Genomic DNA, 72,089 nt, shown 5'->3' with positions numbered 1-72,089 from the left:
CTTAAGCACATTATCACGAAATTAACTATAAGTGTCACAGAATTAGGTATGCTATAACGAAATTTGGTAACTTACCCACTTTGTCTACTACATTTCATAACTTCAACAGTTTTTCTTTTCTTAAATGTTCTACATCATGAGTTATTAGAGCAATATATCGGTCTCTTGCATGTAAAATATACAATTTCTAGACTCAATATTTGTTTTGCTTTTCCATTTATAATCTGTTATGTCACGAAGTAAGGGAGGTTTACCCTATACGGAATTTACGGTTGTGAATGTGACGTACAACAGATTGTTAATTGTAAGAGAGGCACTTACTGCCCTAATATTTCATGTTAGACAAATAAATAAATAAGCCATGTGATACTGACAAAAGCTCCAGAATGCAAATCGCCGGTCGTAAGTTAGGAGCGAAGCTTTTTCACTGCAGCCCTGTTCACTTCTGCCACTCAATCTACACTACTCTCAAAGAATTTCTTCATCTTCCGGAACCATTTATTAAACACATTCTTCAGTGTAAGTCTGTAGGCTTTCGTGGCCGTTGTCACTAGAGTTAAAATCATCTGCGTTATTAGGCCGCGTCGTATTTCCTTCTAAAATGATCGACGTTCTGTCATGCTGAAGAAGATCCCAGCAGAGGGGTCGAAACGTCGATTATTTTAGAAGGAAATATGATGCGGCCTAACAACCTAGAATATTTTAACTTTATATTCTTCAATATTTTTTCTGTTCAGTATTTCTCCTGCTATATCTCCAGCGGCTCTCTGTCCGTAGAACATCGCAGTTGTTTCAGCCGACTATTCAGCTGTGTTTTAATAAAAAACAGATGCGGTGTAACTAAGCCGGTACACGGGGGCTGGAGACGTTTGTAGCCTATTGCAGTAAAAAAGTTGGTGCAGGTGTGTGACAGATGTGGTGCAGGGTTGTTGTGATGGCAGCACGCGCTGCCGGGTATGGATCGGAATGCAGCTGATTTTAAGCGTCTCTTGTTTTGCTACCGATGTTATTCCGGGTGCCACTCTCCATTGAACTTTCGACGTGAAAACGGAAACGTCTTTAAAATCGAAGCTGATCATCGGAAGGCAATACGCCCAAATGCATGATTTTGCGTGGATGGAGATTTAAACTTTGATATCCCGGTTTTAATTAAAGAAATTGCCGCCACTGTGACGTCGTTTTAAAAGAGAAGGATAAAAGTTTGTGTCAGTCGCGTGCCGACAATTGTGAACGTCGCACATTGAGCATACGCAAAATAATGAGACTAATTATTCGCTCTGCTGTGAAGAGGTCTATTTACGTTACAACTCATCCTGAGATCTAAGCATGTATCGAATATACTTAAAAAGATACGAGGCTTAGAGGGTTTAAGAAGTTTGTGAATTTCCAGACGATCTTAAAATGCGGGATATTTTAGTTTAAAGTAAAACCAGAAATCTATATAAAAATACGTCATAAAATTCCAAAGAGAATGGCACCAAAAATTCCGGATTTAGCCCAATGCTGAAGTCAAATATTGCCACGAAGAAAAGCAGCATGTGCGAAACTGGACAATTCTGGGGCTGTTTGACGAGCCTGAAACTATATGATTGTGAATTTCGTTGCTAATGGGAGTGTTAACGATTTCGCACACCGGCAGTACACCATGTAACTCGCACATTCCGAACATTTCCGAGATGGTAACAGATAGCGAAACGCAGTTTCCGGCAAATCATTGCACGAAAAAGAAGCCATTACGAAGAAACTTCAACATGGAAGCTGCACTTGTCGTCCTGTTGTGGCGAGTATACGGTTAACGAAAGACGGGCTGGTTTTATGTGACACACAGTTGAGCTGAAGTTGCCTTATTCAAATTTCTTATAAGTACAGTAGAATGTTTGCAGAAGCTTCTAGCACATCTTATTCACAGCAGCGTAAGAGGACCACATGAAGTCAGCAAAAATAGACCGTTGCGACAGAATTCTGATATTTAAATCTGAAGTTTTGGTTTCTAAAAATGTTTATTACCTTGAAATGAACTCCAAATCTACGAAAGTTTTCGATAGTTGAAAAAGGATCTCTATGGCTTGAAGGTGTGTAATAACGATATCTACAAACGATTTTAGTTACTTTAAATTTCTTAGGCATTGAAACTTGACAGGCAAACCGAATTTATCTCAGATCACAACTTACAAGATATATATGATGATTAACATTGACCTCAAGGACACATACAAGACACGACCATGACGTAACACAAACGTGAATACACAGATAAACAGGGAACCAATATTATTTCACCAGCCACTCAAACGAAATGGTTCAAATGGCTCTGAGCACTATGGGACTTAACTTCTGAGGTCATCAGTCCCATAGAACTTAGGACTAATTGAACCTAACTAACCTAAGGACATCACACACATCCATGCCCGAGGGAGGATTCGAACCTGCGACCATAGCGGTCGCCATTCAAGCGAGACCTAGTGTCTTGCTTATATTTATCCATCTAGTCTGCTAGTAAACCTAGTCACATGGTAAAGTCACAACTAACACGGGATAGGGCGCCTTAGCAATAACTTAATACTATGCAAATCTAGATTTTTTGCACCAGCCTTCGTATTAATAATAACTTAAACCGACAATAACCCGCCTAGCCTAAGTACGAAAAATCGCCATAAGTGATATTTTAATTAGTAGTTAGGGGCTAGCCCTATTCATCATCCACATCTTACACTGAAAGGTAACCTTAGCCCAGAACTACTGAGCTCACTCAGTATACCGGGAATGTGGGCACGCTACTTTTAGCTTACACTAACAAACCAGGAAGCCGGCACTATATTACGTGTAACCAAATCAACAACTGTAAATTCAGCTTTTAACGCCGTTCGTCATAGCCAGCAGTGAGAACATAAACCAACATTTAGGCATACCTACAGTGTTGCTTCTCCACTATAACGGCCAACATAATGTTTTAATAAATTTCATCCACGCACAACCAATACTGACTCCAGTTTTCAAAGATGAACACAATAGGTTAACTCACTCATTGTTCACCGAACTGAGTACCACAAGTAGGTCGCATCAGAGCCCACTAGGGTGGGCTGCACCAAAGCCACTAGCACAGGAGCGACGTAGAAGCGACGGCTTGGTAACCAGGCTAGTAAAACATTTCCAAAGGACGGGGGAACTGCGTACCAAATGCTGAGACAATTTAGCGTCGATAAACCTCCATATCAACGACGTCACGAAGAAATAAATAATACATAAACCTATCTACCAGTGGTCGGCGAGAATTACACACATAACCACAGTCAGTTTAGTCCGTAGTTATACCGTTGTCTGAGTAGGACAAAGGTTTATGCAGAACATCCATTCTCATAGTTGTAACATCATTAGCAACCCCTTCGTTCACAACAAGACTATGCCACCTTCTTGCAGGAAGTTACCAGCACACACCAAAAAAAAAAAAAAAAAAAAAAAACTTAATTAACAGTTAAATAGGCATAGGAGCAGTGCAGAAATCTCCTCTGCGTGGCATCCACAAATTCAGCTGAACAAATATGAAGCCTGAACGTGAGCAAGTTTAAACCACGCAGCCAAAGCATCAGCTCGGTTCCCTGTTCAGAGATGTAATGATAGTAGCAACCTGTGCTAGTACCAATTAAGGTGAAAGACGGGCAGTCTTTCAAACACCCACGATTCAATTTCGCTGCTCGCTTTATTCCTCAACGAAGTCACTGCGAGACCCAATTCCACTTATTCCAGAACCACAGGAATCCAACACCCTGTTCAACATTTGAACTGGAAAGACCTACTGGTCCAACGAAGTCTCCTCTGGCACTCACTATCACAAAACTGACGCTGTCTGGCACACCCTATCACACCGCCCAATGAACAGAGATTGCCACGCCGACCGAGCGCGCCTTTTCAGCCCATAGCACTCCACTGGTTAGGCACACTGGACTCGCATTCGGGAGGACGACGGTTCAAACCTGCGCCCGGACATCCTGATTTAGGTTTTCCATGATTTCCGTAAATCGCTTCAGGCAAATGCCGGAATGGTTCCTTTGAGAGAACACGACTTATCTCCTTCCGCATCCTTCCCTAATCCTATGGGACCTTGCTGTTTGGTTCCCTCCCCCAAATCAGCCAACCAACCAACCAACTAGAGCAGTCACCTGACAACACGGAACGTTGCCGCTCGAGAGAGAAGCAAAAGAAACGGCGCCGCACTCCACAAACACAGCGATTGAAATTGCCGGACCGATCAATACCCGGCACACCAGTAACTTAGCTAACGAATTGATTTCCATTCCTTCCTACCGTTAATAAATTCTGAGTTAAAAAATACGTCGAATATGAGACAAGCAGATTCAGAAATGACGAATAGAGATCCATCCACGTCAGAATCGCTCTTTGATAATTAGTGTAGTCAGTTTTCTTATTGCCTGGAAGGTGCTGGTTTCGGCCCCTTGCACACATTCTTAGTATATGTACAACTAAAAGTCTCAGCTATGCTACATAACTGGTCAGTAAAGGAAAACACTGATCTGTAAGCAGACGTGTCTAACTCCTGTTTGTATGTACAATGCTATTCTATGACACTAAATATCTATGTAGAGACGTAATGTAGCTGCATGCTTAACCTCTGGTACTTTGGTACTTAGGCCTTTCTGAAGTTTAACTGACATGCAGTCTTCCTCAGAATACTGCCTCTGATGACTGACCAGAAAGTTATTTTTAAGGTAGGTTACTATGACTGCCACAGGGTCGTGAAGAACCATAGAGATCTTCTCAAATTTGTTAATGTGGATTTATAGCGTAGGCTACATAGTATGTAAATACCACGTGCAATGGACATTGTAGGGTGTATGTATTAATGGCATCATTGCATATTTCGCAAAACGATGGCGAGTATTAACGTAACACAAGTCTCCTAGACATAAATTTGAAATAATCATGTTGACAGAAGTCCGTTTTTGTACGCACACTGATACTCTGTATCTAGGGAGGAAAGTTAGGACATTAAAGTACAACTGTATGTATCGTTTTATTCGAGAAGTCACCTCTATGCGCATATTACTCACCACCTAGGCAACTTTATAGAAATACTAAAGTAAACCGTTAACACCTGAAATTATCCTAGCATGCACTATGGTGCTGTACTGCAATTTTGTTGTAACAAGATGACGTTGGAGCAATCGATAACACAGACTTCACCATAAGTATTACACAGAAGTTTGGCAACGCTTGACTGCGAAAAGGGTTCAGCTCTATCATTGTCTTAACCATTTCCTAAAGACTGGAGAGTTGTTCTTAAGATTTTGGAATACATACTGTCTTCAAATGGTAAGAAATACCTTGAAGAAAAAAACAGCTTGATGTACAGGAAGCAAAGTCTCTAGATGGTTGTGTTGTTAAATCATCACATCATCTGCTACTGCTGAGTGCACATGCAGGACTCTCTCATAAAAAGGTACTCTCTGTTTTTGAGCTGACCGTGTCTGATATTATATGTACTGTACATAGATAAATATCACTGTTTATCAATAGAGCAGCATTCAGAACTACTTTTTTTCCAAACAAGCTGCATGATGCATTGAGAGAGAGCACACAGAAGTGTTTCTAGACTTTGAGTTTCTACAGTGCCAGACATCCATGCCATCTGTACTATGTCTATTTGATGCATCGCATCAAATAGGTATTTCATAATTTTTTGAATGGAGATAAATGTATAGCAAGTACCTTCTCTCCTGTTGCATGATTATCAAATTGTGGTGTAACTACATTACAGTGTGTATAAATTAATGACATCACTGCATATTGTGCAAAAAAAGGAAAAATACGACTTGCAAAAATTTGATAAAATTTATGCAGTAAGGCAGAAGACTACCATATCCATTACAAAACATGACACTGCTTCTAAATTTGGTTGTTGTGAGTTGCTTTTATGGTGTGTGTGTGTGTGTGTATAAATAAAAGATGTCAGGGCATGTACTATAAAATGACAGCTGGTAAGACAGTAGCAGTTACAGGAGCAAGCAGTGCAGTTGCCAATATGGGCACATTGTGATGTCTATATAGTTTTCAGCATTGAACAGAATGTATCAAAGTAAATTATGCACTCTGCATGGAAGTGGGTTGTAGAATGATTTTTCACACTGGTGCACAGAACTGTAGCAGCCTTGTCTGAGACTTAGAAGAGAGTTGTCATGTCATCTGCATATATCAAATACCATAAGCACCATGGCACATGTGTATGTGACCTCAAGGGGCAGAGTCTGTGATGTTACAAGATGGCTAACTATGATGTCAGATAGTTGGTGGCACAGCAGCATTCTGATAATGCAGCCTGCTCCATTTTTCAGATGCTGCTATGATTACCAATGAGGCTCACAGCTGACTATGCTCGAGTTGCACTGTGGTGGGGCACCATGTAATTTTTTTGGTGTGCATACATGTTGACAGCTGTGGAAATGCATGACCTCATTGTTCTACAAGAAAAGGCGATACATATGCAGTAAAAAGCTATAGAATGGATATGTACAATTTGCTGCATTGGACTGCAGAAATGCATGACATCACTGTTGCACCAGAACTATTTTCCACACATGTACACACGATTGTGGAAATGTGTGAGATTATTCTTTTATTGGAATCACTTTCCATGTGTGAACACATGATAATGTGAATACATGCCAGCTTTTGCTTACACCAGAATCGACAACATATGTACATACAACAACTGCAGAGATGTGTGACAGAATCAGCGACTTATGGAGAAAAAGTCTAATGCAACATTTGTCAGATGCACCAAATGGCGATTTCTACAGAAATATACTGCATTTGTGCAGTAAAATCATTTTAGTGGGAATGCATCTTTTATTGGAAGTGGCAGCCCACCTGATGATTTCTGCAGAAATAATTCCTCTCATACATGTGCATGTGCAACAGGGTGTTTGCATTTCCTGACTGTCAACTATACACTGTATAATCAGCACTTAACAGCCCCTATCCAGCATCTAAGTGCCAGAAACGCCAATAAGTACATGCTGACGGTGATGGAGCAAGTAAGTGATCCAGCTACAAGGAGGGAGTTGATGATGATGGAAGTCCACCATTACCACTTCTCCACAATTCATTGTATGGGAAGATAATGGAGAATGAGGATGTTGTGCATAAGTAGCAGTTTTTGTGTGTTTTTGTGTATGTGTGCATAATTTTTTTATTCTTATTGACTGTTAAGCGGTTTTTATGTCTGGCTGATAATTTTCAGATTGGTCCCACAGATCAGGAGTCTGATGTAACTTGTCATGGTATGCAACGAATCTCTACACATGTGTGAGTATTTGTATTATTTTCCCACTTTGCAAAAAATGGTTCAAATGGCTCTCAGCACTATGGGACTTAACTTCTGAGGTCATCAGTCCCCTAGAACTTAGAACTACTTAAACCTAACTAACCTAAGGACATCACACACATCCATGCCCGAGGGAGGATTCGAACCTGCGACCGTAGCAGTCGCGCGGTTCCGGACTGCGCGCCTAGAACCGCTAGACCACCGTGGCCGGCTCCCACTTTGCAAGTGTTTTGTCTCACTGTATCAGAATCAGTTGCTTATGTGCTGCCATCACTCCTCATCGTATCATCATGTGGATGTAAATGTCTGTGTTTAGAGGTTAGCCCCACTATCCTAGTTATCAACCAATAATGATGTTATGTAGTATATATTTACATATGCATATGATTTCTGTTGTTGTTTCTTGTATACTTAACAAGCATACTTGTTTGTTCAAGCGAGTGAGATGCAGCAGTAGGCTATGTGCTATTATTTTAGTAGATGGATGCCTGAAAGCCAAATACCTGATGCTGATGATAATGGTAATGATGTAAAGTTTCTACATAAGTACCTTTTCTCTTGCTTGAGAGTGAGATAAATATTAGACATTCATAAGCTGTCATGTCGTTTCTGGATTGCTTCACAAATATGAGGTAATGCCTCTATTGCCTACCCTCATAACACACTCAACAAGGTCTTCAGATAAGCTGTATGAGGTGATTGTGTGGGGTTGTGTGCCTTTAGTGTAAATGGTTGAGGTACAGTTTTTTTAGTAACACTTGCCTGCGTATGTATGTGTGCATAATGTCACATGATACTGTAAATGTCACCCACGAGTCAGGTGGTCAGTGGGCACTGAGACAGTACAGGTAAGGCAATATCAAGTGTCAAAGGCTGAGCTCCAAAGGGTGATGAACGTTGTAGTCTTATGCCCGAAGGCATCAATGAAATAGTGATGTCTATTATCACATTTTATTAACGTAATTGCTGGAGAGAATATTATCTCTGGAATGCAGGAACGACACGGCTGCTCACTCAGGCGTCAGTGAGGAATGCTGGACACAGCACTCCAGCAGCTCGTGTATCTTGGGGCAGGTCAGGCACACTGCTTGACAGTAAGGCAGTGTGAGGAGAGGTAGTAGAGGCCAGAAAAGTGGCCTGTTGATGGCGCCTCTGTGGATATGACGGGCCTCAGCACTTTCGAAGATGGATGCCTGCCTAGACCTGTACCTACAGCATCTTTTAGATAATGGTTGTCATGAAGGTAGAAACCCACTCACAGAGCATACAGACAGGCAGGCAGTGCACATACAGCCTGGGAGGTGGTACTCAGGTTCTCACCCAGCAAAAAGAGCTTGCAGTCAGACAGTTTCGTCCTTCACCAGAGAAGGTGCAGTAAGTCCTCGTCTTCTATCAGTCCCTGCTGTCGCCTGTTGGTAATGGCAGTGTAGAGCAATAAAGTCCAATCACACCCAGCAGGCTGCAGTTTCATAGCTGAAGTCTTCAGACAGGCAGCAATCATCACATGACAGTTCGCCAGTAGAATCAACCTATAACTAGCGAGACTGTCATTTCAATTGAGATCACTGACGCAGATGCAGTGACCAAACACTGAGGACGAGATGTCTGAAACAAGAGTATTTAAAGCCAGGTTAGGAAGCCATTTACCTCATTTAACCAAAGGTGTCAACGGTCAGTGCCTGCTGCATGGTGTTTCAGTTACAGACGGTTTTACCTGCCCCCTGCATTTCTCATCACTACTAGAATGTCTTGGAGTGGCTGAGCTCAGATGTTGCATGTTATTATTCCATAATGTGGAGTTTGTAGAACGACATTCAGGGTGCTACCATACTCCACCATTGCACTCCTTGCTACGGCTCTGCTCACTGTATGGCAATAAGTTTCGAGCTTTGCCCTGATTTTTCAATATTGGAACTCTTTGCATGCTGTATATTATGATTGTGAAACATAGAGTCGGACTTGGTTCCTTTAATGTCTCTGTTGAGCAATATCTTCGAAAAATATTAGTGCACCTGGGAACAGAGTTGCTGCAGAACAATGCTTATAGCCTGTTGAGATGTGTGTATTTCAGAACTGCTTGGTCAAGCAGTTCTGGAATTGCCAGCTTCATAAGGCAGTGTATGTAGGCCTTGTGTGTATGAAAATGACTGCACACTATGTGTGCTTGCAATTTGTGTATTATTATTATGTTTACTATATACATGGTATTTTTGCACAACATGTGTACTTGTTTTATGGATTGTATATATGTGTTCGAATGCATGTATCTGTGATTCCTCCTCCTTCATCTGTGGCTGCTAGTCCCTATACAGCATAAACATTGTATATAAAAATATCCACAGTAGTAGTATTAGCACACTGTATCCCAGCATATAAACAGTCGGCTACTGTTGTGCAAATATTGTGCATAAATTCACTCTCCTCCTGCCTTAGTATTAGTATGATGTACCTCTGCATATAAGCAATCACATGCTGCTAGTTATGTATACAAAATGAAATGTGTTAGTGTGATGTATCTCTCCATGGATGTAAGCTATCTCCTTTGAAAAAAATGTTAAAATAGTATTGCAAATAACGTTTAATACATTTGTCTAGATAACATATTCAAATGATTAACATTATAAGCTCACATGTTAATTTAAGTGCGAGTCAGCCATTGCAAATGTGAAATGCTGGCACATTAATAATCAGTGTAGCCGCCATAACATTGAACGAAAGCACGCAAACGTGAATACATTTTGTTGTACAGGCACCTGGTGTCATTTTAATCTGCCTGGTGTGCAGAATGTATCTCCAAAAGCATGTCAACATATATCTGTACACGTTTGGCAAATAATAAATCCACATACACTGAAGCGCCAAGCAAACTGGTATAGGCATGCCTATTCAAATACAGAGATATGTAAACAGGTAGAAAACGGCGCTGCGGTCGGCAACGCCTATATAAGACAACAAGTGGCTGACGCAGTTGTTAGATCGGTTACTGCTGCTACAATGGCAGGTTATCAAGATTTAAATAAGTTTGAACGTGGTGTCGTAGTCGGCGCACGAGCGATGGAACATAGTATCTCCGAGGTAGCGATGAAGTGGGAATTTTCAGTACGACCATTTCACGAATGTACAGCGAATATCAAGAATTCGGTAAAACACCAAGTCTCCGACATCGCTGCGGCTGCAAAAAGATCCTGCGAGAACGGGACCAACGACGACTGAAGAGAATCGTTCAACGTGACAGAAGTGCAACCCTCCTGCAAACTGATGCAGATTTCAATGCTGGGCCATCAACAAGTGTCAGCGTGCGAACCATTCAACAAAACATCATCGATATAGGCTTCCGGAACCGAAAGCTCACTCGTGTGCCATTGATGACACGCCTCGCCTGGGACCGTCAACACCGACATTGCACTGTTGTTGACTGGAAATATGTTGCCTGGTCGGACGAGTCTCGTTTCAAATTGTATCGAGCGGATGGACGTGGGCGGGTATGGAGACAACTTCATGAATCCACGGACCCTACATGTCAGCAGGGGACTGACCATACTGGTGGAGGTTGAAATGGCTCTGAGCACTATGGGACTTAACTGCTGTGGTCATCAGTCCCCTAGAGCTTAGAACTACTTAAACCTAACTAACCTAAAGACATCACACACATCCATGCCCGAGGCAGGATTCGAACCTGCGACCGTAGCGGTCACGCGGTTCCAGGCTGTAGCGCCTAGAACCGCACGGCCACTCCGGCCGGCACTGGTGGAGGCTCTGTGCAGTTTGAGTGATATGGGACCCTTGATACGTCTGGATACGACTCTGACAGGTGGCACTTACGTATGCATGCTGACTGATCATCTGCATCCATTCATATCCATTGTGCATTCCGACGGACTTGGGCAATTTCAGCAGGACAATGTGACACCCGACACGTTCAGAATTGCTACAGAGTGGCTCCAGGAACACTCCTCCGAGTTTAAGCACTTCAGCTGGCCCCCAAACTCCCCAGACATGAGCGTTATTGGGCATATCTGGGACGCCTTGCAACGTGCTGTTTTTTTAGAAGAGATCTACACCCCCTCGTACTCTTACGAATTTGTGGGCAGCCCTGCAGGATTCATGGTGTCAGTTCCCTCCAGCACTACTTCAGACGTTAGTCGAGTCCATGCCACGTCGTGCTGCGGCCCTCTGAGTACTCGCTGGGGCCCTACACGATTTTAGGCAGGTCTACCACTTTCTTTGGCTCTTCAGTGTAGATGAATATGTAACAAATGTGTAATATGAAACAGCAGCCATAGCACGTAACAGCAATGCAATAACTTCAAAATATCTGGCAAATAATGATTAAACAGCGTTCTCTCTCGTCACAGTCATTTCTAGGTGGTCAGAAGTGCTGCGATGTGTATAAGGTAACAGTCGTATAAATAAAGCCATGAAACAGAACGCCACTGGTAATTTTAAGCTACACAGTTAACAGATTAGTTAAGAATTCTGTAAATCAGTCCTTCGCTTGTTTCAACTACAGTCTCCGACGTTTCCAAAATTTAACTGTTGTTATGGTCTTCAGTGCGAAGACTTGTTAGCTGCAGCTTTCCACGCTACTCTATCCTGTGTAAGCATCTTCGCCTCCGAATAACTATGCGACCTACATCCATTTGAATTTGCTTAGTGTATTCACGCCAAGGCCTCCCTGCACAGTTTTAATCTCACACGCATCCATCCAATATCAAATTAACAATTCCTTGACGCCTCCGGATGTGTCCTATCAACGGAGCCTTTCTTTTAGTCATGATATGCCATAAATTTCTTTTCTCCTCATTTTGATTCAGTACTCATCTGATCTTCAGCATTCTTCTATAGCACCACATTCCAGAAGCTTCTGCTCTTGTCTGAACTGCTCTTCACTCCCGTACAAGAGCACGCACCAGATAAATACATTCAGAAAATTCTTCCTAGTATTTAAATTTATATTAGATGATAACATATTCTTTTTCTCCTGAAACTCTTTTCTTGCAGTTGCTAGTCTGAATTTTATATCTTCTCTATTTTGCCGTCATCATTTATTTTGCTACCCTAATAGCTAAACCCACGTAATACATTTAGTGTCTCATTTCCTAATCTAATTCCCGCTGCGTCACCTGATATACCATTACCCTTGTTTTGCTTTTGTTGATGGTCATCTTACAATCCCTTTTAAAGGCATTATCCATTCTGTTCAGCTGTTCTGTGAAAGAATTACAGGTATTGGGCAAACTGCGAATTTTTTATTTCTTCTCACCAAAATTTAATTCCAAATTTGTCTTTGTTTTTCTTTACTGTTTGCTCAGTTTGCAGATTGAATAACATCGGCCATGGTCTACAATTCTGTTTCACCGCCTTCTCAACCATTGCTTCCCTTTCATGTCCTTCAACTTTACTAATTCCAATCTGGTTTCTGTACAACTGCTAAACAACCTTCAGCTCCCTGTGTAATATCCCTCCTACCTTCAAAATCTCAAGGAGTGTAGCCTAGTTAACAATATCAAAAGCTTTCTCTACATCTACAAATATTGTAGATGTAGGTGTGCCTTTCTTCAACCTACATTCCAAGATAAGACGAAGGGTCAGTACCGTTTCGTGTGCTCCTACATTTCTCCGGAACCGAAACTAATCTTCCACGGAGTCGGCTTCTAAAATTTTCCCATTCGTTTGGAAATAATGCGGCAAATATTTTACAGCCGTGACTTATTAAACTGATGATTCGCTAATACTCACACACCACCTAGCTTTTCTTATGCTTGAGACAGTATAGAAGCAAGTAAGCTGAAATGAGTACCATTAAAACGAGCAAGCCAAGCAAAATAATCAAAACTCGCCTACATCTCACGGGAACTTTGTAATAACACATTTAATATTCGGTTGCTGCTAATGACTTTTCATGTCGGTTTTTCTGCGCTTTCGACAGATTTTTTACATGTTCAGTATTAACTTTATGTCGTGTGTAACCTGACAGACCCAGTTTTGTACTTTCTGCGGGGATAATTCTCTCAATTTCTTAAATTAAAGAATAACATTTGGTACGCCATAGCTTTACAAGACAGCATTAAAATTTTTTGTCCCTTTGTTTTCCAGATCGAACATTCTACTATGCGAGAGCTATTAACGGTGGAAGGAAGGCAGAAAGATCCGGGTTTAACGTCCCGCGACACCGATGTCATCCGACTCGGTGCACATGTTTCAAAGATGGAGGAAGACAATCGGCCGTGTCCTTTCAAAGGGACCATCCCGCCGTTATTAATGCTTTATCTGAAACTACACCTGTAGCTGACAAGATAAATATTTGTAAATGCCGTGCCCGAGAAGGAACCGTGACGCTTGTCTTCTGCCTTCTTTCTCATGGGGTGTCCTACTACACAGGAGACACTGAAGTCATCCTTCTTTGTTTAATTTGTATTATTTTACGTGAGGACGAGCGTATAAAATGATGAGCTGGAACCTCAGTTCTCTAAAACAATTCTAGAAAGACAGATTCAATGAGAATGTTTGTAGGACATGTTGGATTTGGTGAGGAAAAGAAAGAGGAGTCCAGACAGATTCACTCTGGAAATGGATTAGTTTCACACTCATACTCACACAAGGTCTCTCGGTATACTTAATACTTTGTTAAGAGATTTAGGAAATGTTGTGTTTCTCAAGCCAGCTCGCATTTCTCGGAGTACGTTAATTGAGTAATTAGATTGCTTCCTCCATAAATGACATTTTATCGTGAGTGCGATTGCTGTTTCAAAAAGTGTGCTGGGGTATATCAGGTGAAAGCCTGTCAAGCGGAGCTCGACTGCACGTTCATTCGCAGGCATTCAAAAGCTATAACGGGGCATCATTTAAACGACTTGAAATCTATGAAGTCCTGAGCTGAGCGCAATGAACTTTGAACCTTGATACTTGTCAGTACAATTAGCGGAAGCGTAGTTCACGATCAGTTACTCTTCCATAACACGAATATTGAGACAAGAATACGATGTCATTGCTAGGATATTTACACCTCTAGCCACTAAAATTGTAGCAGAAAGAAGGATATCAAACATCGAAATTTCAGTTATTCCTGGATTTTGTTGTTGTTGTTATTGTCTTCAGTCCGGGGACTAATTTCATGCAGCTCTCCTTGCTACTCTAGGTTGTTCGAGTCTCTTCATCTCCGAATAACTACATCAACCTACATCTTTCTGCATTAGCTTACTGTATTCATCTCTTGATCTCCCTCTACAATTTTAACCCCCACGTGTCCTACCAACCGATCCCTTCCTTTGGTCAAGTTGTGCCACGAATTCCTTGTCACCCCAAGACTATTCATAACCTCCTCATTAGTTATATGGTCGATCCACCTATCTTCAACATTCTTCTGTTGCACCATATTCCGAAAACTTCTAATCTCTAATTACCTGCCGGCCGGGGTGGCCGAGCGGTTTTAGGCGCTTCAGTCTGGAACCGCTCGACCGCTACGGTCGCAGGTTCGAATCCTGCCTCGGGCATGGATGTGTGATGTCCTTAGGTTAGTTAGGTTTAAGTAGTTCTAAGTTCTAGGGGACTGATGACCTCAGATGTTAAGTCCCATAGTGCTCAGTGCCATTTGAACCATCTAATTACCTAAACTATTTATCAACTATACTTCACTTCCATACATACACTATGTGATCAAAAGTATGGGGACACCTGGGCCCTTCATCGTTAATGCTGGAATTCAATATGGTGTTGCCCCACCCTTAGCCTTGATGACACCTTTCACTCTCCCAGGCATACCTTCAATCAGGTGCTGGATGGTTTCATGGGGAATCCACGGAGTGCTGCACTGAGGAGAGGTATCGATGTAGGTCGGTAAGGCCTGGCACGAAGTCGGCGTTCCAAAACATCCCAACGGTGTTCTATAGGTTTCAGGTCAGGACTATGTGCAGGCCAGTCCATTACAGCGATGTTATTTTCTATGTAACTTCTCCTTTGTGTGTAAAAAATGACAGTGCTGGAAAAACTCTCACGTTATTTGATTTTTAAACAGCTGAGCAAAAATCAACGTACTCGGCCAGTTTGCTCTTTACTTATTCTGATCATCAGTAAACTGACACACATTATTTTAGCGCAACGCAATCTGACTTTCAATAATCCCTACAAAATAATGGCCCTGAACAATAATAACTTATACCTTTCATGAATCACTTACCTCACAAAAATCTTCGCGACTCGAATTACTGCAATACAGCGAGCGCCAATACTGCCAGCTAAATAAAAGTTTCTAACTACTGAAGGCACTAACTACTGACAGGCATAGTTAGCAAATGAAATATTTTGATAGAGAACAAACAATGTATTTACCTTAACAGCGTTCAAAAGTCATTATATATATATATATATATATATATATATATATATATATATATATATATATATATATATACTCCTGGAAATTGAAATATGAACACCGTAAATTCATTGTCCCAGGAAGGGGAAACTTTATTGACACATTCCTGGGGTCAGATACATCACATGATCACACTGACAGAACCACAGGCACATAGACACAGGCAACAGAGCATGCACAATGTCGGCACTAGTACAGTGTATATCCACCTTTCGCAGCAATGCAGGCTGCTATTCTCCCATGGAGACGATCGTAGAGATGCTGGATGTAGTCCTGTGGAACGGTTTGCCATGCCATTTCCACCTGGCGCCTCAGTTGAACCAGCGTTCGTGCTGGACGTGCAGACCGCGTGAGACGACGCTTCATCCAGTCCCAAACATGCTCAATGGGGGACAGATCCGGAGATCTTGCTGGCCAGGGTAGTTGACTTACACCTTCTAGAGCACGTTGGGTGGCACGGGATACATGCGGACGTGCATTGTCCTGTTGGAACAGCAAGTTCCCTTGCCGGTCTAGGAATGGTAGAACGATGGGTTCGATGACGGTTTGGATGTACCGTGCACTATTCAGTGTCCCCTCGACGATCACCAGTGGTGTACGGCCAGTGTAGGAGATCGCTCCCCACACCATGATGCCGGGTGTTGGCCCTGTGTGCCTCGGTCGTATGCAGTCCTGATTGTGGCGCTCACCTGCACGGCGCCAAACACGCATACGACCATCATTGGCACCAAGGCAGAAGCGACTCTCATCGCTGAAGACGACACGTCTCCATTCGTCCCTCCATTCACGCCTGTCGCGACGCCACTGGAGGCGGGCTGCACGATGTTGGGGCGTGAGCGGAAGACGGCCTAACGGTGTGCGGGACCGTAGCCCAGCTTCATGGAGACGGTTGCGAATGGTCCTCGCCGATACCCCAGGAGCAACAGTGTCCCTAATTTGCTGGGAAGTGGCGGTGCGGTCCCCTACGGCACTGCGTAGGATCCTACGGTCTTGGCGTGCATCCGTGCGTCGCTGCGGTCCGGTCCCAGGTCGACGGGCACGTGCACCTTCCGCCGACCACTGGCGACAACATCGATGTACTGTGGAGACCTCACGCCCCACGTGTTGAGCAATTCGGCGGTACGTCCACCCGGCCTCCCGCATGCCCACTATACGCCCTCGCTCAAAGTCCGTCAACTGCACATACGGTTCACGTCCACGCTGTCGCGGCATGCTACCAGTGTTAAAGACTGTGATGGAGCTCCGTATGCCACGGCAAACTGGCTGACACTGACGGCGGCGGTGCACAAATGCTGCGCAGCTAGCGCCATTCGACGGCCAACACCGCGGTTCCTGGTGTGTCCGCTGTGCCGTGCGTGTGATCATTGCTTGTACAGCCCTCTCGCAGTGTCCGGAGCAAGTATGGTGGGTCTGACACACCGGTGTCAATGTGTTCTTTTTTCCATTTCCAGGAGTGTAAATATATAATTTTTTGACGTCCAGTTAAACAAATTTCCTTTTTCTGACGGACACACGTCCAGATCGTCCGCTCATAGTAACCTCTCAAAACTCTGGCATCTCTCTCCCCATATCCACCACTGCTGGCGACTCACCTCCAACAGCCCAACGCTTACATCTAACTGCCCAACGCTACACAAGCGAATATTCCAATAATGAGTCCAACCAGCTACAGACTGCACATAGCGCAGTCAGCGATTTTCATACAGAGCACTACGTGGCGTTACCAACATAGAAACCTAAACAGGCTACTTACAGTGAAACCACTCCGCCACAGGCCGTGCATTATGAACAGGTGCTCGATCGTGCTGAAAGATGCAGCCGCCATCTCCGAATTGCTCTTCAACAGTGGGAAGCGATAGGGTGCTTAAAACATCAATGTAGGCCTGTGTAGTGATAGTGCCCCGCCAAACAAGAAACACGACCACACCATAACACCACCGCCTCCGAATTTTAATGTTGGCACTACACGTGCTGGCAAATGACGTTGACCGGGCATTCGCCATACCCACACCCTGCCGCCGGATCGCTACATTGTGTACCGTGATTCGTCACTCCACACAACGTTTTTACACTGTTCAACCGTTCAATGTTTAAGCTCCTTTCACCAAGTGAGGCGTCGTTTGGCATTACCGGTGTGATGTGAGGCTCATAAGCAGCCGCTCGACCACGAAATTCAAATTTTCTCACCTCGCACCTAACAGTTATAGTAGTTGCAGTGGATCCTGATGCAGTTTGGAATCCTGTGTGATGGTCTGGATAGATGTCCGCCTATTACACATTACGACCCTCTTCAACCGTCGGCGGTCTCAGTCAACAGACGATGTCGGCCTGTACGCTTTTGTGCTGTACGTGTTCCTTCACATTTCCACTTCACTATCACATCGGAAACAGTGGTATGTTTAGGAGGGTGGAAATCTCGTTCACAGAGGTATAACAAAAGTGACACCCAATCACCTGACCACGTTCGAAGTCCGTGAGTTCCGCGGAGCGCCCCATTCTGCTCTCTCACGATGTCTAATGACTACTGAGGTCGCTGATATGGAGTACCTGGCAGTAGGTGGCAGCACAATGCACCTAATATGAAAAATGTATGTTCTTGGGGGTGTCCGGATATTTTTATCACATTGTGTAGCTACACTCCAAATACCTTCAGAAAATATTTCTTAACGTTTGAATCTATACTGGATATTAACAAATTTCTCTTCTTCGGAAACACTTTTCTAGCCATTGTCAGTTACATTTTATATCATCTCTACTTCGGCCATCGTCAGTTACTTTCCTGCTCAAATATCAAAATTCATTAAGTGTGTCATTTCCTAATCTAATTCCCTTAGCATCGCTTGATTTAATTGGACTACATTCCAATATCCTTCTTTTGCTTTTGTTGATGCTTTCTTTCAAGACATCGTCCATTCCGTTCAACTGCTCTTTCAAGTCCTTTGCTGTTTCTGACAGAATTACAAAGTGATTGGCAAACCTCAAAGCGGTTTTTTTTCTTCTCCCTGAACTTTAATTTCTACTTCCTGGATTTTACGTTGAATCGTCGATTTTACCTTCCTTAATTAAGTTGGCACAATTCGTGAATCGTGGGGACGGGGGTGTGGAGATCATTTCCGAAACTGACACGGAATTGTGATTGCACACATTTTGAGTTTTTATGAAGCGACTGACACAGTCTTCAAAACTGGGCTGTTCGTACATTAGAAATGCATATGCTAGACGTGTTGGCATTTTAAGTGCCTTGCTAATTTCAGGAGTCGACCTGCAGATCGCTTTAGGTGAGACGCTGTGGGGCAGAGGGGATGTTTAAGAGTGTCACATATTTCAAGGCCGGAGCTAGCAATATTCAGCGATCGATAACATTATCCCACCATTGCAGAAAACTTAAAAGAGTGCACAAGTGCGTTCTCGTGCGCAGGAATGAAATTCACAATGTCATTCCCGACATTATATACGAGCGTTGCGAATTATTACATGCGCCGTGATTGGTCAGAACAGGTTTCATATACAGGGTGTCCCAGCTATCTTGTCCACCCAAAATATCTCTGGAACAATAACAGCTACTGGAAAACGACTTTCACCGGTATCAATGTAGGGCTGGGGCCCATGAATGAACATATTTGGAAACATTCTAAACCGAAAGCATATGTGTTTTTTAACAAAAACTTATGTTTTTTTAAATGGACCTCCTATATTTTTTCTTCAGCAATCCATAGCACGACAAAGCACATAAACAATGGCGTTGATTGCATCGCAATATTCCCATTACATCCCGAGATATTGAGACGCGAAGTTGACGCTTGAAACACCCGACATGCGCTGCTAGCGCACGTCCTGAGGCTCTGGCGTGAACCCCATGCTCCTCGTAATCGCGATGTGATTGACATGTGTAATCACACGTCCACACTTATCAAGAGGTCCGAAACGAATAATACGGTCTGCTGCGATTACGGGCAGCATGGGGTTCACGCCTGAGCCTCAGGACGTGCGCTAGCAGCGCATGTCGGGTGTTTCAAACGTCAACTTCGCGTCTCAATATCTCGGGATGTAATGGGAATATTGCGATGCAATCAACGCCATTGTGTATGTGCTTTGTCATGCTATGGATTGCGGAAGAAAAAATATAGGAGGCCCATTTAAAAAAACATAAGTTTGTGTTAAAAAACACATATGCTTTCGGTTTAGAATGTTTCCAAATATGTACATTCATCGGCGGCAGCCCTACATTGATACCGGTGAAAGTCATTTTCCAATAGCTGTTATTGTTCCAGAGATATTTTGGGTGGACAAGATAGCTGGGACACCCTGTACAATAGTGGAGCTATTAGCTGGATCGAGATAGTCTTTGATGAAAGATAAGATTTAATATAGCCAATAAATTGTCCGCGTGTTGTGCATTTATGTGGTTTTTTTTCTTTAATTTTTATCATATTGGCTTTGAACTGTAACCCTGTTACCATTTTGTTGAGATGACCTGAAGAAGTTGCAACGTACGAGTCAGGGGCGATGTTTTTCGTTGTCAGTGGTGTACGTTTCCCATTGCGGTGGTTCAGAATGCACGTTGATGCAGGACACTTTTTCACTGGTTTTCGAGCGGTGATGTTTTAAACGCTGTGGGGCAAGGAGAGCAAAGCAATTCCTATTAGGATTGATTTATAAATATAGCAGTGTCAGATGGTCTGTGCCCGTCGATAAACGCTTCCTTATTAACCAATGGTGCAATAGCCTCGTCATTTATCTCGCACGCTGCAAATCGGAAACAGCACACGGAGTGCGCCCCCTGAACTGAATTAGTCGCCGCGCAACGTCAGGGCATCTCCGAAAGCGAGAAGAAGCAACGTTACGACGGAAACGTACAGGGATTGGTCAAAAGCGTGGAAACACGCGAGAAATGCATGTTGTCGTTGTGGTCTTCAGTCCTGAGACTGGTTTGATGCAGCTCTCCATGCTACTCTATCCTGTGCAAGCTTCTTCATCTCCCACTACCTACTGCAGCCTACATCCTTCTGATTCTGCCTGCTTAGTGTATTCATCTCTTGGTCTCCCTCTGCGATTTTTACATTCCACGCTGCCCTCCAATACTAAATTGGTGATCCCTTGATGCCTCAGAACATGTCCTACCAACCGATCCCTTCTTCTTGTCAAGTTGTGCCACAAACTTCTCTTCTCCCCAATCCTATTCAATACCTCCTCATTAGTTATGTGATCTACCCATCTAATCTTCAGCATTCTTCTGTAGCACCACATTTCAAAAGCTTCTATTCTCTTCTTGTCCAAACTACTTATCGTCCATGTTTCACTTCCATACATGGCTACACTACATACAAATACTTCAGAAACGACTTCCTGATACTTAAAAATCTATACTCGATGTTAACAAATTTCTCTTCTTCAAGAACGCTTTCCTTGCCATTGCCAGTCTACATTTTATATCCTCTCTACTTCGACCATCATCAGTTATTTTGGTCCTTAAATAGCAAAACTCCTTTACTACTTCAAGTGTCTCATTTCCTAATCTAATTCCCTCAGTATCACCCGACTCAATTCTACTACATTCCATTATCCTAGTTTTCCTTTTGTTGATGCATACTTCAATATAAATTCAGATTCTAGCCAAACCTGCGGGCTGCACCGCTGTATTTGACCTCGAACGGCACCGTCCGCAGCTCGTGGTCGTGCGGTAGCGTTATCGCTTCCCCCGCCCGGGTTCCCGGGTTCGACTCCCGGCGGGGTCAGGGATTTTCTCTGCCTCGTGATGACTGGGTGTTGCGTGTTGTCCTTAGGTTAGTTAAGTTTAAGTGGTTCTAAGTTCTAGGGGACTGATGACCAAAAATGTTAAGTCCCTTAGTGCTCAGAGCCATTTGAACCATTTTCAACGAACGGCACCAGTGCAATGTCCTCTATACGTTGTGGTCGTGGTCACAAAAGTGTTCTGTGTAGTTGTGAGTGCGTTATGTCGGAGCTAAGTGAATTCTAACGTGGGAAAATTGTTGGTGCTCGTATGATGGCTGCTTCCGTAACTAAGGGAGGGGGAACTGTGTGATGCTTCAAGACGCAGCGTATCGAAGTTTCCTGCCGTACACAGGGGAAAGAGAAAAAACATCATCCGCAAAGTCACGAAGTGTGTGTTGAGCGATCGCGACATATGATCATTGACGAGGAATGTGACGAAAAATAAGAGGACAACCGCTGCAAAAGACACTGTTGAACTGAATGTCGCACTCGCTAACACTGACAGTACCAAAACAATTCGGAGGGAGCTCCATAAACAGAAAATTGCAGGACGAGCTGGAATTTCACAACCCCTCCTCAGCGATACACATGCCCGTAACAGGAAAATGTGGGGTCGGAGCCGTATAGCCTGGACTATTGAGCAGTGGAAGAAAGTCCTCTGGTCAGATGAGTCTCTGTTTCATACTGTTTTCAACTTTCAGCCGAGTTTACATCCCAAGAGCGAAACATCGCGGGAGTTTGTTGATGATTTGGGCAGTCATATCGTGGTATTCCATAGGTCCCATGGCTTGGTCACGCTACTGCCAAGCCAACGAGTTTCCTACACTATATTAGGCATGTTCATGTGTTCTGTTTTTGGTGTTCCTATATTTTAGTCCAACCCCTGTATTTTTCATAACGTTAAGTTCCGTCATTGTATTAGTGAGAAATTTGCTGAATAGGGAACAGTAATTGGTTTTAATGGTCTCCATATGAGAAAGGATACGTTGTTAATATATTCTGAAAAAAAAATGTTCAAATGTGCGTGAAATCTTATGGGACTTAACTGCTAAGGTCATCAGTCCCTAAGCTTACACACTACTTAACCTAAATTATCCTAAGGACAAACACACACACCCATGCCCGAGGGAGGACTCGAACCTCCGCCGGGACCAGCCGCGCAACCCATGACCGTATTCTGAAAAAGTTTACCTAATGTTGTTCGAACTAGACAGTGATAAAGTTTAGGAGGATGAAAACACATGGTCTCGGCAGAAGTGCTGCATTACGCAGAACACCAAATTTGGTCATCTCAGATCAAAGTAAAGTAAATTCTGTGGCATGAATGGCTGTGAGACCTCAATTGGGACAATGTTTTAAACGATTGCCTCCTTGCGAATGGGTGTCCTAGATCTCTAATGCAATTGTTCTAAGAAACGGAGAAGACAAAGAACCAAGAAGCGAAACGCTACACGCTACTTTGGTAACGGTCTAAAAATGGTTCAAATGGCTCTGAGCACTATGGGACTTAACATCTGAGGTCATCAGTCCCCTAGACTTAGAACTACTTAAACCTAACTAACCTAAGGAAATCACACACATCCATGCCCGAGGCAGGATTCGAAACCTGCGACCGTAGCGGTCGCGCAGTTCCAGATTGAAGCGCCTAGAACCGTTCGGCAACAACGGTCGGCGGTAACGGTTTAAACGAAAAAAAAAAAAAAACGGGAAAAGCTCGTACGTAGCGCCCAGAACGATCACAGACAGAGATTTTGAAATGACGTAGACGTTGAACTCTTGGCACTACTAACTTATCATTGTGAATTTTTATGTGTAACGTTGTTTGCGCCTAAACTTTGTATTTTGTTCTAATTGTGGGCTAAGTCTGAAAGGTGTAACTCAATACAGAAGTTAACCAGTATCTTCCGACTGTTATGAGAGACCTACCAGCATTGGTTACAATTTTTATCCGTATTAACATCATAAACGATTTTTATCGTATTTTAAAAAGTGTAAAATATTACCACAAGCTGCCCACTGGGCTCTGTGTGTGGTCCAGAGTTGTGAGGTGTTGCCAGGCGTAGATCCAACAACGAAATTCAAGATGTGGGTTGCACAAGGGGCTGCACCGCTCACGCAGAAAGTCTGTTAACCGTAGCAGTTGCCAAGCAAGAGCAAAATTAAGAGAGAACCGTAAAGTTCTCGAAATTCTGTTTATTGCAAAGAAAATAGTTAAAGCCATTAGAACACTAAGCAGCTTATATGTTGCTAAAGGAGGCATTATCAAGGCAGAGAAATCCACAAACAAAATAAATATCAATTAATGAAGAGAAAAGAAGCACGTATGTACACTGGTATAAACATCGACAAGAAACAGAAATTTCATTCACAAGTGAGGTACTTTGCATATAACCGTCAACGAGAAACGCTTGGCGATCGTTTAGCAGAGCCGTATTTAAATTCTCAACGATGTTCCATCAACGGGTAATTTCAATTATCTGCAAGTACAGTGAGACCACACTATAAATTTGGAAATTTGTGGTAAGGACTACGAGACCAAACTGCTGAGGTCATCGGTCCCTAGGCTTACACACTAATTAAACTAACTTACGCTAAGGACAACACACACACACACACACACGCGTCCGGGGGAGGACTCCAAACTCCGATGGGGGGGGGGGGGGGGGGTAGCAGCACAAACCGTGACAAGACGCCTCAGACCGCACTATATTGCAATTATAATTGCTGTTATGATCTGTGAGAGTGTACGATCTTCTGGAGCCAGGAGGTTATAAAGAAGGTAAAGACTTTCGCAAGATACGTTTACCGATAAGCAATAGGCAGATATGCTGTATGGGTTCATAGGACGTAGCGAGTAAGTGCCACAACGGCACTGTGCACGGTTGTTTCCTCATCGACGGCAACCATAAAATGTAGTGTTTCGTCTGGGCATTACTCCGTATTTTGTGTTGCACTGTTTGGTGATTACATGTAACTGGCTTTTTCCCTGATATGAGGGTACTTTTCACAGAAACAAACGCAATAGGATTGACAAACCAGATAAATCATAATTACATTATTACTCTGTAACGAGCCATTGGAGACAACGACCCACGTGTACCAATATATATTATATGATCAAAAGTATCCGGACATGTATTAGTGGACATTAATATGGGCTGATTCTCTGTTGATCCATCATAGACAGGAGTTATCAGCTGGTTAAGTAATTGTTAATGTCAATGAAATTCACCAACAGCCAGGTAACTTAAGACGTTATTTTATTTCATTTTGAAGGCTACCAGTTTCAGCACATCCCTGTGCCATCTTCAGGTACCATATGCATCTCTCCAAATAAATGAAAATGTCATATAGAGCCACAAATCTCTGGGTGTCGGGAACGATTGAGTTCAAAAAGATCATACATGGCTGTTCGTGAATTTCATTGACATTGATAATGCGGTTGGTGAATTTCATTGAGATTGACAGTTAATGTGCGTAGTGTCCACCCTCCTCCTTTAAGACGGTTTAAACTCTGCTGGGAACACTTTTCAGTGATGCGCCTTAATGTCTATCGAGGAATGGCAGCCCATTCTTCCCCAGGAGCCAAAGCCAGAGAAGGTACTGATGTGGGACGCTGGGGTCTGGAGCGAAGCCGACGTTCTAACTCATACCACTGGAGCTCCATTGGGTTCACGCCGGGCCTCTGACCATTCATTCCAGGAATGACAACATTCATAAAACATTGCCTCACAGGTGTGCTTCATGAGAGTGCATTGTCATCCTGGTACAGTACATCTACATCTACATCCATACTCCGCAAGCTAGCTGACGGTTTGTGGCGGAGGGTACTTTGAGTCCCTCTATCGGTTCTCCCATCTATTCCAGTCTCGTATTGTTCGTGGAAAGAACGTATGCCTCTGTGTGGGCTCTAATCTCTCTGATTTGATCCTGATGGTCTCTTCGCGAGATATACGTAGGAGGGAGCAATATACGGCTTGATTCCTCGGTAAAGGTATGTTCTCGAAACTTCAACGAAAGCCCGTACCGAGCTACTGAGCGTCTCTCTTGCAGAATCTTCCACTGGAGTTTATCTATCATCTCCGTAACGCTTTCGCGACTACTAAACGATCCTGTAACGAAGCGCGCTGCTCTCCGTTGGATCTTCTCTCTCTCTTCTATCAAACCTATCTGGTACGGATCCCACACCGGTGAGCAGTATTCAAGCAGTGGGCGATCAAGTGTACTGTAACCTACTTGCTTTGTTTTCGGATTGCATTTCCTTAGGATTCTTCCAATGAATCTCAGTCTGGCATCTGCTTTACAGACGATCAACTTTATATGATAATTCCATTTTAAATCACTCCTAACGCCTACTCCCAGATAATTTATGGAATTAACTGCTTCCAGTTGCTGACATGCTATATTGTAGCTAAATGATAAAGGATCTTTCTTTCTTGGTTTTCGCAGCACATTACACTTGTCTACATTGAGATTCAATTGCCATTCCCCGCACCATGCGTCAATTCGTTGCAGATCCTCCTGCATTTCAGTACAATTTTCCATTGTTACATTCTCTCGATATACTACAGCATCATCCGCAAAAAGCCTCAGTGAACTTCCGATGTTATCCACAAGGTCATTTATATATACTGTGAATAGCAACGGTCCTACGACACTCCTCTGCGGCACACCTGAAATCACTTTTACTTCGGAAGACTTCTCTCCATTGAGAATGGCATGCTGCGTTCTGTTATCTAGGAACTCTTCAGTCCGATCACACAATTGATCTGATAGTCCATATGCTCTTACTTTGTTCATTAAACGACCGTGGGGAACTGTATCAAACGCCTTGCGGAAGTCAAGAAACACGGCATCTACCTGGGAACCGGTGTCTATGGCCCTCTGAGTCTCGTGGATGAATAGCGCGAGCTGGGTTTCACACTATCGTGTTTTTCGAAACCCGTGCTGATTCCTACAGAATAGATTTCTGTACTGTCTGTACAGAGTACACAACGCTGTAAAATGCCTCCATATCCTTCGGCATTTAGCTTTTTCTTAAGCCCAATAAGGGAACCACACCCTGACCACGAAAAAGACACCCATAACGTAAAACAAGCCACCCTGCAATTTAGTATTGGCACTATTCACAACAGCAGGTAACATCCTCCAGGAACTCGGCGAACACAAACCATTTCATCGGACTACCGGAGGGTACAGCCCGGTTCACGATTCCAGATCACTCGTTTACAGTCGTTCACCTTCAAGTGTCGCTTAGCACACTTTTCTGCAGTAAATGTGTGACTAATGAAGAGCTGCTAGAAGTTTGTGCCCTATTGTTTTAATTCCGTATGCACTGTCATTGTGCTGGTAGGGCGTTAGAACTTACGAGTGATTCCTTTCGCTGATGTCCTGCGAATTTTTACAGCAACCATCCGTAATGCTCGACAGTGTCTGTCCATCAGTACCAGAAGTACTCCTGGTCTTGATGTAGCTGTCGTTGCTCTTCCACGCTTTCACTTCCCAATTACATCAACAAGAGTCGATTTCGGCAACTTTAAATGTGATGAAGCTCCTCGATGTATTTGTTATTTAGGTGACACAAACAGGCTGTCCCAATTCCGTTAAGACTGGCTATGAAAAATCATGAGTTATGTTCACAAAATCACTATATTTATTCAGAGTAGTCTCACCCTGAACCAGTACAGAGCTCAGATCTTTATAAGAGTGTTCTGAAACGGTCAGAGGAGTCTTTTTTTGGAACTGTATTTCGTACTGCAGCACAATTTTCTTGTATGTCCACAACTGCGTCGTAACGGTGTCCTTTCATTGCCAGCTTCAATTTGAGGAACAATCAGAAGCCGGCTCCGTCCACAGCTAGCGAATACTGCGGTTGATTCCAGCACTGTGATCCGTTTGTTGGTCATTTGCAAGATCTTCGCTTTGTGGGCTGGCGCGTTGTCGTGGAGGAACAACCATGAACTTGCCTCTTGGTATTCGGCAGGTATTCGACGAGTTCTCCCCCACACACAAAATTCGATGTCGCCTTACTGCTCCACCACCATGTTCCGAAGAGTGTCACTCACGTACTGTTAAATTCGCAGCCAGAGCGCTGCTTTGACGTTCTACGCGGGTGTTGTTGATACTTCAACGATCTCAAAGTCGTTAACTCGCTACAAGATAGTATTGCATTTTGGAATTTCATACAAGCAGTCCAAAAGGAACTGGGACACACTGTGTACAGTGGCTAGTACAGACTGGAAGTCGCCCATCTCTCCTGACAGACCAGTTCTGCTCTTACTGCTTCTCTAGTGTTGTACAACACTCCCAAACTCCCTTTACAGTAGTGTGTCCACCTCTCACCACTTCTAGTGGTCAGTTCCACATTACATATCGGTATCTGAATACGTTTGATGGTATAGTTTACTTAGAAAATATCCCTGAAGAATCTCCGAAATTTTGTAGGTGAAATTCGTTTCCACTCTACGAAACATCCACTTCAGCCAAGAGGAAGTCATACTTCCGATAACTTATAAGGAGGGAGAGGCATAGTAAGTTCACTCGCAATCCCATTAGTTTTTATTACACTTGTGTATCTTGATTTCGGCTATACACTGAGCAGGCAGAACATTATGACCAGCGACCTTCTGTCGACATAAACCAGCCCAGGAAATAACAGCATCACCTGGCGAGGAACGACTGCTAGTCAGACACACGCACGGTGCATGTGGTATCAATGAGAGTGCTGCCGTGTGTAGAAGGGAGAAGGTTTACGATTTATCTGAGTCTTACAGAGGGCATATTGTGATGGCCTGGAGTCTTGGTACGGACATTCCGGAAACTGTTCGCCTTCTCGGGTGTTCTGTGGTAAGTGTCTGCTACACGTGGCGATACCAAGGTGAAACCACGTTCAGACGTCGTGGCGTTGGCAGGTACCCCTCATTATAGATGTTGGATGTCGTAGGCTGGGCAAACTGGTAAAACATGACAGGCGGTGAACTGTGATGGAACTAACATCAGACTGTAATTCTAGGCAGAGTACAAGTATGTCTGAACGTACAGTACACTGTACACTCCTAATGATGGGCCTCCTCAACCGACGACCCATGCTTGTGCCAATGTTAACCACGGCATCGACAACTACGACTGAAATGGACACGTGATCATCGGCACTGGACGTTGGCGCAGTGGCAGAGCATTTGCACGGTCTGATGAAGCCGATACCTTCTTCATCATACCGATGGTAGCGCGCAAATCCGTCGTCTTCCAGGTAATGGCTGGCGCCTCCACCTGAATAGCGGGGCGAAGACAAGGTGGCAGCGGCTCCAATATGCTCTGGGTAGCACTCACGTGGCCATCTACGGTTCCAATTATAACGTCTCACCCTGCATAACTAGCGGTAGAGCTGTATATATTGACGTTATATAGAAAATCTATTTGGGCTGCGCTGAAATCCCACCCAGTGCGTATTATTTGTCTCGATCAGGTCAAGCAATTACGTGATCCCCGGAGTATTTAAACACAGCTACACGTAGGGATATATCAGTTGCTATTCCAGTATTAATCATAGCTTCAGTACATACACAGCACCAATATCTCCACTAACGTTTTTCAGTTTACTAGAGGCTAATAGTTCGTAATAGAGCGATAATTTGTTAATGCGGCAAAGAGTACTTATGCACGCCGCGTTTCTTGGACAATCAATGTCGTCGCACAGATAATTATTTACTGTATATGACGGTAATATCCGTTCCCGAAAGAACAGTTACCGTGGATGACCATGCAGCTTTGCTAGAAATGAAATGATAATTAAATAGACACCCTAGCTGCAAACGGGCGTTGATGTACTTCATTGGGGACATGTTGAAAATGTGTGCCCCGACCGGGACTCGGATCCGGGATCTCCTGCTTACATGGCAGACGCTCTATCCATCTGAGCCACCGCGGGCACAGAGGATAGTGCGTCTGCAGGGACTTATCCCTTGCACGCTCCCCGTGGCTCAGATGGATAGAGCGTCTGCCATGTAAGCAGGAGATCCCGGGTTCGAGTCCCGGTCGGGGCACACATTTTCAACATGTCCCCAATGAAGTACATCAACGCCTGTTTGCAGCTAGGGTGTCTATTTAATTATCATTTCATTTCTAGCAAAGCTGCATGGTCATCCACGGTAACTGTTCTTTCGGGAACAGATATTACCGTCATATATAGTTAAAAATATGGCTTCCCGGCCATTGACCTTCTTGTGCGAACGCACACGCTATGCCCGAACTCGTACGGGACTTGGTAGATTAATCTGCCACGAGTAATGAGTATGATGGGCAAACATCTATTAGGCGCACTACGAATGTAGTGGTGTGGACATGTTGGGAATGTGGATCTCACGGGGAGCGTGCAAGGGATAAGTCCCTGCAGACGCACTATCCTCTGTGCCCGCGGTGGCTCAGTTGGATAGAGCGTCTGCTATGTAAGCAGGAGATCCCGGATTCGAATCCCGGTCGGGGCACACATTTTCAACATGTCCCCAATGAAGTACATCAACGCCTGTTTGCAGCTAGGGTGTCTATTTAATTATCATTTCAATTATTTACTGAGTACACAATACTGACTGGATTTAAAGAAGTTATTAACGCAGTAATAACATAGAATGCTGGTTTATTGCACTATTTCACATCCTAACATTGCCGTAAGGAAGTAGCTTTTCATATCTGGGTGGAATTAATGACGTATACTTCAGTCTAAGATATTATGCAAGTTCCATAGTCCATTGACTGATTTTACGAAAGTTAATTCTTTTCTCACAATTCGGTTTCAAAGTTTAGTCTCTATATCGGTCCAACATTAATAGTTTCTAACTTTGGGAAATGTCCAGTCTTTTACTGAAAATATTCCATTTCAGACAATTTCGAATCTTTCACTATCTGGATTCTACGTGATATCCTATTTGAAATTACTGTTTTACTTCTTAGAAGTTCAGTACGTCGTAGTAGATCGCAAATCCTTATTGTTCAAAAAACAATCTCGTCGCGCCAAATTATACGAGCACACGCTGAGGTACGAGTGCCGGCCGGAGAAGCCGAGCGCTTCTAGGCGCTACAGTCTGGAACCGCGCACCCGCTGTGGTCGGAGGTTCGAATCCTGCCTCGGGCATGGATGTGTGTGATGTCCTTAGGTTAGTTAGGTTTAAGTAGTTCTAAGTTCTAGGGGACTGATGACCTCAGCAGTTAAGTCCCATATGCTCAGATCCATTTGAACCATTTGAGGTACGACTTGCTCCGGAAAGCTCTCGTAACACAGTAGCAATGCATGGCTCTTTCTTAGGTTTTACATACGATTCTCAAAGAGTACTCATAAGGAGTATTCTTTGACATCGTTCGTCCTACTCCGTGATTTCTAATTACGGTACTTTCCGATCAACTATGATTTTATTTTGAAACTAATGGGATTCTATTTTTTTTATTTCTTTCTTTTTCAAAACACTAAGGTACTTGGTACTGAATATTTCTATCTACGTGCTACTATTCAAGCAACATTATTCCAAAAGGGACTTTGTTTTTTTTTTCTTTTTTTTCGTTTATGAAATTTGGAACTTGATTTTTGGGGCTTTTGGGCTTTGGAGTACTATTTTTATATTCTTCACTTATCGTCCAAAGGAAGCGGCGTTACACAGTGTAGCTCGTGCAAGGCCCTATGACAGCCAAGGAATATGGTACGCTTATTGCAGACCATATACACCACTTCCTGACCATCATGTTTCCCGACGGCACTAGCATTTTTCAGCAAGTTACTGCGCCACGTCAGAAGACGAGGACTGTGATGGAGTAGTTCTAGGAACACAGTGGCGAGTTCCAATTGATGTGCTGACCCCCAGCTCGCCAAATCTGAAGCCGATTGAACATATCTGAGACGTGATTGAGAGTTGCGTTAGATTCATCCCGCCTCCTCGGAATTTACGGGAATTCAGGTGACTTGTGTGCAGATGTGGTACCAACTCCCTCCAGCGACTAGCAAGACCTCATTGCTTCCATGCCACGACGCGTCGCCACTGCTATCCGTGCCAAAGGTTGACATATGGGTATTACGTAGGTGATCACAATGTTCTGACCGATCACCACCTCTGGCCGTAATAACGGCCTTGATACGCCTGGGCATTGAGTCAAACAGATTAGATTAGATTAGATTAGATTAGATTAGATTAATACTAGTTCCATGGATCATGAATACGATATTTCGTAATGATGTGGAACGAGTCGAATTTTCCAATACATGACATAATTAGGTTAATTTAACAACATACTTAAGTTAATATAACAACTTTATTTTTTTGTGTTTTTTGTTTTTCTTTATTTTTTATTTTTATTTTTTTAATATTTTTTTTCTTTTTTTTCTTAATTTATATCTAAAAATTCCTCTATGGAGTAGAAGGAGTTGTCATTCAGAAATTCTTTTAATTTCTTCTTAAATACTTGTTGGTTATCTGTCAGACTTTTGATACTATTTGGTAAGTGACCAAAGACTTTAGTGCCAGTATAATTCACCCCTTTCTGTGCCAAAGTTAGATTTAATCTTGAATAGTGAAGATCATCCTTTCTCCTAGTATTGTAGTTATGCACACTGCTATTACTTTTGAATTGGGTTTGGTTGTTAATAACAAATTTCATAAGAGAGTATATATACTGAGAAGCTACTGTGAATATCCCTAGATCCTTAAATAAATGTCTGCAGGATGATCTTGGGTGGACTCCAGCTATTATTCTGATTACACGCTTTTGTGCAATAAATACTTTATTCCTCAGTGATGAATTACCCCAAAATATGATGCCATATGAAAGCAATGAGTGAAAATAGGCGTAGTAAGCTAATTTACTAAGATGTTTATCACCAAAATTTGCAATGACCCTTATTGCATAAGTAGCTGAACTCAAACGTTTCAGCAGATCATCAGTGTGTTTCTTCCAATTTAATCTCTCATCAATGGACACACCTAAAAATTTGGAATATTCTACCTTAGCTATATGCTTCTGATTAAGGTCTATATTTATTAATGGCGTCATACCATTCACTGTACGGAACTGTATGTACTGTGTGTCTTATCAAAATTCAGTGAGAGTCCGTTTACAAGGAACCACTTAGTAATTTTCTGAAAGACAGTATTGACAATTTCATCAGTTAATTCTTGTTTGTCAGGTGTGATTACTATACTTGTATCATCAGCAAAGAGAACTAACTTTGCCTCTTCATGAATATAGAATGGCAAGTCATTAATATATAATAAGAACAACAAAGGACCCAAGACTGACCCTTGTGGAACCCCATTCTTGATAGTTCCCCAGTTTGAGGAATGTGCTGATCTTTGCATGTTACGAGAACTACTTATTTCAACTTTCTGCACTCTTCCAGTTAGGTACGAATTAAACCATTTGTGCACTGTCCCACTCATGCCACAATACTTGAGCTTGTCTAGCAGAATTTCATGATTTACACAATCAAAAGCCTTTGAGAGATCACAAAAAATCCCAATGGGTGGTGTTAGGTTATTCAGATCATTCAAAATTTTACTGGTGAAAGCATATATGGCATTTTCTGTTGAAAAACCTTTCTGAAAACCAAACTGACATTTTGTTAGTACTTCATTTTTACAGATATGTGAAGCTACTCTTGAATACATTACTTTCTCAAAAATTTTGGATAAAGCTGTTAGAAGGGAGATTGGACGGTAATTGTTGACATCAGATCTATCCCCCTTTTTATGCAAAGGTATAACAATAGCATATTTCAGTCTATCAGGGAAAATGCCCTGTTCCAGAGAGCTATTACACAGGTGGCTGAGAATCTTACTTATCTGTTGAGAACAAGCTTTTAGTATTTTGCTGGAAATGCCATCAATTCCATGTGAGTTTTTGCTTTTAAGCAAGTTTATTATTTTCCTAATTTCAAAGGGAGAAGTGGGTGAGATTTCAATTGTATCAAATTGCATAGGTATGGCCTCTTCCATTAACAGCCTAGCATCTTCTAATGAACACCTGGATCCTACTATATCCACAACATTTAGAAAATGATTATTAAAAATATTTTCAACTTCTGACTTTTTGTTCGTAAAGTTTTCATTCAATTTGATGGTAATACTGTCTTCCTCTGCTCTTGGTTGACCTGTTTCTCTTTTAATAAACAGAGCGTGGATGGCGTGTACAGGTACTGCTGCCCATGCAGCTTCAACACGATACCACAGTTCATCAAGAGTAGTGACTGGCGTATTGTGACGAGCCAGTTGCTCGGCCACCATTGACCAGACGTTTTCAATTGGTGAGGGATCTGGAGAATGTGCCGGCCAGGGCAGCAATCGAACATTTGCTGTATCCAGAAAGGCCCTTACAGAACCTGCAACACTCGGTCGTGCATTATCTTGCTGAAATGTAGGGTTTCGCTGGGATCGAATGAAGAGTAAAGCCACGGGTCGTAACACATATGAAATGTAACGCCCACTGTTCAAAGTGCCGTCAATGCGAACAAGAGGTGAGCGAGACGTGTAACCAATGGCACCCTATACCATCACCCCGGGTGATACGCCAGTATGGCGATGACGAATACACGCTTCCAATGTGGGTTCACCGCGATGACGCCAAACACGGATGCGACCATCATGATGCTGTAACCAGAACCTGGATTCATCCGAAAAAATGACGTTTTGCCATTCGTGCATCCAGGTTCGTCGTTGAGTACACCATCGCAGGCGCTATTGTTTGTGATGCAGCGTCAAGAGTAACCGCAGCCACGGTGTCCGAGCTGATAGTCCATGCTGCTGCAAACGTCGTCGAAATGTTCGTGCAGATGGTTGTTGTCTTGCATACGTCCCCATCTGTTGACTCAGGGATCGAGACGTGGCTGCACGATCCGTTACAGCCATGCAGATAAGATGCCGGTCATGTCGACTGCTAGTGATACGAGGCCGTTGGGATCCAGCACGGCGTTCCGTATTTCCCTCCTGAACACACGGATTCCATATTCTGCTAACAGTCATTGGATGTCGACCAACGCGAGCAGCTGTGTTGCGTTACGATAAACCGCAATCGCGATAGGCAACAATCCGACCTTTATCAAAGTCGGAAACGTGATGGTACGTATTTCTCCTCCTTACACGAGGCATCACAACAACGTTTCACCAGGCAACGCCGGTCAGTTGCTGTTTGTGTATGAGAAATCGGTTGGAAACTTTCCTCGTGTGAGCACGTTGTAGGTGTCGCCACCGGCGTCTACCTTGTGTGAATGCTCTGAAAAGCTAATCGTTTGCATATCACAGCATCTTCTTCCTGTCTTCTGTAGCACGTCATCTTCGTGGTGTAGCAATTTTAATGGCCAGTAGTGTAAGTAAGTAAGTAATAAAAAGTAATGGGATTGGGAATGACTGCCGTGTGTCTCTCCTTTCCTACAGCCTACGGCCTCTGTGAACAACAGTTCCTTAACTTGCGTTATTCCTCCGTAAACACAGTGCTTAACTGCTGGCCCTCGAAGAAACCTCGCCACCTCTAATTTCTGCTCCAGCAGGGCAAGCTTTTGGAATGGTTTAATTAACAAATGCGGTGGATCCAGAGCAGCGGAGAGGTGCGCTCGAGAGCCGCGGCCACGTATCGCATCGCGCTGCCGTAGCGGGACCCGCCACCGCCGCCGCCCCCGCACCCACCCCCGTCACCGGCAGCCCGAGTGGGCGGTGTCCCGCTGCGGCGCGGCGTGCGGTGCAGCCTCCGCCGCGGCCGCTTCGTTTATTAATTACCGCGGCGGGCGCGGCAAGTGAGGCGTGCGCCGATTGTGGACCCGGCGCGCCGCTAACCGCCCGGCGGCCGCGCGCGACTCCGCACGGCGGCGACAGCTCGCCGCTGCTAATTGCGGCCCTGCTCCGGCGCGTTTTAATTGCCGACGGCCGCGCGGCGCGTTTGGCCCGCTGCGCCTCCAGCTGTAGCCCTCGGGCGCTGGCGGCGGCGGTGGCGGCCGAGAGGGACTCCGGCCCGCGGCTGGTCTGTCCGCCCCGGCGCCGCGCCTCTCTGGAGAGGCCCGTCGGCCTACCGCGTCTTCGGCCCGCTCGGTAATTGCAATTAAAATTACGCTAAGCAGCTCCTTACCGAGACGGCGGCTGCTCAATGAGCCTGTGAATAGGCGCATACTTTCGTCCTGCGGCGTCGTTTACCGAAGAGGGGAATAGGCCTGTTCAGCAGACGAACTGCAGTCTCTGGTAATTGATGCTTTCACGAATTCGTGTCGCATCTTCCACTGTGAAGGTAAGCGGCGGTTATTAAGCTGTGACGATACTAGACGGAGCACGAGTGGAGACTGCACTCGCCGTCGTAGCTATACTGGCGACAGGACATTCACGCTTTATAATACAGAAATACTCTCAGAAGGAACTAAAAGTTTCGAGAGGATGGCCAGGAAGTAAGTGCCATATTGTACACACGCAGTATTTAGCAAAAATTATGTAGTGTACACTACTGGCAATTAAAATTGCTACACCACGAAGATAACGTGTTACAGACGCGAAATTTAACCGACGGGAAAAAGATCCTGTGGTATGCAAATGATAAGCTATTCAGAGCATTCACACAAGGTTGGCGCCGGTGGCGACACCTACAACGTGCTCACATGAGGAAAGTCTCCAACCGATTTCTCATACAAAAACAGCAGTTGACCGGCGTTGCCTGTTGAAACGTTGTTGTGATGCCTCGTCTAAGGAGGAGAAATACGTATCATCACGTTTCCGACTTTGATAAAGGTCGGATTGTTGCCTATCGCGATTGCGGTTTATTGTAACGCAACACTGCTGCTCGCGTTGGTCGACATCCAATGACTGTTAGCAGAATATGGAATCCGTGTGTTCCTGAGGGTAATACGGAACGCCGAGCTGAATCCCAACGGCCTCGTATCACTAGCAGTCGAGATGACAAGCATCTTATCCTCATGGCTGTAACGGATCGTGCAGCCACGTCTCAATCCCTGAGTCAACAGATGGGAACGTTTGCAAGACAACAACCATCTGCACGAACAGTTCGACGACGTTTGCAGCAGCATGGACTATCAGCTCGGAGACCATGGCTGCGGTTATCCTTGACGCTGCATCACAGACAGGAGCGCCTGCGATGATGTACTCAACGACGAACCTGGGTGCACGAATGGCAAATCGTCATTTTTTCGGGTGAATCCAGGTTCTGTTTACAGCATCATGATGTTCGCATCCGTGTTTGCTGACATCGCGGTGAACGCACTTGGGAAGCGTGTATTCGTCATCGCCATACTGGCGTATCACCCGGCGTGATGGTATGGGGTGCCATTGGTTACAAGTGTCGGTGGCCAGTAGCGTATGTATGTAGTATATAATAAAATATCAATGCAAGTAGTGAAGGGCACAATAATCAGTGGCAATGACTTTTATTGCATATCCAGATTTTTGTCACTGTGTGACCATCTTCAGCGCTGAAAGAAAAAATAGTTACTATCAGGTAACACGCATGCCTCGTTAAATGTACAGTTGCATAAGGTTGAAATGTAAGTCATTCATAAAATAAATAGCAGCAAATATAATACATTAAAACCACTTCTATATGTAGATACTCCCAACTGGACTATTCATGTCGGACGCTGAGTTTACACTGAGGCCAGTGTTTACAACTACAACACAGCTGCCTTCCGTGTATGTCATACTAATCGACAGCACCCTCCTTACATGTATGATGCATTGACAACATGTATTAACTTTATTTTCCCTTCGTAATTCATATGTTTTTAATTTTATTTATTATTTTATACTTTTTAATATTTTTCCTGTATTGTATTTCGATTCCCCCATCAGAGGGGGGGAAGGGGGTGGCTGGCAGCAGCGTAATACGCCGCTCTGCAGCCTACAGATAAAGTTAAAAAACATAATGAGGAGACATAACAAAAAAAAAGAGATGATAAAACGGTGACTGTTTAAAACTGGTAATGGCGAAAATGTTAAGAAAATATAGAAAAACGAAGAGGTCAGTGATGCTGATTAAAAACACTTAGGAAATAGAAAGGCCGAATTAAAAAACACGGCGACTGTCTGGTTTCTGTTTGCAGCACTTTAATAAGGGGACGCACAACACTGAACACTCACAAAAAACACTGCACAGAGTGTGATTGCATATGGGTATGGGGGGGGGGGGGAGGGGGAGGACCCGGACAGATGAAGGGGAGAAAAAGGGGAGAGCCAGTGGAGGGAGAAGGCACAGAAAAAGGAGGGAGCAGGCCATACGCGAGAAACGAGTGGGGAAGACAGTGGAGGGAAAGACAAAGGACTTGGGGGAGAGAATGGAGTCAAGGAGTGGGTAGGTGGGAAATAAAAGAGGATGGAAGGGGGGAGAGGGAGCCTTGGAAAAGGACAGAGAGTGGGAGGGGGAGGTGAGGATAATAGGTGATAGGAGGGATAAGTGGAGGGAGAAAGAGCATCATCTGGGAGAGGGAGTTGATGGAAGTCACCTTGGGAAAGGAGATGAACGATGTAGAGCTGGAGGGTAAGAGGGACACAATGTTGAAGGCACAGTAGTGGGTGGGGGTTGGAGAGGAGAGGAGCAAGCAGGGGATGAGGGGGATCAAGTCGGCAGGAGGTGTAGAGGACGTGGACATGTTCGAGGAAAAGGAGAAGATGGGGTAAAGGAATCAGGTCGTAGAGGGTCCGTATGGGGACAGGAGGTGTATACGGAAGGTGAGGTGGAGTGCATGGCGCTTGTGGATCTGGAGGGACTTATAGAATTTGTGGGGGGGGGGGGGGGGAGGGTGGATATCCAGGCGGGACTGGCATAACAGTGGATGGGACAGATTAAGTATTTGTAGATGTGGAGGATGGTAGAGGAGTGCAACCGTCATGTCCGGCCAGAGAGGAGTTTAAGGAGATGGAGGCAGCCTTGGACTGGATAGAGCGGAGATAAAGGATCCAGGTGAGGTGGCGGTCAATGGTGAAACCAGCGTAGGTGAGGGTGGGGGAGAGGTGGACAGCACGAGCGCAGATGACAAGGGAAAAATCAAGGAGACGGAAGAAGTGAGTGGTAGAACCTAAGATGATTGCCTGGGTCTTGGAAGGATTGATTTTGAGGAGCCTCTGGTAACACCATGTGGCAAAAAGGTCAAGGTGATTCTAGAGAAGGCGTTGGGAGAGTTGAAGGGTAGGAGCGAGGGCAAGGAAGGCGGTGTCATCGGAATACTGCAGGATGTGGATCGGAGGGGGGTGGTGGGGCATATCTGCCGGGTACAGGAGGTAGAGGAGTGGGGATAGGACAGAGCCCTGGGGCACATCCATGGAGGGGTAGAAGGTGCGGGAATTGGTGTTATGGATGGTAACCTAGGAGGGCGGCTGGAAAGGAATGAGGCAATCAGATGGACATACGAAGAGTATAGGTCTGGAGTTTGAACAGGAGACCGGGATGCCATACACTGTCATAGGCCTTTTCGAGGTCTAGGGAGACAAAAATGGCGGAGCGACGGGAGTTAAGCTGGAGGGAGAGGAGATGAGTTAGGCGTAGGAGTTGGTCATCAGCAGAGAAGGAAGGTCGAAAGCCACGTTGGGTGTTGGGGAGGAGGTGGTGTCGGTGGAGGTGGAGGCGGATGCCATGGGTAAGGATGGATTCCAAGAACTTGCAGAACACCGAGGTGAGATATATAGGGCGATAGGAAAAGGCATCAGATGCAGGCTTTTTGGAGAACATCAGTATACAGGTTTCCCACAGGTCGGGGTAACAGCTAGTGGCAAGGATTACGTTGTAGAGGGCGGCGAGGACTGCAAGGAGGGAGGGAGAGCAGTGTTTGAGATGGCGGTAGGTAACGCGGTCGTGGCCGGGAGCGGTGTTGCGTTTAGTGCGGAGTGTGAGGCTGATGTCCTGTGTAGTAATGGGAGCGTTAAGTCCAGATGGTGGTGTGTGGCCAAATTACTGGAAGCTAGGAGCAAGGGGAGGAGTGGAGGTATCCGTGCGTTCGATGACGTCAGGGAAGAGGGAATAATCAAAATGGGGATCATCTGGAATGGAAAACACATTGGACAGGTGGGAGGAAAAGTGGTTGGCCTTACGGAAGTATACATTTTTAAAAACTTATATACATAAAACAAATAAGGTGGCTGTGACTAAAAGGAATGACTAATGTTTTATAGTTGTACATGATGGTAACTGTGTAATCTAGTCGTTGGCGTCAAATAATATTGCAAATTTTAAAACTGATCATAATTTAAAAGATACAAAACTTGTTGTCCAAATACCTAAGTTGATAAAATTGTACTGAAACGGTGCTACGTACTAAGTACAGTTAAAGGAATTGGAAACGACAGGAGTGGTGCTAACAGTGTCGTCGTACCATGAGCAGTATGCCGAAAGCCCAGGAATCTTTCTGCTTTAAAATGTTGTCTCTTATGAGTTTCATATACAGATCCATTATAATTCACATAGTTTGGTGTTCAAAGTAAAAAAACCGCCGACTACACCATGTAATAACGTGGGAGATACATTTCATTTGTCTCCCTGAAACACTGTATTCGTATGTGATCTAGGAGGAGTACAATCATAACTAGTTCACTACTGTCAGCTCAGTATGTCTGTTGCGATCGGCGTATAGTAGCCGAATCGCAATGATTTCTAAAGAGTTCCTAAAACTGAGAACTTCTCGTGGCTACCTGCTCTTAAAGAACTATCACACGAGACAGCATTGGATAGCACACAATTTCAACTTCCTCTGTCAGTTTCATAAGCCTTCCCTTCTTGCGTGAATGGGTACCTTCACGTTTGAAGACAAAACTATTGCACTCTGTCCACTTGCAAGAAGTGCGCAGCGAAATATTATGATCTAATGCCGCTTGTTCGCTGAACTCTGTTTCCAGCCGTCTACCAGTTTGTCCCATATAGCAAGGATTGCAGTCGGGACATTCAGTTCTATAGACACCTGACCTATGGAAAAGATTTCTTTTTTCAACACTGTTTTTTTTAAAATTCTACCCAAGTTACCCGTAGCAGAAAAAGCTACATTTCCTTATTGTTTTCTAATATATGAAGCCAATCGATCACTAATTTTACTACAGTATGGGAAACAAATATACTCATTATTATTATAGTCACCTACAGTGAAAATATTTTCTTTCTGCCTTTTGTTCACTTTGTTGTTATGCTCGTCGTCGGCGTAATTATGAGGGTAGTTACTGAGATTAATACGATTGCGATTCCCTGTGGAGTCAAACGAGACAAAAATATTAATGGTTAGCGTCACTGTCTTCGGTGTGGGAGGACCGGGCTTCGATTCCCCGTAACTCCTTAGAATTTTGTCCGAGAGATGGAGGTCTGCAACGGCGCCCACTCAGCCTCCTGATACCAAACCGGTATCTGCTTGAATAGAGAATCAGCGGCACCATCAGGATTCATTCGCTGGCAACAACAGCTGCAGGGATTGGCGGCATGCTGATCACACGTCCCATGATCATATGTCACTCCTCGTACTGTCTTGTAGCCAGGAGTCGGACAGTTGCAACTGGCCTAGTGCGTGAGTGGTGCTGTGTTTATTTAAAAAAGATTGTATTTCTTTCTTTGCTGTGGTAGAAACTGACCTCCATGGGTAGATTTCTGGCAGCGCACGAGTGGCTTGCTTGGCTTCTCGATACGAAATATGTCATCCTTTGATACTAGTACACGTGCCAGCCATTCTAACAGGCGGAAGAACCCCCTGTGGAACTAACAGAATCCAGTCGTAATTGCTTTTAGATCTTCGGTAGCGCTACAGCCCTTGGTGAGTCTTGGATTATTCAACGATCTTCCTCCACATCTCTCGGCTTTTTTGCTGCTCTTTTCCACCCCCGGTCTTCCATAACTGTGAAATCCACTATTACGTCGTCAACCTATCTTCTTCTATGTCTCCATTTTCGCCTAGCTGAATGGATCACACCTTTCATCATTTTCTTTGGAAGTCTTATCTTCTGCCATTCTCTCCCCGTGTCCTAGCCAGCACGTATTCGCTGTGATGTCCCTACCTTGTATTAACCTTGTAATTCGGCGTTGTAGCGTATTCTCCAACCTTCGTCCTCCCTTATTGGACCATAGATTTTTGCGTAGTATTTTCCACTCAAAGGTTCCCATGCATTTTTGTCATATTCTGTCAGCGTCCATACCTCCGATCCGTATGTGATAACTAAGCAGTTTTGTGTTTCTTAACAAGCCTATTCCGGAAAAGTTACATATTCGTAAAGTAAGTCTATTTCCTGCTTCTATTCTTTCCCTTATAGCCTTTCCAATACTGTTGTCATTTGTTACTAGGGTTCCCAAGTAGTTGAAAGAGGACACTCCTTTGAAGCATTTTCCATTGAGTTTAGGTCTTTAGATGTTCTTCTGGTCTCAGATTGTGACATTACCATATATTTTGTTTTGTTTTCATTTTCTATGAGGCTAATTTTTAAGGCTCGTGTTTCCATTTCCCGGTGTGTTTCTTGGAGTGTATTGATATTTCTTCCTGCTATAGCAATGTCATCAGCGTATGCACGTACCTGGCTAGTGTTCATATACACTCCTGGAAATGGAAAAAAGAACACATTGACACCGGTGTGTCAGACCCACCATACTTGCTCCGGACACTGCGAGAGGGCTGTACAAGCAATGATCACACGCACGGCACAGCGGACACACCAGGAACCGCGGTGTTGGCCGTCGAATGGTGCTAGCTGCGCAGCATTTGTGCACCGCCGCCGTCAGTGTCAGCCAGTTTGCCGTGGCATACGGAGCTCCATCGCAGTCTTTAACACTGGTAGCATGCCGCGACAGCGTGGACGTGAACCGTATGTGCAGTTGACGGACTTTGAGCGAGGGCGTATAGTGGGCATGCGGGAGGCCGGGTGAACGTACCGCCGAATTGCTCAACACGTGGGGCGTGAGGTCTCCACAGTACATCGATGTTGTCGCCAGTGGTCGGCGGAAGGTGCACGTGCCCGTCGACCTGGGACCGGACCGCAGCGACGCACGGATGCACGCCAAGACCGTAGGATCCTACGCAGTGCCGTAGGGGACCGCACCGCCACTTCCCAGCAAATTAGGGACACTGTTGCTCCTGGGGTATCGGCGAGGACCATTCGCAACCGCCTCCATGAGGCTGGGCTACGGTCCCGCACACCGTTAGGCCGTCTTCCGCTCACGCCCCAACATCGTGCAGCCCGCCTCCAGTGGTGTCGCGACAGGCGTGAATGGAGGGACGAATGGAGACGTGTCGTCTTCAGCGATGAGAGTCGCTTCTGCCTTGGTGCCAATGATGGTGCATGGGGGCTTAATTAATATATAATGAAAATAATTTTAATTTTTTGCTTTAGTAGCTGTCTGTCCGATTACGAAGTCTCGTAACGGTTGGCCCTGACTGTTATTATTACGCTATCTGACTGCATAGAACAACAACAAAGAATGAAATGGAAATTTTCATTAACACAATTAATTAATTAAGTCCCCAGCAACTATAAAACCTACGAAACCAAAGCACAAGTGTAACTGTTCTGTGTGTGGGAGTGTGACTCAACGTACGCATCTGGCACGGTTCTTCTTCAATAACACAAGAATTTATAAATATCATTTATACTGAATTAATTAAAGAAAATAAGAATACCATAATTACTCAAGAAAACCAGAATTACACTCTAATACAAGAACACAAGCCAGATGCTTTGTTGACTGAACCTGTAATGACGCATTATTTAAAACATGGAAATAATGAAAAATAAATCAAGTTTCGTTACCTTCATATATTGACCAAAATCACTCTCATAATTACAATATATCTCCACACCGACTCGCTATTACCACATCTCAACAAGAACCTTTCAGTATCACATCTCAGCAAGCACTCTCTACTAGCACATCTGAACACGAACTGACTACTACGAGTCCTCGACAAGCACTGACTTCTAGCACATCTCAATAATGACTCTGCCAGTGGAGGCGGGCGAACAATGCTCTCTAGCGATCTCTGGCGCTGTGGCTCAGTGTAGCCACCTTTCATATGCCCTTCCTCCACGGCTAGAATTTGATGGTATTTTTGCCAGCATTGGTGGTGAAAATACCACCAAATTCGTCAAAAAAATACAGACAAAAATAAAAAATAATATTAATACGTAAATATCATATAACTAGATAAAATTTTGGCTTTGCACTGACCTTTCAATAACCTAATATATAAAATACAGTAAGCAATACAAATTCTTTCATACATGTGACTTGACATAACAGTTTACACAAGTATTATATGGTTAAACAGTTCAATCAATAGCGTCAGCAATGACGAATATGTGCAGGTAAGAGTCTCTTAACTTTTCACAAACAGTAATACACAAAAATCAGTTTATACAAATATTCACATAAACGCTTTCCATAGCTCAAGAATAAGTAGTTGACAGTTCCAGCAGTAGCACCCAGCAATGGTCAACAGGTGCAAAAACCAATAAGTAACATTTTTTCAATAGAAGCAGTCCATCAGTGGCACCCGCAATGTTGATCAGGTGCACACAGCAACAGGTGACTTCATTTCAGTAGAAGCAATCCATCAGTGCACCCAGCAATGTTGAGTAGGTGCAGACACCAACAAGTAACACCATTTCAGTAGAAGCAGTCCATTAGTGGCACCAGCAATGTTGATCAGGTGCACACAGCAACAGGTGACTTCATTTCAGTAGAAGCAATCCATCAGTGGCACCCAGCAATGTTGAGCAGGTGCAGACATCAACAAGTAATACCATTTCAGTAGAAGCAGTCCATTAGTGGCACCAGCAATGTTGAGCAGGTGCAGACATCAACAGGTGACATCTTTTCAGTAGAAGCAGTCCATCAGTGGCACCCAGCAATATTGAGCAGGTGCAGACATCAACAGGTGACATCTTTTCAGTAGAAGCAGTCCATCAGTGGCACCCAGCAATGTTGAGCAGGTGCACACAGCAACAGGTGACTTCATTTCAGTAGAAGCAGTCCATCAGTGGCACCCAGCAATGTTGAGCAGGTGCACACAGCAACAATTGACATCATTTCGGTAGAAGCAGTCCATCAGTGGTACCCAGCAATGTTGAGCAGGTACACACAGCAACAAGTCACATTTCTCAGCAGAAACAGTTCCATAAAATACACTGTCACTGATCACACTGTTCATCAGAGTTTATAAGCAGAAATTAAACATGTCCTAGTGGCACCAATATTGTAGAAAAGGTACAAGTAACAGTCCATAATTTTTTTACAATCACTGATCACACAGTTCATCAGCAGAAATTAAACATATCCTTGTAGCACCAATCATGTAGAAAAGGTGCAAGTAACAGTCCATACTATTCACCATAACTACTGAGACAGTTCAGTCATGAACAATAGTTTGAATGCACATACAATTTCTTTAACAAAATATAATCAATGCTCTTACACTAAACATACAAATCATAATAAACACACAAATGATATCAGTTAATTGTCACATTAACTATTACAGTACACAATAACAGTTAACCTATAATATTTATGGGTGTCAGTGCAAGCCACAACAAACAAGTGAAATAATATTTAGGAGATAGGTTGGGATCACTTCTCTGGGATTATAAAAGGAAAACACACAAAACACACTCACTCATCTTTCATCCACATTAGTGCTACTGTGTAATAGAATAGTGTTAACTGTGTAAATGCAATTCTGTCAAAATTTTATGTTCATCATGTGTATCAAGTAGTAGTGGCAGCAATGTATAACAGTCAATAATAGTTAAGTCAACGTCATAGTCATCATGTCAAGACCAATGTTTGCCAAGCCAGATCAAAATGTACGGTTGCTGAACAACTGTCAGTGAGCCAAGATATGCACATGCTTCCTCTCTCAAAAAAAAGTATATACTGCTTAGTGATTTAACAAGTGTGTGTATAGACAATCTTCCTTCCACTTTAGTGTTCTAGTCTGCCATCTTCATCCTCCTTGTTCCATATGGACCAACAAAAAAAAAAAAAAAATATGCTCCTCACTTACTTTACCTCTTATCCACCAAAACTCCAATAATCATCACTTAACTTCAATAATACCTCATTTACCTTACCTCTTGTCCACAAAACTCGAATAATCATCAACTTCACATAATCTCAATACCTCAATAATATGTCTATACATATAAACCTCAGCACCAATATCATTTCACTTCCATAACAACTCTTTCCTCTAGTCAGTCTCCTCGAACAAGTACAGACAAAATCCTAGTGCAACTTCAATTCAGCATCCCATGCAATCCGAAGACACAGTGTCCACACACAACCTCTGTGTAATCCATCTGACCCAAATTTTCTACTCATTATAAATTATAAGATACATTTTGGTTCCTTGTCCATCATTAAATAAAAGAAATGCATACATGACCTCTAACAGACTTAGTTCGAATAACTCTCAGTAATTAAGTACGATTACGGAGTGTGAATGATCATAATATTTCACAGTGTGTACACCACTTCAAGAATCATAGCAGAAGCAAACATGTGGAGTATTTTTTGTGTCAAGTGTCACTTCCTATTTCAATTGCTCACGAAAATACAGTATAATACTGTCAATGGTCTAAACCTAGTTTTGGTCTGTCATGTCGTTAGCTTCCTTCCTATTAGCATAAATTTATACAGCTTCCATAAAACCTCAGATCATGTGACTTCTATGACTTTCTTGTACTAATGTCGTTCGTCGAATTATAGCAGTTCATTTTCTTATCTTAAAAATATAAGGCACTGAGCGTAAGCAAAACATGCAATAGCGAGTAAATATACCAGTAGAGAACAGAATGTCAACAAGTGGATGCAGCACAATTCTTACAACGAGGCTCTGCCAAGCGAACAATCTATAATTAATACCACAGTGTAACCTAAACTCTATGTTCGTACACAGTATATCAGCATTTCTATATACTAAATTGAAGAGTAGTTATGACAACAAAACAGAAATGTGTAAATATGCAATCCATACGCACAGCAGCAAACATGCCTTACACAATAAACAGGTCATTAGCATCACATCGACATAAGCAAATAAATGTTCATATGTAATCTTAATAAGTACACATGAAGGCGCAAGCAGATAAATCACAAAGTATAACTTACATATCTAACCACATCAGCACAATTAATCAGGTGACAATTATAATTTAAATAAATATGCACAGCAGGCACATAATAGAAAAATATGACATCAGTGAAAAAGCATAGCAGCCAAGCGATGCATAATATATACAAATAACAACCCTGTTCATTAGTCAATCATTGTCAAAATCAGTTAATGTGCGCCAGCACGTCGCTTCACAAGTAAATTCATAGAACATGAAATTAGCACAAAGTATGAATCACGTAATCGCAAGCAGCAAATTACGTCTAAAGTACGTACCTAAGTGGAATTATGTTACCTGAAAAATAAACTCAATTAACCGTTACCTTTTTTTGCTTATTACTTTCTTCTTCGAAATGACCTTCTTCCTGAAAATTTTCTCCAAAGCAAGTCGTCTTAACGTCGGACACGCACAGAATTTACCTGAAGGTCTTAAATACTTTATACAACCGTATCCTGAAAAATACTGAACGTTAATAACATAATTTATGAAGTCCTTATAGCTTTATACAGAATTTAGTCGGAGAAATTAGACTGTGTATTTGTTTACGGCTGTCAGTGCATTCACACTGGGCGCTCGATCAGCTGTAGGCGCGTGACGTAAGAAGTGATTGTTTGCGGTCAACGACTGCCTTGTGCGGCGCGCCGACTTGACTGTTGCTTTGAGTACGCGCCGCCGCCAAAACACAGCGCGGTATCCTTGTACTCTCCGCATGTTTACATGTAGCTGTTAGTTTCTCTAAAGTATGTCATTACACAAAAATGTTTCAAAATTATATCATTCCACAAAAATTTTAACGTTCGATATATGATGTATTCCCTTAGAGCGCCGAGATTTAAGAGTTTCTACTTCAACAGTGTTATCATGAATAATTTTGCGAACTCTAAATGGACCGTTATAAAGCAGAAAAAATTTGCGACACAATCCCTTTCCTTTGTGAGACAAACGATGAGACTTAATTAATACCTTCTGACCAACTGACAGAGTTTTTAAAGGACCAGGACGTTTAGCTGATTTCTCTCTTCTTGCAGCCGCAGACGCAATATTTCGTAGGGCCAGGTTCACAACTTCAGAATGCCGCAGTTTTCGTGAAGGCGGAAAAGGAACGATTCCAGAAATGCGATTTGTTGGTACTTTATTTTTTAATATCAATAGAGGCGGTAAAGAAGTTGAGTCATTAGGAAGTTCATTCAGAATGTTTTGAAAAATATGAAGATACTGATCCCAAGTTCTGTGATTCTGATGACAATAAAGACGGCACAATTTATTGATTTCCTTCATCCATCTCTCTGAAGCATTAGATTGAGGGTGAAAAAGTGAAATGAAAATTGGTTTAATCTTCCGACGCCGTAGAGTACGAAGCCAAATTTTGGAGCGAAACTGTGATCCATTATCTGATATAACCTTATCAACATGACCAACTTCTTTAAGAAAATGTTTGATGAAAGCATTAGATACTGAACGAGCTGTTGCTTTTCGTAAAGGTGTAAAACACACATATTTTGATGTTAATTCCACTGCTACGAAAATATACGCAAAACCATTAGTAGAACGAACCACTGGACCGAACAAATCGACTGCAGCCATCTCCTTTAATTTCGCTGGAATGATAGGAAACAACGGTGCTCTGTGAGAAACTGTTGGCGGCTTAGCCTTTTGACATAATTTGCATTTGGCAAGAACAGATCGAATACGTTTTTCCATATTACTGAAGTAGCAATTTTCTCGTAATTTATGAAAGCATTTTCTGGGACCAAAGTGCGCATAACTGAAATGTGTGTACCAAATCAATTTATTGACCCACTCATCAGGAATACAAACTAACCAAACAGAGTTGTCGACCGATTTCCGTTTAAAAAGAATGTCATTGCGAACTAAATAATGCTGTCTAATCGCTACGCTTTCCTTTCTCCTCCACTTCTCCTTAATGTCCTTCCAGATTGGATCCTTATTTTGCTCCTTAGCGATGTCCTGGAGCGAAGACGAAATAAAGTTCTCAAACGCAACACCTTGAATATACATCAAACAATAATGGTTTTCTTTGCAGTCCTCTTCAGCACTTTGTTTCAAACCCATAGGTGCACGTGATAAAGCATCAGCAACAATATTTGAAGATCCCTGTATGTAAACAATGCTAAAATCAAATTCCTGTAGATACAACGCCCATCGTGACAATCTGCCATGAGTTAATTTTGTCGACATAAGAAATTCCAGAGCTCGATGATCGGTGTAAACCTTAGTATGTCTGCCAAACAAAAATGTGCGAAATTTTGTGAAAGCCCATACAACAGCCAAAGCTTCAAGTTCCGTAATCGAATAATTCTTCTCTGATTTAGAGAGAACACGACTTCCAAATGCAATTGTCTTCTGTACTACAACGCCGTTTTCTTCTATCTCTTGAAATAAATGTGCCCCTAGGCCTTTGTATGATGAGTCCGTCGCCAAACAAAAATCTTTAGATAAATCCGGATGTGAAAGAAGTGGAGCAGCAACTAAAGCATCACGAAGTTGTTCAAATTCTGACTGAGCTTCCTCATCCCAACACCAATTAGAATTTTTTCCAGATAATTCACATAAACGAGGTGTGGCCAAATTGTCCAATCTAACAAAGCGTCTAAGAAAATTACAGACACCAAGGAAACTACGAACATCACGTTTTGTGGTAGGAACAGCATAATTACGAATAGCGTCTAGTTTCTCTGGATCAGGGAGAATACCTTCTGTAGAAATAATGTGACCGAGAAATTTCACCTGAGAACGACCAAATTCTGATTTTTCCAAGTTCACTGTCATGCCAACTCGTGCAAAAATACGTAATAATGAATCCAAAATTTTGTTGTGCTGACTCCAAGAACGTTTAGCAATAAGAATGTCGTCAACATAAGAAGTAATATTGTCACGAAGATAAACAGGTAAAATTTCATTTAAACTACGAATGAATGCTGCTGAAGATACAGTAAGTCCAAACGGTAATTTCCGAAACTGGTAACAGTTACCAAAGGCTAAAAAAGCAGTATATTTTCTACAATCAGGGTGGAGTTCTATTTGCCAAAAACTTGCGCGCATATCAGTCGTGGATAAAACTTTAATTCCATGGAAATGTTGAAGAAGTTCATCTAAATTTTGTGGACGGTCAGTTTCAGGAATAATAATATTATTTATCTGTCTGGAATCCAGAACCAAACGAATTGACCCATCCTTTTTAAGAACAACGTGTAATGGGCTGGTATAAGGGCTGACTGCTGGCTCAATAATGCCCTGATCTAACATGTATTGAAGTTCATTCTTAACCTTGTCTCTGTAAGCCAAAGGAATAGCGTACGTTTTCTCGCGAAATGGTGTGTGTTCTTTTACTTTAAATAAATATTGTAAGCCTTGTATAGTTCCTGTGTGATGACTAAACACTGTAGCATGTGAAGTCAAAATGTGGTGCAGCTCTTCTCTTGCAACGTCATCTGGCACTTCAGCTTTCTTAACCTTTTCATTAATTAATTCTTCGCTATTAATTATATCCTCCATCGCGTCTCTGTATCTATTGTCATTGTCATGAATAAACACACTGTCGTCATAACGCTCAACAAAAGCATCAGAAGTAAGAAACCTTAAACATTTTGTATCTGATTCAGATCTTGCTAAACACTCGAAAAATTTCAAACATTTCGGCATTCCGGCAACAGTCAAATTCACACTTCCTTCTTTAAAGTTCAAAATTGCCTTATGTGCGTTAAGAAACTCCATACCTAAAATAATCTGTGTACTGAGTAATGGAACAATAATAAAATTAGCAGAAAATTCGTATCCTTGACAAATGAAATTTAGGTTGGTCTGTTGTTTAACTTCCACACCTTTTCCAGAAATAGCGCCTCGAATTGTAGTTTTAGAAATAGGTAACACAGGACAGGCAATAGTTCTTTTACATATATGAAAAACTGATTCACTAATGACGTTCAATGGGCTCCCAGAATCTAAAACTGCAGTGAACTTATTCTTACCCACACATACTTCAATAACAGGATGTAAAAATGCGTCTACATTATTTTCCTTTTCATCTAGCAAAATGTCTCTCATGTCTTCCAGGCGCACGTAGTGTAAAGTCGTAGTGTCATTACTTTCTGAACCGTCTATATTGCTGCCAGAAGCCGAAGCTGCTAGTCATTGTCGATTGTTTGCGTCACGTCTTTGATTATTCCCGACATTTCGCGGATCAATTTCTACTATTTCCACTTGTCTCTCTGAATTTCTGTCACGCGGAGGATGCCAATTAGGTCCTTCCTGTCTGTTAGATGCAAATTCTTGGTTGTGTCTGTTATTAAAATTTCTGTTTTCCTGTCTGTCTGCATAACTACTTCTTGTATAATTTCGACTGTCACTTCTGAAATTATTGTTAGACCTACTACCCTGGTTATTTCTGTAGTAAGAGTTTCTATTATTGTATGAATAATTTCTGTCTTGATGATACCGATTACTGTTTCCGTATGATTGATCATTCCGGTAAGAATTACCGCTATTATAATTGTCTGTGTAATCTCTGTTAGAACGTCTGTTATTGTCATAAGGCTGGTATCTATTGTCCTGTCTGTTACGTCTGTCATTCTCAAAATTACCCATATAACGCCCGTTCCGATCACTATCCCTTTTCTCTGAAAATCTATCGTAATTACTGTTACTGAAAAAGTTACAAGAAGTCCCGTCGTCGTTGTCATACTCAAGTTCTTGTAACAAAGTCTTGAAAGTCTCAATGTCGTCTTTACATCTTCCAGCTAAAGCAATTTGTCTTATGGATTGTGGCAGCTTAGTTAAACAAATGCGAATTAATTCAGTCGGGCTATAAGGGTTGGAAAGGAACTGATTCTTTCGAATCATGTCTTCAAAATATTCCGCTGGCGTGCGGAACTCAGACTGTTTGAAATTACGCTGCATAATAAGACTGTGTTTGACTCTGTCTTGCGTGTTTTCGGACCAATATGCCGATAGAAATGCATGATAAAAATCATTTAGGTTATTACAATCTCTAATGAGTGCGCGCATCCGCGTCGCCGGTTCGTTTTCTAAATATCCACACATAAATTCCAGTTTGTGACTTAATGGCCAATTTGGTGGGAGTGCATACATAAATTGATCTAACCATGCACATGGATGTATGTCATTTTTAGAATTGCGGAAGATCTTAAATTTCCGAACACTCAAAAAGTGTTTATAGTCAAAGTTTTCGCCTCGTGGCGACAAAGACCTACCGCGTCTGTCCCAGTTTGAATGTCGATTATTGTCAAGTTCGCGCGCCTGGCGCTCTCTTGTTGCATCCCGTAAATGAAACAAATTATTTTCTTCAAACCCCTCTGGTATCTGTGATTCTAAATCTCTTTTGCCGTCTTTTCCTACGATTTCGCCTTCAATTTGTTTGACTTGCTTTTTTAATGCCTCAAATTCCCTTTTCACGCGTTCATTAAATTTTCCCTGATTTTCAACATGCTTATTTATGTCCTGATACTCTTCGGTTTCTGCAAATGGCAATGGTGCTGTATCATCTGAATCTCTGTCCCCATGTAAACTAAGATTTGTCAATTTATCTGAAATCTCCTCAACTCTTTCCGATAAGTCACCTATTTTTTCTTTCTGTTTACCTACGTCTTCCGTAAGTGTCGCGACTCGGGTTTCAGTGTTGACACATTTGGTAGTTAACTGTTCATATTGTTGTGTTAGGTTATTTAATCTGTCATTTGGTACGGATTCCTCGATTCTCTCAAATATTTCTTCCTTATCGTGTGCACGTTGTAAATTTAACTCTGAAAATTTCTGCACTATCACGCGATCTCTTTCCTCCTGTTCTCTATCCTGTTCCCTTTGTCTAATCTCTACTGCAATTAATCTATTATTGTGAGCATTCAAAATCGGTTGTACTTCTTCTCTAATTTCTTTCTTTAATTCATCTTTCATGTTTTTGAAACATGTCCCTAGTCGTGAATCTAACCGTGTTTCCATTGTTCCCATCTCAGTTGTAATTGTTCCTATCTCTGTTTTAAATTCAGATCGAAACTGCTCCATTGTTCCCATACCAGTTGTAATTGTTCCTATTTGTGATCCCTGTGAGTCTAACCGTGTTGCCAAAGTTCCTATCTCTGTTTTAATTGTTCCCATATCAGTTGTAATTGTTCCTATTTGTGATCCCAAATTTAATATTGCACCCATCAACTGCTCCATATTAAATGGTTCAAAATTCTTTTCGCCCCTAACATTTCCCGCAAAACCAGTTTCCTTCGTCATGGCTGTAAAGCTATTTGTGTTCGATACTATTTCAGAATCTTCTGTCGTTAATCTCGAATTCTGAAAACTTTCTGATTGAGAAAAATTTTGAAATGGTTCTGGACTATTTTCCCTGCTTATTAAATTGTTTTCCACTTCATTATTCATCATACTGTTCCCCTGTGTTGGCGAGTTCGCCATGTCAACAATTTCGTCATTCTGACTATCCATCATTTTTGCCTTTTTCATCGATCGCGTAATCATTTACAAAACATACAAAACTCGTCACTGTACGAAAATTACAGAGAATATAACACGTTATCACCAACAATACCATTCACACAGAATGCTTCCCTCAAACGCGATTAACGAACAATTGAAATAATTGCACTAAATCGTCAAACGCGTATACAAGGCAACAAAAAAAATAAATTTTGAAAAATACCATTAGAAGAATGCCAATTACCAAATCTACACATGCAATATAGACTACAATTACTAGACTACAAATTACTACAACAATACTACTGTCTACTATTTTTACAATCAGAAGATTCCAAGGGACGATCCGAAGCAGTGGTCGCCACGTGCATGGGGGCTTAATTAAATGCAATGTAAATAATTTTAATTTTTCGTAGCTGTTTGTCCGATTACGAAGTCTCGTAACGGTTGGCCCTGACTGTTATTATTACGCTATCTGACTGCATAGAACAACAACAAAGAATGAAATGGAAATTTTCATTAACACAATTAATTAATTAAGTCCCCAGCAACTATAAAACCTACGAAACCGAAGCACAAGTGTAACTGTTCTGTGTGTGGGAGTGTGACTCAACGTACGCATCTGGCACGGTTCTTCTTCAATAACACAAGAATTTATAAATATCATTTATACTGAATTAATTAAAGAAAATAAGAATACCATAATTACTCAAGAAAACCAGAATTACACTCTAATACAAGAACACAAGCCAGATGCTTTGTTGACTGAACCTGTAATGACGCATTATTTAAAACATGGAAATAATGAAAAATAAATCAAGTTTCGTTACCTTCATATATTGACCAAAATCACTCTCATAATTACAATATATCTCCACACCGACTCGCTATTACCACATCTCAACAAGAACCTTTCAGTATCACATCTCAGCAAGCACTCTCTACTAGCACATCTGAACACGAACTGACTACTACGAGTCCTCGACAAGCACTGACTTCTAGCACATCTCAATAATGACTCTGCCAGTGGAGGCGGGCGAACAATGCTCTCTAGCGATCTCTGGCGCTGTGGCTCAGTGTAGCCACCTTTCAATGGTCGTATGCGTGTTTGGCGCCGTGCAGGCGAGCGCCACAATCAGGACTGCATACGACCGAGGCACACAGGGCCAACACCCGGCATCATGGTGTGGGGAGCGATCTCCTACACTGGCCGTACACCACTGGTGATCATCGACGGGACACTGAATAGTGCACGATACATCCAAACCGTCATCGAACCCATCGTTCTACCATTCCTAGACCGGCAAGGGAACTTGCTGTTCCAACAGGACAATGCACGTCCGCATGTATCCCGTGCCACCCAACGTGCTCTAGAAGGTGTAAGTCAACTACCCTGGCCAGCAAGATCTCCGGATCTGTCCCCCATTGAACATGTTTGGGACTGGATGAAGCGTCGTCTCACGCGGTCTGCACGTCCAGCACGAACGCTGGTCCAACTGAGGCGCCAGGTGGAAATGGCATGGCAAGCCGTTCCACAGGACTACATCCAGCATCTCTACGATCGTCTCCATGGGAGAATAGCAGCCTGCATTGCTGCAAAAGGTGGATATACACTGCACTAGTGCCGACATTGTGCATGCTCTGTTGCCTGTGTCTATGTGCCTGTGGTTCTGTCAGTGTGATCATGTGATGTATCTGACTCCAGGAATGCGTCAATAAAGTTTCCCCTTCCTGGGACAATGAATTCACGGTGTTCTTATTTCAATTTCCAGGAGTGTAGATGGTGCCTCTTTAGTTGATTTTATTTATTACACTATGCACGGCTATGCTGAATAGGACAGTGCAGAAGCTATCATCTTGGTTCACGCCTTTATTAGAGTCAAAGCTTTCACTTTTTCTGCTAAGGACCTTAACTTTTGCTCTTGTATCTCTCATTGTCATTCTGATTAATCTTGTTAGTTTAGCATGTATACAAGCTTCTTCTTGTACTGTGTATAGTTCGTGCCGGTTTATGCTGTCAAAGGCTTGTTTTAAATCGATGAATAGGAAATGCAGATCTTATCATATTCCTAGAACTTTTCCATCATTTGTCTTATCACCAGTATTTTATCAGTTGTTCCTTTGTCTCGTCGAAAGCCACACTGATGCTTTTAGATCTCACCAGTAAAAGTTTCCCGTGACTGTTTTGGCTGCCGACCTGCAATTGTTGCGTACGAAATGACTCAGTGATAGGACGTGGAGAAATATGTCTCCTGTAATGTACCTACACCTTCATAACTTAAAAAAGAGTTAGACTTTATTGCAAGTAACGAGTCAATGATAAAAAGATATAAAAGGCTATAAAATAATCTAGTGGACAGTTTAAAACAATTCTCATTTTTTCTTCAGTTTCAGTTGCACATTTTTTACTTAAATAACGTGTTTGTATCACTCTAGGTCATCTTAAGGGAAAAACGGAGGGAGGGTGATTGAGAGGGGAAAGGAAACAGGAAGGGGGAGTAGTAGTGAAGAATAAATGAGAATTGTTTTAAATATCAATACAGCTGCCGCTTCTCTAGGGATGAAGATGTCGGCTGTAGTGATAGTGGACAGTTTGCAGTAATTTCGGTGTTCAAGGCATCCTTGTTTTAGCGGATTTTGCAGGTAGCTTATTCTACCACCAAACGCTCCGTAGACGATCCCTCCCATCTTGCCTTCATTTTACGTGCTTTTGCAGTCCTCTGTCTACCATGAGATGCTACCCAAAACGTGAAATGAAGATCTTCCGTCTAGAAAATAAAATTAACGAAAGTGAAACAGTACGTTATATAGAGTTGGCAATTGTAGTTCAAGAGAATAAGTTTTGGAACTTCAAAATTTTTTAGGAATATCAACGAGACGAGACCAACTTGCGATAATTGTGGCGACGAAGATTTTTATGGTTCTAGGATTGTATGGAAACAGAAGAAATGCCACGAGCAAGCAACAAAATTTTAGTTGACTGTTAATGAATCGACAGAGAAAATTATTAAGCGGTTTCATACCCTTGGTAAGAGTGGAGCTTCAAATACGTGATTACTTCTCATGGGTGGTCTAATTTCACATCTAAAGGAGATTCATTTTAGGAACATGTCATGTAATAAAACTTAAACTAATGTAGATTCGATATAGAGATGCAGCCTTTGCGGACTGGTACGTAACGATAGAAATTATTGTGTACTTTGGCTGTGAAGTTTTGTTGCGTTCAAATTGTGGGGCCGGCAATGTCGTTTAGTGGACCGCACTCACCTAAACTAATTTGTAAGAGAAGAAATCGCTTTGTGACAAAGCGCTTTGAGTGGATGTATTTTTTTTAATAAACTCGACTCAGAATGTAACTTTGAACTAACAACAGATGTTGTGTGGGGCGTTTTCTCGGTTTACTGTGTCTGAAACTCGAGCAAGCGCCTACAGTTCACTTTCCCACAACACTGCCCGGCCGCACAGACACCGATTCACGCTTCAAAAGGTAATCCAGTCTTCTCACACTTTCACAGGGTATCGCCTGTCCCAGGTTGTTTGCCCAGGCTGATGAAGTCTCGGCTTTGGGAATCGTTTCTCTCGCTGCCAGCGTTCCGTACCATGTCTGCTCAATCTGCCACGCACTGCCGCATACACGCTGTCGCTTCACGTTCACTTAGCGCGTGTGTAGGCGGCACTGGCAGTGAATTTGTCGTTACCACGGGGCACTGGCGTGTTCAACGGACGACAGGCTCATGGCGTCCTCATGTTTTGGCTGGTGCGGAACATGGCATTGGGAATGGTTTTCACGACGGTTATACACTACTGGTCATTAAATTGCTACACCAAGAAGAATTGCAGATGATAAACGGGTATTCATTGCACTAATATATTATACTAGAACTGACATGTGATTACATTTTCACGCAATTTGGCTGCATAGATCCTGAGAAATCAGTACCGAGAACAACCACCTCTGGCCGTAATAACGGCCTTGATACGCCTGCAAATTGAGTCAAACAGAGCTTGGATGGCGTGTACAGGTACAGCTGCCCATACAGCTTCAACACGATACCACAGTTCATCAAGAGTAGTGACTGGCGTAGTGTGACGAGGCAGCTGCTCGGACACCATTGACCGACGTTTTCAGTTGGTGAGAGATCTGGAGAATGTGCTGGCCAGGGCAGCAGTCGAACATTTTCTGTATCCAGAAAGGTCCGTACAGGACCTGCAACATGCGGTAGTGCATTGTCCTACTGAAATGTAGGGTTTCGCAGGGATCGAATGAAGGGTAGAGCCACGGGTCGTAATACATCTGAAATGTAACGTCCTCTGTTCAAAGTGCCGTCAATGCGAACAAAAGGTGACCGAGACGTCTAACCAATACCATCACGTCGGATGATATGCCAGTATGGCGATGACGAATACACGCTTGCAATGTGCGTTCACCGTGATGTCGCCAAACACGGATGCGATCATCATGATGCTGTAAACAGAACCTGGATTCATCCGAAAAAATGACGTTAGGCCATTCATGCACCCAGGTTCGTCGTTGAGTACACCATCGCAGGCGCTCCTGTCTGTGATGCAGCGTCAAGGGTAACCGCAGCTATGGTCTCCGAGCTGATAGTCCATGCTGCTGCAAACGTCGTCGAACTGTTCGTGCAGATGGTTGTTGTCTTGGAAACGTCTCCATCTGTTGACTCAGGGATCGAGACGTGGCTGCACGATCCGTTACAGCCATGCGAATAAGATGCCTGTCATCTCGACTGCTAGTGATACGAGGTCGTTGGGATCCAGCACGGCGTTCCGTATTACCCTTCTGAACCCACCGGTTCCATATTCTGCTAACATTCATTGGATCTCGACCAACGCGAGCAGCAATGTCGCGATACGATAAACCGCAATTACGATAGGCTACAATCCGACCTTTATAAAAGTCGGAAACGTGATGATACGCAATTCTCCTCCTTACACGAGGCATCACAACAACGTTTCACCAGGCAACACCCGTCAACTGCTGTTTGTGTATGAGAAATCGGTTGGGAACTTTCCTCACGTCAGCACGTTGTAGGTGTCGCCACCGGCGTCAACCTTGTGTGAATGCTCTGAAAAACTAATCATTTGCATATCACAGCATCTTCTTCCTGTCGGCTAAATTTCGCGTCTGTAGCACGTCATCTTCGTGGTGTAGCAGTTTTAATGGACAGTAGTGTATGTTGTCGTTAGCTGTCCTAAAGGCCATCGTAGCGGTGCCACTAAAGCTCAAAGTTCTTCATTACTTACCAAAGCGTAGTAAGAACTTTTTCAATACTTCAGAACGAAGTTTTTGATTTTATGCGAAGTATATGTTGCGATGTAGACCATAGGAACCTGTTGCAAGTTCAAGTTCTGGATATGACTGAGGTGTGCTTGGATGACATATACTAGATCATACTTTGGAACTACGAATATTCGCTTTTTCTCGAAGACAAAGTAAAAACCACCAAATCACTAGAGTTATTAAGTTTTTATTGGAAGTTTTACAGAGTCCGATAAGGAACGATTTTCTATGCTGATGTTGATGTAACTAACTACCAGTGTTACCTCAAACTACCTCACTGATTCGGCGGCTATTTCAGGCATAAAACGACCATTTGAGAGTATAATAACATCTTTATTACATCTGTATTACCCTGAAAACAGTCATGGGATACCTCTTAACATCATATTGGACCCCCTTTTGCCCGGCGTAATACACCAAATCGACGTGGCATAGATTCAACAAGTCATGGTTGACTGTGCAGGATTATGTATACGTACTGACCTCTCTATTATGTGGCATAAACGTTCAGTGGGATTCACATCGGGCGATACTGGTGGCCAAATCATTGGCTCGAATTGTCCAGAATGTTCTTCAAACCAGTCGCGAGCAACTGTGGTCCAGTTACGTTGTTTGGAAACACGAAGTCCATGAATGGCTTCTAATGATCTCCAGGTAGCCGAACATATCCATTTCCAATCAATGATCGGTTCAGTTCGACTAAAGGACCCAATCCATTCCATGTAAACACAGCCCACACAGTTATGGAGCCACCACCAGCTTGATCAGTGCCTTTTTGACAAGTTGGTCCATGGCTTCATGGCGTCTACGCCACACTCTAACCCTGCCATCATTTCTTACGAATTAAAATCGGCACTCATCTAGCGTCCAATCAATATGGTCACGAGCCCAGGAGAGGCACTGCGGGCGAGTTCGTGCTGCTAGCAAAGACACTTTGAAACGTCCCCTTAGAAAAATTTATGAATGACTGTGCTGATAAACCTCTTACACTATTTGATTTTCAAACAGCTGAGCAAAACTGAACGTACTCAGATATTTATCTCTTTACTTATTCTGATCATCACTAAACTGACACACAATATTTTTAGCGCAACGCAACCTGACTTTCAAAAATCCCTACAAAAGAATGGCCCTGACTACCAATAACCTATACCTTTCACAAACCACTTGCCTCACAAAAATCTTCGTTACTCGAACTACTGCAATACAGCGAGCGCTACCACTGCCAGCTACTGAAGGCACTAACTACTGATAGGCACGGTTAGCAAATGAAAGATTTTGATAGAGAACAAACAATGTATTTATCTTAATAGTGTTCAAAAGTCATAATATATATAGCAGTTCATGGCATCCAGTCATACAAATTTTCATAATATATATAGCAGTTCATGGCATCCAGTCTTACAAATTTACGGTCTCTGATGGACACACGTCCAGATCATCCGCTCTCAAAACTCCGCCATTTCTCTCCCCATATCCGCCACTGCTGGCGGCTCACCTCCAACTGCGCAACGCTACGCGCTGTTAACATCCAGCTGCCTAACACTACAACAGCAAACAGCAATGCAAACCAGCCACAGACTGCACACAGCACAGCCAGTGATTTTCATACAGAGCGCTACGTGGCGTTACCAATAAAAAAACCTAAACAGCCTACTTGCAACTTGCGTCGGTCGTCTGCTGCCTATTGTAACGGATGCGTTCGTCGTACGTCCCACACTGGTTTCCGCAATTATTTCACGCAGTGTTGCTTGTCTGTTAGCACTGACAATTCTACGCAAATGCTGCTGCTCTCGGTCGTTAAGTGAAGGTTGTGGGCCACAGTGTTGTTCGTGGTGAGAGGTAATGCCTAAAATGAGGTACCCTCAGCACGCTCTTGACTCTATGGATTTCGGAATATTGAATTCGCTAACGATTTCTGAAATGGAATGTCCTACGTGTCTAGCACCCACTACGATTTCACGCTGAAAGTCTGTTAATTCCTGTCGTGCGAACATAATCACGTCGGAAACATATTCACATGAATCACCTGACTGCAAATGACAGCTCCGCCTTTGCACTGCCCTTTTATGACCTTGTGTACGCGACACTATTTGTATGTGTGCATATTGCTGTCCCATGACTTTTGTCACCCCCGTGTACTTCCACACTCTGCAGACCACTGTGAAGCCCATGGCAAAGGGCACTTCCCAATACACCATATATTACGGTTACTTCCTGTCTCATTCACGTATGTGGTTACTTGAACGTAGGCAATTTGGCTGTGCACGCTTCTGTTCAAAAAGCATGGTCGAGCCATACACCTCTGCTTTCATGTCCAACAGCTACTTCGCTGCGAATTATAGCCTGCAGCTGTGATATTGCAGTCAAATAGTCTATGCATTGGCTGGAATTGCCAATTAATAATAATCCTAAATATTAAATAAAACATAAGTGAACAGTTTATAAAAGGGTTCCAATACAATGTCTGAAATCGATGTAGGTGACACAAGAGAATTATGTTAATAACGTTTATTTATGCAAGCAACATCAAAGAAATGGAAAGTGGTCCTACTGTTACCAATTATGATACATACAGAAAGATAACCTTATTAAAATCCAATGAACAAGAATGGTAGCAGAATCCCCAACCTATATACTCTTCCAAGACGCGCGAGAAACTAATTCCATTTCGTGATCACAGTAAATGAAATATTCGCAGATGTAAATAATTCAGAGTCTAGCATGACGATTTACATATTAACGCACGATAGATAACGAGTAGCAACTCATACTCTATCTCGATTCCGTAATGCAAGTGGAGAAGTTAAAATTCTGCACTGGTGCACAATCCGACTTAACAAAAGTTAAAGTCCCATCGAAAGATAAGTATTTCAGTTGCTGTTCACTGTTCTGAATCTGTCACCTGCACCACCAAATACTTCAAGTTACCACAAACATGTCTGCCTTCTTCCAGAACTCGACATAAAGTGTCCAGAATCGCTCCCTTGAGCTTTCCACCCTATAGTGTCTGTCTCCACGCGACTCCAGTAGTGTTCCACCACTGTCTAACTCTCAATGGCTGGAGGCCATCCCCACTGAAAAATACATTGTTCTTATGTTCTACACACATGATTTGACTCGTCTTCAGCACTTCCCATGTTAAACTAATACATTATCACAATATATAGTAGAGGAACGTTATAAACGTTTTATCACACCAAGCCCATATCAACAGTAATCAAATTTAAATAAAGTTACTGGCAAAAATAATAAATATTCCTTACATAACTACATAAGCATGACAAAATATTAGATCTTGATGCTACATTTGGTTGTGTTATTGTGGAGGATATTCAGTTCTGACAAACAATCACATAATGAAAAAGATACGAAAATGCAATAAATAAATAAAATAGTTCAGATATATGGCTTCCGAGGATGATAGATGTAGGACAATGCTATCATGAGAGCCATGGTGTGTTGAAATTGCACGAAGCATTTAAGCTGTCAATTCTAAATGTCATTGTGAAAATGTTTAGTTACTGTAAACATTAACTTCTGTAGTTTTAGAGATATTGTAAATATTGCTGCTTCATTGGATGCACCTCATTTTTCTGGAATCACAGAGGGATTCAAATTTGCTTTACTAAGGAAATCTGATTTATTATTGAATATGTGAGAGTTGTCAGTAGCTTTATTCCAGGCTGCCTTAAGCTCCACCATCTCTGGTGCATCTCCTGCACTCTGTTTATGGGACGAACCGTTGTCCAAATCCTCCCTGCTCTGGGATTTATCCATTTCTGACCATGTGCTGCTTGCCTTTGTGCATAGACTGACCTATACAAGTCGCTCCAACTGGACCAGCCACGCCGCACCTGGGCCATGGGCCCGCTGAATAGCGATTACCTCATATAAAATGTATGTGGCTCAATACTTACCCTACGTATGGATAGCGTTGTAATCTGGGGAAGGAAGACTGCCCTGCTGTCTCTGTGTGCACAGTGATAAAGCCGGCTGGTGTGGGCGAGTGGTTCTAGGCGCTTTAGTCTGGAACCGCGCGAACGCTACAGTCGTAGGTTCGAATCCTGCCTCGGGCATGGATGTGTGTGATGTCCTTAGGTTAGTTAAGCTTAATTAGGTCTAGGTTATAGGGGACTGATGACGTCAGAAGTTAAGTCCCATAGCGCTCAGAGCCAGAGCCACAGTGATAAATGTCTTCTTTTCGATCCCTGCCTGCTCAACCTAGTCAGAACTATCCAGACACCTATTAGTGGGTATCAATATGGGGTGTGTCCATCTTTTGCCATGACGTCTTAAACTCTACTGTGGAGTCGAAAGCAGAGGAGGTAAAGGCATTGGACGCTAGGGTCTGGAGCGAAATCGACGTTCTGACTCATGCCAAATGCATTTCATTTGGTTCAGGTCGGGACTCTGGGCAGGCGCGTTCATCTCAGGAATGTTTTTGTTCACAAACTATTGCCTCACAGAGCTGCTTTATGACAGGGTGCACTCTCATGCTAATACAGATAATCGTCGTCTCTGAACTGTTCCTCTACTGTACACCGTGCTGTAAAGTTTTTCAGATCCTTCTGCACTTAGTGCAATAAGGAACCACACCCTAACCACAAATAACACTCCTGTACGTAAAACCACCTACTCCATGCTTCCCTATTGGCATTACACATGATGGCAGGTAACGCCAAATCCAAACCTTTCCATCGCATTGTCACACGGTATAGCGTGATTTATCACTCAAAATCACTGGTTTCCAGGCATCCAATGTCCAATGTCGTCGCCCTCTACATCACCCTACGCATCGCTTAGCATTGATTACAGAAATGTGTCGTGTGTTAGGAGCTGCTCGACCACTGTAGCCCGTTCTTTTTAACTACCTACGCACAGTCATTGTGCTAGCTGGACTGCGGGCAGCCGTTCGGAACGCAGGAGTGATTCGGTCCACTGGTTTCGTGTGACATTTTACAACCACCCTTAGCAGCTCGATGTTCCCTGCCTGCCAGTACATGAGTCGGCCTGGTCTTGATGTAGTTGAGGTTGTTCCTTCACGTTTCCGCTTCACAATCAGTCACTAACAGTCGACTTCGGCGGCTTTAGAAGGGTTGAAATATCTCTAATGAATTTTGTTCCTGAGGTGACGATCAAAAACTAGCCCATATTGTAACAATTTTGGCGAAATTTGGTGCCAATGTGACATCATTACCCCATCTTACACCTCACACGAACTTCTGAACCCTGGCTTTTTATCCGCATGAGTCGACACGACGTCGCACTATTACAGAGGAACGTTGTAGGTATTTTTGAGCCAAATTTCAAACTTTTGCGTCGTAACAGAAGATAATTACTTTGTTTAGAAAAAAAAGTGGCTTTAATTGTGTTGCGGAGTGTAGTTCTGTGATACTGCTGCAAACGCTGGTCTCGACCTCACCATTGTCACGTGAACGTCGACTCGATAGGTTCAGGATCGCCATAATCAACGTCGTGCAGTATTCTGACGGCCCCACGCGGCTAGATTCGGAGAGCATATGCGTTATTCGCTAGGCGATGCAGTGTCATACAGCCACGTCTCTTACCTGAAGTCTGGAAATACGATAATTTACAGCAAGACAAGCAGCCACACAGGGAGTGCAACGACTGCGGCAACTGCGGCTTTGCTTGAGGCGGCAGCAAAGAGAGGCACACCAATAGCGATGAACAAAGTCAGACCACTGGATACAGGGCCACGGGACACCAAGTCGTATTTACGAGGTGTTACAATTCAGCGCAGACCCTCACGATGGACATATCCGTGCGAGGAGGCTCGAAGATGATCGAATGTCGTCACTCGGCATTCGTCATAGTCTTAGGGGCCAAGCACCAGGCGTGGCGGTATGGGTTGCCTTCGGGTGCACAACGCTATGGCCTATGTTCGGCGTAGTCAGTTCTTCGGACAGCAGGCGTTACATTTAGAAAGCGCTAAGGCCGGTGCCTGAGTGCTATCTTCTAGGTCTCTGCGACGTTCTCCAGTAAGACAACCTAACACCATGTGATTCCCCGCATCGTACTGAGCTACCCAGATGCAGACGTTGTTCAACAGTAGCCCTGACCATCACGTTCTTCGAATATCTCGCACACTAAAAAAGCTAGTTGAGAGACTGGCATGTCACCACTCGGCAGCCTTTATTTTTATGAACTTTGGTTCAAATGGCTCTGAGCACTATGGGACGTAACATCTATGGTCATCAGTCCCCTAGAACTTAGAACTACTTAAACCTAACGAACCTAAGGACATCACACAACACCCAGCCATCACGAGGCAGAGAAAATCCCTGACCCCGCCGGGAATCGAACCCGGGAACCGTGCGTGGGAAGCGAGAACGCTACCGCACGACCACGAGATGCGGGCATGAACTTTGGCACAGAGTCGAAGCTGAAAGGAATGGCGTGTCCATATCTGTCATCGAAGCTCAGTTCGACAAGAGGCGCAACCAGCACGAAGCTATACTGCTGCCAGAGATGAGAGCTCTGCGCTCTAAATTTTGCACCATATGCCTGTATACCCCCAAAAGACCTACAAATTTAACCATACACTCTTCCTACTATACTGTATACGCACACCACCTGCTATTCTTCCTGGTGTTAAGATTTTAGTGGTCAGTAGTGTACTTGCTTCTCAAGTCCTGAACAATTTCCCGATGGCATCAAGCCCTTAGGCCCTGAATACAGTGGTTGGATGTATTCCTAGCGTAATGACAGCAGCTTACTTGAACTGCAAAGATAATATTCTTAAATCGCACACAATAAAGTGCAGAATGTTTTGTATCCCGCCTGGAAGGCGGCGCGTGGGTTGGATCAGGAAAAGGTAAAACACGTCGGTACTGCTGTATGAATTTAAATGCCCTTTACTCAAGCAATAAGAATACACAACTTGCAAGGTGGTGCGAAGTTGAAGCGAAGTTTCCTGGCTGGCTGAACCTGATGAAATGGGGCGAATCTGTCGCGGAGCTCGTAGAGCAGTGCCAACCTTTCAAACTATGTGGCATCGTTACTATCGATACCACATCATGGACTGCAGGTGATTGATAGTCTCATGGAATGAAGGTCAATACCTGTACTGTAAATGTAAGACGATGATCCAGCGGAATTTTCGGGTAAATAAGAACAGTAGTAATCAGTCAGCGTCACACATGGTACCTTTCGTTCTATGAGACAATGATAACAGCGTGTTTGACACAAACAGAAGAGTGTCAATATCATTATACTTCGTACACCTGGAAACTATCATGAAACGTAAGCGGCAAGGACAGGGAATCGGAAAACTATCATTACACATCACAGCACGTATGCTGACGAAGAGTACTCATAAAACCACATTCTCATTACAGAAGATAGTCGTATTAGAACTTATTGAAACAAGTTCGTACAGAGAGTTTTCGATAGGTTCTAATTTCTTCTTTACGTCCAAGGCGAACTTCGATTCAGACTAGGTATAGTACTTTGTACAGCAAAAAACTGACTTCCCAATAATTCTTTGGGTCCTTTACAATGCTGATACCTTGTTGACAACTGGACGGTCCATGCCCCCTCATTAAAGTCATCCGACTCCAGTATGGTTACCCGTAAATTTCGTTCCGTTCCAACGATTCCTTCACATTGCTTCTCCACTCTCATCATAAATTTTTGTTTTAATCCTATTGATGCATACATTTTACGATCCAGAGATTTACGCTAAGGCTTGAACCATAAAGACACGCAGTTACAATTCTGATTTCCATTCCTTATAGCTATCACTGTCTCTGAAACACTGTACAGCACTACCGAACTCTCGTATACATTTCGTACCGGTGGCGGCGTAGTAATTTGCAATGCAGATCAGGAATAAACGATAGCTCCTGCGAGTTTCTAGTGCAGATTTCGAAGTAGCTGAGCTACCGCGGGATCCGCGGCGGTGCCCGTCGCCGCTAAGCCGTGAGAGATTGTCCCGAGCTCCTAAATCTCCGCCACACTGGTCTACTTTCCCCAGGCGAGGTGAGTCAGCGCAGCCGCCACCGCCGACTGCACGCTTTCACTCCTCCAAAGACAGTTTGATCCGCGGACATTATTACCTACCGTACCTTCCTGCAACACGGATTCTGCTATTAGCGCTGGTGGGTCACGGTTTCACAACGCGCTCAGGCGTACAAAATCTTCATTGAGAAACTGCACGGTGAGTCTATGGTACGAATCAGAGGACTGCTACCAAAATGCCACGAAGAACTAGTCGCCCAGATTGACGAAAATATTTTGTATATCTAGTAAAGAATAAAGCGGTCCAAATTCCCACCTAGCCATCTAAATTCAGATTTTCAATGATTTCCCCAAATCGTTTAAAGCAAATGCAGAGACGAAAGGAAACCGGCGGTTTCCGTCCCCAAACAAGAATTGTGCTCGTTCTATCATGACCTCGTCGTCGGCGGTATGTTAACCCATAGTCCTCTATCTTCTTTCTTTATATGGAGTAAAGAACGCTGAGGCCATCGTAAGTACAGGTAAGGACATATTCTTCACATTACCACTCCCTCGAACTGTACTGGTTTCCCATCTTTCTATCTTCGACTCTACCGAATATCACTCGATATCCCTAAAAATTGTTATAACGCCCCAGGTTCAGGATAGGTAGGACCCTAAATTTCGCGCTTTCCTTTAAACTGCGAATAAGTGGGGCGTAATTAGCACAAAGAAGAGGAAGAACAGAGTAGTACGTAGTTACAGTATTAGTGCTAAGCATTTGGAGACATCGTTTAATAGTAAGAGGGTACCAACGTAAAGCGGTCTGAAATGGGTTTTGGACACAAAAAATTAGTAGTAGCGAAGCGGTGTGGAAGATTTGTTGGTACGATTTTGGGGATGTGGTGTGAACTGGTAAAGGCCACTCCATACAAGAGGTACCGTGAACTGTTCTAGATCCTTGCTCCAGTTTTTGATGTAGTTATCAAATAGTTCTGACTCCAGACATTGAGAAAATCAAGAGACGCGGTATAGGGTCGAAATATATTGGCATAACCCATATCTACATCCGTACTCTACAAGCCATCGTATTGTGCATAGCCTAGTACAAGGTCTACAATAATCATTTTCCAATCCTTCCTGTTCTACCCTCACACGGTAAAAGATTGTCGCAGTCCCTCAATGTAGTTCCCAGTTTCACAAACGTTTCCCTTGTGCCAAATGCGCAATCCTTACAGTGATTCTCAGGGAACTTAAACTGCGATGTCATAACAAAGGAGACGCAATTCTCACATACTGCTGAATAAATTAAGAAGCCTTTATTCACAGTGAAGTCTGTAGCAAATCTACATTTTCCACTTTTATTTCATACAGAGGCGATGAGACTGAGACATATTAGGACATCTAGGGAGACGTAACGGCAGTCTTTTTCCATTTGCTCGTTACGCGTTAGGAAACGGTGGTTGATATTCATACAAGTACTCTCCACTATTCAGTTAACAGTGGTATGTAAGTGTACGTCAATTGGAAATGCTTGGTTACCTTTCGAGGTTACTAAAAGGCGGAAAGGAAGATCGTGAATTAAAGTCCCGTCGACAACGACATCTTTGGAAATAGACCACTAGCTCACGTTGGGAAAAGATAGAGAAGAAAAGCTGCCGAGTCGTTTTCAAAAGAACCATCTTGGCATCTAGCTTCTGCAATTTAGAGAAATCACTGGAAACGAAAACGTTGGTGACTGGTCGGGGCGCGAACCGTCGTCCTCCGAATGCGTGTCCATTATCTTAACCACTGCGGCAACTCGCTCGGGTATCTGGATCGCAAGTAAATGAAACATTGTTCACCATGTCAATAGCATTTTTACCTTCTGAATATACTTCTCATTTTTCCTCAAACCGCTGTAGAGTTTTTCTGCTCTTCTGACAAATGCTTTCCCAACTGGGAAGACATCGACTGAGACGGGAAGCAAGCGGTCAGCAACAATAATCGTATAGTCCATAGCTTTCATAATCGATTCGTAACTGTCACAGATCGAAGATTTGCAAAATACTGTCGACACTAGCACATATGTTCTTCCGTGAAAGGATGGAGCACAGGTTTCAAAAATGGTTCAAATGGCTCTGAGCACTATGGGACTTACTGCTGAGGTCATCAGTCCCCTAGAACTTAGAACTACTTAAACCTAACTAACCTAAGGACATCACACACATCCATGCCCGAGGCAGGATTAGAACCTGCGACCGTAGCGGTCACGGGGTTCCAGACTGTAGCGCCTAGAACAGCTCGGCCACTCCGGCCGGCGAGCACAGGTTTACTTCGAGACAAGTTACTCTTCGAGGCTACTGGCGGGGTGTAACTGGAAGCTAGATACTTCTTTACAAATGTCCATACCATTAGAGGCGAAATACAAGATTGAACTTGAGAAGGAATGAAATTTACGGCTTCCAAGGCAAGACTAGCAGAAAAGGTACACAAACTCCGAGAGGAATGAAGTATGCCGCACCGTTGTCGAAATATTTATCCTGGAATTTTCTTTTATGGATTTAGGAAAACCATGGGAAACCCATCTCTCTATGGACGACCTCCACAAATTTGTAACGCTTACAATACATCGCTGTACTTTGTGTTTGCACAGGGAGGAGCATTTTCCTGCAGCCGCCGTGCGTATGTCATCTTAGACTGCACTGTGAGAATTTCTTCAACTATTTGAACAGTTGCATCTTTGTTCTATGTAGCGTGAACGTGTGTATTTCAGCTGTTGATATTTATTGTTAACGATCTTGAAGAACGTAAGTTATCAACTGCAGATTAACATTAGGTGATAGTGGTAATTTCGAGTTATATCTGGATGGAAAAATCTTTTCTACAATTTCTAGGCTTACTTTTCTAAAGTTACAAATTTGTCAAGTTAGCCGCTCGCAATCAAGCTGTTCTTTTTTTAGATAATGAATCCTGCAGTATTTTATGGAAAGAAAAAGAGTGTTGTCACTCGTCAGGCTCTTGGAAAGATTGATGACTGTTGCACGAGTGCCTCCTCTATTGATACCACTAAGTAGGGTGAACCGATAGCGCAAGAATTGCAGAAAAAGACTTCAAGTTGTCTGTCCACCAATTATTCTTCTCTACAACGAGTTTAAGGGGAGGAGTGGCTCTTTTAGACTCATTAATACCGTTGTACAGAATCAATATCAGATCGAAGAAGAACTACCATCCGCTATTTTTTCATTTCCTTGATGTGATGGTAGTAAGTTCAAGGCTATTGCACAGAAGGGGCTACGGCTTACTTGGTGTACCCAAATATAAGGACAGGCGAGACTTTGTCAGTTCGAAGATGAAGTAGCTGGAGCTTTGTGCAAAATGAATAAGGGCTTATGTGGGCGAAAGAGGGGAAGACCTTCTTCAAGTGTGGATACTGAATATGCAAAGAAGTAGACAACAGGGCATGCATTAAAGCCAACTACCCAAAAAGCTGTTCGTCAGGACAAGGCTGATCATTGGCCAATTGTGGCTGCGAAGAGAGACAGATGCAAGGTGCCAAACTGCAAAGAAAGCCCATAAATTATCTGCCGGACGTGCAATGTTAACTAGGGGATCGAGAAAAAAAGGAACTGTTTTCTGGACTTTCATAAAGAATAAAAAGTATGAGGGTCAACAGTTTCAAATTCTTAAATAATTTCGTATATCAGGAAAGTCTATTTGTCATTATTCACAAGCCAAAATTTAATTTATCTATATCCGTAAACGCCTAGCATAGCAAACGTGTAACGCTACAAAATATATTATACAGGGTGTTACAAAAAGGTACGGCCAAACGTTCAGGAAACATTCCTCACACACAAATAAAGAAAAGATGTTACGTGGACATGTGTCCGGAAACGCTTAATTTGCATGTTAGATTCACCGCCAGTTGGCCAAATTGAAGGAAGGTAATGTTGACTTCGGTGCTTGTGTTGACATGCGACTCATTGCTCTACAGTACTAGCATCAAGCACATCAGTACGTAGCATCAACAGGTTAGTGTTCATTACGAACGTGGTTTTGCAATCAGTGCAATGTTTACAAATGCGGAGTTGGCAGATGCCCATTTGATGTATGGATTAGCACGGGGCAATAGACGTGGCGCGGTAGCTTTGCATCGAGACAGATTTCCAGAACGAAGGTGTCCTGACAGGAAGACGTTCGAAGCAATTGATCGGCGTCTTAGGGAGCACGGAACATTTCAGCCTATGACTCTCGACTGGGGAAGACCTAGAAAGACGAGGACACCTGCAATGGACGAGGCAATTCTTCGTGCAGTTGACGATAACCCTAATGTCAGCGTCAGAGAAGTTGCTGCTGTACAAGGTAACGTTGACCACGTCACTGTATGGAGAGTGCTACGGGAGAACCAGTTGTTTCCGCACCATGTACAGCGTGTGAAGGCATTATCAGCAGCTAATTGGCCCCCACGGGTACACTTCTGCGAATGGTTCATCCAACAATGTGTCAATCCTCATTTCAATGCAAATGTGCTCTTTACGGATGAGGCTTCATTCCAACGTGATCAAATTGTAAATTTTCACAATCAACATGTGTGGGCAGACGAAAATCCGCACGCAATTGTGCAATCACGTCATCAACACAGATTTTCTGTGAACGTTTGGGCAGGCATTGTTGGTGATGTCTTGATTGGGCCCCATGTTCTTCCACCTACGCTCAATGGAGCACGTTATCATGATTTCATACGGGATACTCTACTTGTGCTGCTAGAACATGTGTCTTTACAAATACGACACAACATGTGGTTCATGCACGATGGAGCTCCTGCACATTTCAGTCGGAGTGTTCGTACGCTTCTCAACAACAGAATCGGTGACCGATGGATTGGTAGAGGCGGACCAATGCCATGGACTCCACGCTCTCCTGACGTCAACCCTCTTGAGTTTCATTTATGGGGGCATTTGAAAGCTCTCGTCTACGCAACCCCGGTACCAAATGTAGAAACTCTTCGTGCTCGTATTGTGGACGGCTGTGATACAATACGCCATTCTCCGGGGCTGCATCAGCGCATCAGGGATTCAATGCGACGGAGGGTGGATGCATGTATCCTCGCTAACGGAGGACATTTTGAACATTTCCTGTAACAAAGTGTTTGAAGTCACGCTGGTACGTTCTGTTGCTGTGTGTTTCCATTCCATGATTAATGTGATTTGAAGAGAAGCAATAAAATGAACTCTAACATGGAAAGTAAGCGTATCCGGACACATGTCCACATAACATATTTTCTTTCTTTGTGTGTGAGGAATGTTTCCTGAAAGTTTGGCCGTACCTTTTTGTCACACCCTGTATAAACATGACTTTCCAGACTTTCCAGAGCTTGTAGCCTCCACTTTTCATTCAAGCAGCTCCTCAGTTTGTACCTTGACGCTGAGTAAACTCCGTCCCAGTTCTCTCACCGAGGAAAATTCCTTGTCATCTTTCCTCCACATGGCAGTCAGACGCGCTGGCTACTTGTCTACGGGGGCAGATACTGTACCGTCTCACTCTGTCTTAATTAATGTTGCCAGGAAACTCGTTCGCACACTCCCACGGTCTATTTGCACTAATAACGTGGCCAAAGGATTCGCAATTAACGACGTCCTTGGGTCAGGCGAATACCGGTTGTCTTCTGTGCGGCTGTGCAATAAACGTAACTCAATCGGTAAAACCGGAAACCTGATGCGATTACTTTGTTATCCGTCTGTCTGTCTGTCGACTATTCATAACGCTTTAACTCAGGAACGGGTACATTTTGAAATTTATGTCATATACCTTTGATGGTGCAAAAATGTTAAGCTTCTTAGTCAATGTCAC

Source organism: Schistocerca nitens, chromosome 1, assembly GCF_023898315.1.
Source record: "Schistocerca nitens isolate TAMUIC-IGC-003100 chromosome 1, iqSchNite1.1, whole genome shotgun sequence".
NCBI lineage: Eukaryota > Metazoa > Arthropoda > Insecta > Orthoptera > Acrididae > Schistocerca > Schistocerca nitens.
Note: the sequence above shows the minus strand (reverse complement) of the source record.